General features: G+C 31.5%; 6 protein-coding genes, 1 long non-coding RNA gene and 1 pseudogene across 13 annotated transcripts; 3 read left to right on the top strand and 5 right to left on the bottom strand.

Moving 5' to 3' along the window:
- Positions 1–14,384: 14,384 nt before the first annotated feature.
- On the top strand, positions 14,385–18,651 carry LOC107934014 (zinc finger protein CONSTANS-LIKE 9). The gene is made up of 5 exons (XM_041117622.1): positions 14,385–14,634; positions 15,603–16,302; positions 17,264–17,488; positions 17,614–17,894; positions 17,976–18,651. Exons 2-5 carry the CDS (start codon positions 15,739–15,741, stop codon positions 18,103–18,105), a joined length of 1,200 nt encoding a protein of 399 aa, XP_040973556.1. The 5' UTR covers positions 14,385–14,634; positions 15,603–15,738; the 3' UTR covers positions 18,106–18,651.
- A 2,110-nt stretch (positions 18,652–20,761) lies between these two features.
- On the top strand, positions 20,762–22,514 carry LOC107934013 (probable E3 ubiquitin-protein ligase XERICO). Its single transcript, XM_016866343.2, has 3 exons — positions 20,762–20,937; positions 21,405–21,462; positions 21,612–22,514. Exon 3 carries the CDS (start codon positions 21,649–21,651, stop codon positions 22,099–22,101), a length of 453 nt encoding a protein of 150 aa, XP_016721832.1. The 5' UTR covers positions 20,762–20,937; positions 21,405–21,462; positions 21,612–21,648; the 3' UTR covers positions 22,102–22,514.
- A 1,940-nt stretch (positions 22,515–24,454) lies between these two features.
- Positions 24,455–26,707, bottom strand: LOC107934012 (uncharacterized; annotated as a pseudogene).
- Positions 26,708–27,341: 634 nt separating this feature from the next.
- Positions 27,342–30,728, bottom strand: LOC107934004 (OBERON-like protein). 4 transcript variants are annotated; one of them, XM_041117620.1, is made up of 3 exons: positions 30,073–30,728; positions 28,243–29,407; positions 27,342–28,077 (listed from the first exon to the last, which is right to left on the bottom strand). In XM_041117620.1, the coding sequence occupies exons 2-3, from the start codon at positions 29,390–29,392 to the stop codon at positions 27,467–27,469; spliced, it is 1,761 nt and encodes a 586-aa protein (XP_040973554.1). In that variant the 5' UTR covers positions 29,393–29,407; positions 30,073–30,728; the 3' UTR covers positions 27,342–27,466. The 4 variants fall into 4 exon arrangements, with proteins under 4 accessions (XP_040973554.1, XP_016721822.1, XP_016721821.1 ...); XM_016866333.2 differs by having other exon boundaries at positions 28,243–29,411; positions 30,073–30,720; XM_016866332.2 differs by having other exon boundaries at positions 27,342–28,089; positions 30,073–30,387.
- Positions 30,729–31,681: 953 nt separating this feature from the next.
- LOC121232146 (uncharacterized) lies at positions 31,682–33,725 on the bottom strand. Its single transcript, XR_005930364.1, has 2 exons — positions 33,597–33,725; positions 31,682–31,873 (listed from the first exon to the last, which is right to left on the bottom strand). It is a non-coding gene; the product is annotated as an uncharacterized lncRNA (long non-coding RNA).
- Positions 32,858–40,860, top strand: LOC107934001 (probable glutamate carboxypeptidase AMP1). 4 transcript variants are annotated; one of them, XM_016866328.2, is made up of 12 exons: positions 32,858–33,189; positions 34,512–34,651; positions 34,740–36,054; positions 37,131–37,373; positions 37,872–38,024; positions 38,114–38,182; positions 38,686–38,773; positions 38,899–38,982; positions 39,108–39,196; positions 39,564–39,677; positions 39,790–39,924; positions 40,494–40,860. In XM_016866328.2, exons 3-12 carry the CDS (start codon positions 35,104–35,106, stop codon positions 40,674–40,676), a joined length of 2,109 nt encoding a protein of 702 aa, XP_016721817.1. In that variant the 5' UTR covers positions 32,858–33,189; positions 34,512–34,651; positions 34,740–35,103; the 3' UTR covers positions 40,677–40,860. The 4 variants fall into 4 exon arrangements, with proteins under 4 accessions (XP_016721817.1, XP_016721818.1, XP_016721816.1 ...); XM_016866329.2 differs by lacking the exon at positions 34,512–34,651 and having other exon boundaries at positions 34,777–36,054; XM_016866327.2 differs by lacking the exon at positions 34,512–34,651.
- Positions 40,861–46,611: 5,751 nt separating this feature from the next.
- On the bottom strand, positions 46,612–50,093 carry LOC107933972 (uncharacterized). Its single transcript, XM_016866293.2, has 4 exons — positions 49,941–50,093; positions 49,567–49,648; positions 47,293–47,485; positions 46,612–46,944 (listed from the first exon to the last, which is right to left on the bottom strand). Exons 2-4 carry the CDS (start codon positions 49,618–49,620, stop codon positions 46,814–46,816), a joined length of 378 nt encoding a protein of 125 aa, XP_016721782.2. The 5' UTR covers positions 49,621–49,648; positions 49,941–50,093; the 3' UTR covers positions 46,612–46,813.
- A 4,405-nt stretch (positions 50,094–54,498) lies between these two features.
- Positions 54,499–57,833, bottom strand: LOC107934009 (uncharacterized). The gene is made up of 2 exons (XM_016866340.2): positions 57,455–57,833; positions 54,499–56,939 (listed from the first exon to the last, which is right to left on the bottom strand). The coding sequence occupies exon 2, from the start codon at positions 56,812–56,814 to the stop codon at positions 54,763–54,765; it is 2,052 nt and encodes a 683-aa protein (XP_016721829.1). The 5' UTR covers positions 56,815–56,939; positions 57,455–57,833; the 3' UTR covers positions 54,499–54,762.
- Between the last annotated feature and the right edge of the window lie 13,973 nt (positions 57,834–71,806).

Here is a 71,806-nt window from a genome sequence, read left to right as displayed (position 1 = left end):
TTTATAAAAACAAACAAAAATTATAAAGGTATATTCAAAACTAAAGGAAATTCCTCAACTAAATGAAGACCATAATCCTGATCAAAAGCTAACTTAGCAATATAATCAGCTTGGAGATTAATTTCACGATTAATATATTCTAGCTTCCATTGAAAATGTCCAACAGACTCTGATAGATTCAACGGTGCAAAGGAAGGTGGTTTTGAGAAATATTCCTAAATAACTCAGAATAACTTCTATTTTAATAACTACTCCATCATACTTCGATATTGTTGATTATATTTCAAGTTCCAAAATAATTATTGAAAAACAGACTAATTAAAGTTGACATTAAAACAAAGCGACATAAACAGATAGAAAGGTAAAATATTGTTGCTTTTCTATAAATGGGTTTTTAAGTTTCAAATGGAAAAGAGGAGCATTATTTGCTTTGTTTTTGGTTTATTTTGACGTTTTGGTGCCTTTATGTGCCGGTCGTAGATGCAAGAATCCTCCAGTTTTCAGCTTTTCAAGGTTCAATTCTTTAACATTTTTTTCTTTATTCTTAATTGGACTGAGTTTTTTTTTAAATTACGATCGAGATTTTAAATTACTCTTTCAATTTTATTAAGGGTGTAATTGAGCTAAAACGAATCTGAATATTGGTAAACTTGAGTTCACTTTGACTTAAAATTCGAAGCTCAAGATTCAGTTCAAGTTCAATTGAATATATATATTTTAAGAAGCCAAAGAAAAACTCCAAAGGAAGTGGGAATGACAGACGACTCTTTTTGTATCACAAAAACTAAGACAACACATGAAGTAAAAATGTGTTAGAATGAATAATAGAATAAGAAAAACTAAAAGCAAAAGAAAACCTAATGCTAAAATCAAAGAAAATAAACTACCTAGTAAAAAAAACCTTGAAAAAATGGAAAAAAAAAACTTAAAATTTTTATTTAAGGTGTTCATGATGTGCTAAAATCATGACAATTAAATTGGAGCCTCTTTATATGATAAATAAAAATTTGATTTAGAAATTTTCGACTAGAGGTGTGACTCGGCTCAAAGGTCCGCCCGAAATGTGGGAGGGTTTGGGCAAAAATATAGGCCCGAAAAATGGGCTTGGACAAAAAAGAGGCCCATTTAAAAAACGGGCCGGGCCTCGAGTAAGATATTTTTGGCCTGGGCCTAGTCCAGCCTGGCCCGAATTCACTAAATGACAAAAAAATCTGTTTTTTAATATTATTTTCATATTTTTTTCTCCCTATTTTGCTACTATTTTACTATTATGTTGCTATTATTTTGTTGTTATTGTTTGAATATTGTATAAAACTTATTTTATTGTTAATTTTTTTATTATTTTAAAGACATTTGCTAATTTTTTTAATTATTTTAGAGGCATTTGCTTATTAAGTTGCATCTATTTTAGTGTTATTTAAGTATACATATTTTTTAAAATTTATTTTCAATTTATTGAGAAATAATTATTTTGATGTTTTTAGTATTTTTGATGGTTTATATATATTTTAAAATTATATAAAAAATAATATAAAAATTAATATGGGCGAGCCAGGTCTGGCTCTGGTTAACATTTTTATTCAGTTCGGGCCGGGCCTGGGCCTAGCAAACAGGCCTAAATTTTTAGTTGGCCCGGCCCATGCACACCTCTATTTTTGACACAAAATTTCACCCACAAATTATTTTTTGATTTTTCACTTGCTCAAATTTTATGATAAATGAGGTGTTAGAATTCAATGACCCGAATCCTTATTTAAATAAAATACAGTCGTAAAATAAAATAAAAGTTAAATTCATATAGAACTACACTTCTTTTATTTTATTTTAGAATAATATTTTTTAGACCTTATTAAACTCTATCTATTTTATATTGATTAGAATAATGTGTTTCAATCTTACTAGAATATGGCTTTACAAGCCTATAAATAGACATAGTCTATTCCTCTTGTAATTATTCGAATTCGACATAGTGAATTTTCTTCTCCTCTGGCCGTGGTTTTTTTCCGAAAGGGTTTCCACGTAAAAATCTGTGTGTTCTTTATTTTATTTTTTATTTTTATTTTATTTTCACAAATTGGTATCAGAGCTTCCTGGTAGTTCATCTCGATCACGGTAATGACGTCTTTGAAGTATGAAATTCTGCTGTTGGATCGTAACACCAGATTCACGTTGTGGCAGATTAAGATGCAAGTAGTTCTTGCGCAGATGGATCTGGAGGATGCCCTTAGGGATAGATAAGATGCCTTCGACATTAACAGATGAAGAGAAGAAGCGTAATGATCAAAAGGCGTTAACACAATTACATCTGCATTTGTCCAACGAAATTTTGCGGGATATGATGAAGGAGAAGACCGCTGCTGCATTATGGAAGCTGCTGGAACAAATATGTATGTTGAAAACTCTAACAAGCAAGTTGCATATGAAGTAACGTCTTTATGCTCATCATTTGGAGGAAGGTGCGTCTGTACACAAAAACTTAACAATGTTTAAAGAAATTCTCTCAAACTTAGAGGCCATGGAGGTTCAGTATGATAAGGAAGATCTAAGGTTGATTCTACTTTGTTCATTGCCCCCGTTTTATCCAACCTTTAGAGACACGATTTTATATAGCCGCGAGTCTCTCACAGTTGATGAGGTTTATAATTCTTTGACCTCGTATGATAAAATGAATCATCTTGTGGTTAAATCCGACTCTCAGGGAGAGGGTCTCATTGTTCGCGGGAGATAAGATCGGAATACTGATGATAATCGTGGAAGGACACAGGAACAAAATTCTCGCGGTAAATCTAAGGGTAGATCGAAGTCTTCAAATAGAGGTAAAACTTGTAACTTTTGCAAGAAGAAAGAGCACATTAAATCTGAGTACTATAAGCTACAAAACAAGATTAAAAGGGAGGCTGCGAATCAAAATGGAAAATAACCAGAAAATTCTAATGAAGCTGATGTTGTAGAAGACTACAGCGATGGTGAACTTGTAGTCGCTTTTGTCAACAATTCTAAAGTGAGCGAGGAGTAGATACTTGATTCAAGCTGCACTTTCCACATGAGTCCCAATCTGGATTGGTTTACAACTTACAAAACGGTGTTTGAAGGTGTTGTTTTGATGGGAAATAATGCTTCATGTAGAATCTCAGGTGTTGGAATAATTAAAGTTAAGATGTTTGATGGAGCTGTCAGAACACTTAGTGACGTACGAAATGTTCCAGAATTGAAGAGAAATTTAATTTCGTTGAGTACTCTTGATTCAAAAGGGTACAGATACATATCTGAAAGTGGAGTTTTAAAGATTTCCAAAGGTTTCCTTATTGTGATGAAAGGGCAGAGAAAGATTACCAAGTTATATGTTTTGCAGGGTTCTACTGTTACTGGTGATGCAGCTGTCGCTTCCTCTTCCTTGTCAGATGATGATATTACTAAACTTTGGCATATGCGCCTAGGGCATATGAGTGAGAATGGCATGGCAAAATTGAGCAAAAGATGACTTTTTGATGGGTAAGGAATTTGCAAACTGAAGTTCTGTGAGTATTGTGTTTTTAGGAAGCAAAAGAGAGTGCGATTCACCAGAGGAATCCATAACACGAATGGAACGTTGGCCATCTAGAGTGCCTTCGAGAGGTGGAGCTAATTATATGTTAACTTTTATTGATGATTTTTCCAGAAAAGTTTGGGCGTTCTTCCTGAAGCAGAAAAGTGATGTCTTTTCCGCATTTAAGTCTTGGAAAATTATGATTGAAAAACAGACGGGAAAACAAATAAAACGCCTCCGCACAGACAATGGCTTAGAATTCTGTTCTGATGAGTTTAATAGACTGTGCAAGTTAGAAAAGATCGTGAGACACTTGACAGTTCGTCATACTCCACAGCGAAACGGCGTTGCAGAACGAATGAACAGAACGATCATGGAGAAGGTTCGATGTATATTGTCAAATGCTAACTTACCAAAGTTGTTTTGGGCAGAAGTAGCCTCTACTGCATGTTTTTTGATCAATCGATCTCCATTCGTTACTATTGAGAAAAAGATTCCACAAGAGGTATAGTCTGGTAATCCTGCTAATTATTCTGACTTAAAGATCTTTGGGTGTCCTGCGTATGCTCATGTTGATACTGGAAAATTAGAACCGAGATCTATTAAATGTGTTTTTCTTGATTATAAAGTCGGTGTAAAACGGTATAAGTTATGGTGTCCTGAAAATAGAAAAATTTTGCTTCGTAGAGATGTCGTTTTTGATGAAACTGCTATGCTACCTAAATTATCTCTTAAAGAATCTTCCAATAAAGAAAATCAAAAGCAGATGGAGCATCAGATTACTATAGAGTCAACTCTTCAAACCAGTATAAAAATTAAGAATAGAGCTGCTTCTTCACCAAAATACTCTATTACCAAAAATAGAACTAGAAGAGTAATTAAACCTCCAAAGAAGTATGCCGAGGTTGATCTAGTTGCTTATGCTTTAAATGTGGCTGAAGATATAGATGCAAACCGAGAGCCATCTAATTATTTTGAGGCAATTAGCTGTGAAGACTCAGAAAAGTGGATGTTTGCTATGTAAGAGAAGATGGAATCACTTCATAAAAACAGAATATGGGATCTTGTGAAACTTTTTAAAGGTAAAAGGTTGTTCGTTGTAAATGGGCATTTAAAAAAAAAGAAGATACTCTGGGAGTTGAAGAACCCAGATATAAAGCAAGGCTTGTTGTAAAGGGTTATAGTCAAATTCCAGGAGTGGACTTCACAGATGTATTCTCCCCAGTTGTGAAGCAGAGTTCGATTCGAGCTTTGCTTGGTATTGTGGCCATGCATGATTTGGAGCTTCAACTGTTAGATGTAAAAACTGTATTTTTGCATAGAGAACTTGAGAAGGACATTTACATGCAACAACCATAGGGTTTATAATCTTAGAAAAAGAGGACTATGTTTGCTTGCTGAAAATGTCCCTTTATGGTTTGAAACAGTCACCAAGACAGTGGTATAAGAGGTTTGATTCCTTTATGACTTCTCATGATTTCAAAAGAAGTAGTTTTGACAGTTGTGTTTACTTTAAGAAAAATAGTGATGGTTCTTTCGTGTATCTACTTATTTATGTTGATGACATGTTGATAGCAGCAAAAGATAAATAAGAGATAAGAAAGGTCAAAGCCCAACTAAATGAAGAATTCGAGATGAAAGATTTGGGACCAGCAAAGAAGATACTTGGTATGGAGATTCTCAAAGATAGAAAAGCAAGTAAATTGTACCTAAGTTAGAAGGGGTACATTGAGAAAGTTCTTTGCAGGTTCAATATGCAGAGCGCTAAGCTTGTTAGTACTCCTTTAGCGGCCCATTTCAAACTTTCATCGGCTTTTTCTCCACAATCAGATGATGAGATTGAGTACATGTCACATGTTCCATACTCTAGTGTAGTGGGATCTCTCATGTATGCTATGGTTTTTTCATGTCCAAATTTATCATATGCAATCAGTGCAGTTAGCAGATACATGGAGAATCTTGGTAAAGAACACTAGGAAGTAGTTCAGTGGATTTTAAGATACTTACGAGGTACTACTAATGTCTGCTTACAGTTTGGAAGAACTAGAGATGGAGTCATTGGGTATGTTGATGCTGATTTTGCTGGAGACCTTGATAGAAGAAGATCTCTCACAGGTTATGTCTTTACAATCGGAGGTTGTGCAATCAGTTGGAAAGCCACTTTGCAAACTACAGTCACTTTGTCTACCACTTAAGCTGAGTACATGGCGATTACTGAAGCTTGTAAAGAAGCTATTTGGTTGAAGGGACTCTTTAGTGAACTTAATGAAGACCTTCAAATCAGTACAGTATTTTGTGACAGTTAGAGTGCAATCTTCCTTACAAAAGATCAAATGTTTCATGAAAGAACAAAACACATTGATGTTCGGTATTATTTTGTTCGTGATATTATTGCTCGTGGTGATATTATTGTGAGCAAAATTATTACTCATAAAAATCCTGCAGATATGATGACTAAGTCACTTCCTATAACCAAGTTTGAGCATTGCTTAGACTTGGTTGGTGTTCATTGTTGAAGTTAAACCCTTAAGGATTTTATGGAAGAGGTAGAGAACTTATTCATTGAGAGTTCGCGATGAAGAACCTGTTCATTGAGAATTCGTGTTAAGGTGGAGATTATTAGAATTAAATGACCCGAATCCTTATTTAAATAAAATACAGTGGTAATATAAAATAAAAGTTAAATTCATATAGAACTACACTTCCTTTATTTTATTTTAGAATAAGGTTTTTTAAACCTTATTAAGCTCCATCTATTTTATATTGATTAGAATAAGGTGTTTCAATCTTACTAGAATATGGCTTTACAAGCCTATAAATAGACATAGTCTATTCCTCTTGTAATTATTCGAATTTGACATAGTGAATTTCCTTCTCCTCTGGCTGTGGTTTTTTCTCGAAAGGGTTTCCACGTAAAAATCTGTGTGTTCTTTATTTTATTTTCACAGGAGGGGTGGAAGAAGATGATCGTATTCAAAATAAGAAATTTAAAAATAAATAATAAATATTCAAAATAATAACTAAATAAAGAAAAGATAAAATAAAGAGTAGAGGATGGATTGAATAAACCAATTGATATGATAGATAGATAAGTGTCCAATTAAACCCTTTGAGATATAAACCCCAACAAACTCAATTAATGACTATAATCAATCCTCTAAGAAATAATCTTTAGGAAATAGAAGGATAAAGAATGAATTCCTAGTACTCCTCTAAGAAATTCAAGAATAAAATTGCTTCTAAAAATCACAAGAAAATCATTTTGCACAAAAGAAACTAACTATCATAGTTGAAAATTTCATTAATGAAAAGCAATTGTGTCTCTAAACAATGAAGATGCCTTTATATAGGCTAGCTAAGTACATTCAAATTAAACTATCAAGTATATTTAAACTCTAATTGATCTAAATAAGAAGTAATTTTAAACTAAAAATATCTAAAATTTGGAATAAATAAATGATAAAATAATAAACATAACAAATACGATATTTGATCATATATAGTAAAAATTAAGCCTAAAAATTGAACTCAATATGATTTAAACTCGAATTAAAAGCCCGAGATTCGTGATTTTCATAATAATCCAATCTAGAAATTTTACTCACGTAGTCTTCACTAAAATGGTCATGACTTGAGCTCCTGAACTCGAAATTGAGTGATTTAAAGTGTGTTTTGAAGCTAAAAGATATATATTCAAATGATATGATACATCTCAATATAGAAATGCCCGGATCCTATCCAAAAAGTCGTCGTAAGTTGATTGATTTTTTAAACTTGAAATTGGCAACTTCGGTGAATGAAATTAAATAAATTTCACCGCATCTGTGCATGTATCAACTCGAGTTGCTTGAGCTTAGCTCGGTTCGATAGTTACATAATTGACTTCAACTTTTTTTGAGTCAAACTCAATTAATTTGCTAATACTAGTGTCTCATTTACATTCCTAGTGTAATCGAGCCGAGCCTAAATACCGGTAAGCTCAAGCTTGACACAAATTTTGGAGCTTGATATTCAACTCAAACTCAATTAAACATATAATTTTGAGCTCATATGTATTCAAGCTTAAACTTAACTTGATAATTAAGCTTAGGGTTAATAATAAATATTAAGAGCAATAACATGATTTAATAATATAAAAATATGTAAAATATATATTAAAAATGAAAAGCTTGATAAAGCTTGGGAGCCTTTCGAGTAAAGTATTATTAATCTTGAATTTGATTTGATCAATAGCTTGAGATATTTGAGCTCAGTTCAATAATTACCAAATTGAATTCAAATTTTTTTTCGAGTCAAATTCAAGTAATTTGTGAGGTTCAATTGCTTATTTACACCCCTAATTTGTATTGTATCAATTAGAGTTTTTTTTTAGCATAACATAAAGAATGTTTAAAACATGTGGATAAAATTACAATCAAATTTGTATTAACTGCAAGCATAATTTAAATTGGACATATTAGAAAAAAACAAACCTTGTCAATAAAAATTAGGATAAATTTTTTTAATATAAGAATATTTAAATTATTCGTTTAATAAATACACATATTAATAATTTGATCATGCGATTTAATTATACTTTTCATTAGATTTAGATGAGATCAAAACAGTTAAAATCCGGACCATTGTTTTCAAGTGTATTTATAACAAGAAGTAAACTTGAATCATATAAAAATGCTCCTTTTTAGGCATGTGATATTACAACTTATTTTAGATTATCATAATAAATTAAATTAAAGAAAATAAATGTATTAACTCTATTTTATATTTGTTGAATAAAGAGTTGGAAAAGAAAAGGAAATAAAAACACTAAAAAATCTGGATCAATTGAGCGCAAGGTTAAGGTCTTAACAATTTCTAGTTTCATTTTTTAAAATTATATATGTTTTCTGAATTTAGATTTATTATAGTTTAAATTATTAGTAAATTTTATCTAAATTTATTTTAATTATATTCGTTACTATTTCGATTATTAAATTAATTGTGTTTTATAATGTTTTTTTAATTATATTTATTTAGATATATTAATTGTAATTATAATTTTACTTACTTTGTTTCAAAAATCTGTTTAAGCACAAAAATATATAAATATATTCAAAACTCAAAACAATCACTTTTAAGAAACAATAAGGTTAACACTCACCTTTTTCTCCCTCCCACCAACTTTTTCTTTTCTTTTTTTTCTCTTCATTTTACATGTCTCCACTATTTTTAGATCTATTTTATAGCTATCTTTATTGTTTTCACAAGTTATGATGGACATATTACTGTATCTGTCTTTTGCTAAAATTTCACCGATCACCAATAGTTATTCTTGAAAAGTGGATGGCTCTTCTTCAGCTTCTTAATTTGTTTTTGTTTTGAGAATATTTCAGAATAATAAATAATTTCACTAGTCGATTTGGACCCGTGTTGTCTTAAGTTTTATATTTTTTATTTGTTTTTTCATTGTTTAATAAGTCTTCAATTTTAGAAGTTTTTGCCTGTTCTTGTAGCACATTTTTTAGTTTTGTTTATGCATGTAATCTTAGTTTTACAAGTGATTTCTGGGATGATTTTGTTGTCGTCGTCTTTAGTTTGGTAAATGCTCGATTCTTTTGTCGATTTTTGCTCACTGCTTTGGACCATTCGGGGTTGATTTTCTTATTGTATTAAGTACTTGCAATCACTCTAGATATGTCATGCTTGAGTTGTGATAAAGCCAATTGTCAATGTGTCATAATATTCTATTGATGTTGAGGTTAAAGTTTTTGTTATATTAATGGAGTTTGTCCTTCATCATCTACGATGGATATTTACTATTTTTTTCATGAATTGTATGATTCCATTCTTTTAATGAATTAATGAAATTATCTTTAGAACAACAAGTTACAATAAATTTTAAATTTTAAATTTTAATATCTGCAACTTTTATTTTACCCTCAAATTATGATTTGCATTATCAAAAGAAATTGGCAACTAACAATGTGGTCAAGGGTTTGATCTCAATTAATGGGAATAGAGTGTATTTTCGTGATTAACCATTTATTTTTTCAAAAAATTATTACGACGAAAATATTAATCACTATTACTAATGGAATAACAAAGATTCTCTGAGTTGCCTAATATTTTTACTAAAACACCTTGTTATAATGGATTGAAGTGAAATTCACACCGTACATTAATTTAAAAACTTTATCATTTAAGTCACGCCCCACATTGAAAAAATTGAAAATTAAGTTTAATCGAAATGTTTGATTTGATTTATACATTATTTATTTAATTTATTTTGATTTTCGATTTTATAAACTAAAAATTGACAATTATGTTGACTGTCATAAAATAATTTATATTTGGTTGTTGAAGTGTCTAAATCATTATTGTATGTATAAGTTTTTAAACACCAAGGACCACCTCATTCATATTTATTGAGCCCTTGGAATGTGTATTTTCCGGGAAACTGAAAATGTTTTGGATTAGAGTATCATTCATGGGGCTATTATTTCTATATTTTTATGTTTGTTTATGAAGATTAATTATTTTAATATTTCTGATTGATTATTTTTTAATTATCGTTTTCAAGGCTCAAAATTGAATTATTATTTTAAAATATAACAGTTTTCAATGCTTGTTACATGAATTCTTTTAAGAGTAGAGATTATTTATATAATGAAATTTAAACTTAAAATTTATTAATAATTATAAATCAAAGTATATAATTTTAATTGTGTGTTTTGAATAATTATGATAAAGAGTGAAATAATTTTGTAAAAGTCAAAACTTTTATTTGACAACTAAGGGGAGGAGAAAAATCTTGGTTTTATCGTTGTTGTGCTACCAAGAAACATGTTATTATGACTTTTGATCATTAATACAATTTCGTGTAAATATGAGATTGGATTCGATGTCATCAATGTTTCTTTTAAACAGTAAATCCGAAACACCTATCATAATTATTTCTATCATTTTGTTGTATTAAAATAATTGATTTCACCAAAAAAAAAATACAAACTCGATTAAATCCATCCATCCAATCGGTTTAGTTAATTTTGGTTTGGACTGTTTTTTAAGTTATGATTTTAGTTTTGTTGGTAATTTTAATCAATGATCAATTTTTGAATTTTCAAGTTCACTCGATCAAAATTAAAAAAAAAAAATTTAATGTTCTCATTATTTGAAATATATTTATACTTTTTAAAAGATAAATTTTTATTTTTTAAGCTCAATTAACTAAAGTTAATTAATCAACCGACTTAAAGTTAGTTTGGTTATGTTGATTTTTGAGTTTTAATTCAATCAGGTCAATTCTTATATATTATGATTAATTAAGTCGACTTTATTAAAGAAAAAATATATACTTGAAAAGCCGAATGCTCTCCCTACTATCACAAACTATATTACCATTTCTAAAAATAAAAATTACAACCGATGGTGTCCACCATGATCGCCGATGATCCCCAAGGATGACCCAAGTTTCAACTCAGAGTCAATACATATCTACTTGTCGGATTCCAAAATAATCAGTTCTCATTGATTATCGTATAATAACTTCAAAGCAAGCCGTAAAGCATAGGCTTGAGTCGGCAATACCAAAGAGGAAGCGCATTGGTTCCAACAATTACACTTCCAGAATATTTTGGCTTTCGAGAAAGAAGAGTCGCAATTAATCTTTAGTATGCCTTCGGAAGGAAAGACCCAAACCGAGTCTCGAGAGGATCCAACCGGAGTCAAAGGTTAGATTTACCTAGAAAAATGATGAACAATTTGACTAAAAGGGAAGAAATAAAGGTTTCTTTTGAACTTTTATTTTTATGTTTCAGCTTTTTGGTTGTTGGCTGTTGGTTAGGTGTAAAACCTCCAGCAGTCATGGAGCAATTTAATCAACATTTGACTATTTAGTACTTACCCATAAAAAGTGCAAGTCTTATTATTAATTAATTATTTGGAATATTAATAGGTTAAATTGTGGTTTGGTCCTTTCACTATGTTCAAAATTTAAATTTAGTCTTAACCTTTTAATTTTAAGTAATTCGATCATCTAATTTTATAATTTCATTAGCTAATTGAAATAGTTAAGACTGCCGAATTATTCCCATTAAAATACTAAGATGGATTTTTTTCTTAAAAATACTGCTTCCAACTCATCCTATCGGGTTCTTTTTTGGGAAGAAAAAATCGTATTGATATTTTAATTATAATAATTAATGGTGTTAATTATTTGCATTAATTGATAATTGATAATATTATAATAGTAGAGGATCAAGTTACAAGTGCATGGAATAAATCCAACTTTTAAACGTATTAGAAGGATTGAAAAGTGAATTGACCAATATTAATATACAAATTCGCGTGGGAGGTATTTGATTTTTACTAGGGGCGGCAGCGGTAGACAGGTTTGGACCCAGAAATGGATAATTCTTACTTTAGCTTCTTTAAAAATTACAAAATTTTAAATTAATCTAATGGTAAAATAACATTTTAGCCTATCCTAAAATTTAAAATTTAATTCTTGTCCCTTCAAAAATAGAAGTGTATAGTTCAATCCCGCCAGAAATTGTGAAACTTTACATTAATACAATGAGCAAATTACCGCTTTTTATAAAAATGACTCGAAACTTTTGATTATTTACAAAAATGTCTCATTTTGAAAATTATGTACATAAATGACCTCTTTAAAAAATATTTTTTTTGTGCCGCTATTACCATTGACGGTATCAGACTGAAGTATAATTATATAAAACGTTCAGAGACTTGATAAAGCAATTATCTTTTTTAAATTGGATGAAAAAAGCGATGACACCAATCCAGTAAACTTTTGATCTATTTGCATGTTAGAATTGTTCCATTATGAAATTAAATTTAAATAGCCCTTAAAAATATAAGAATAACAAAAATAAACCCTTTTCAAATTTTATTATTATTTTTAAAAACAATAAACTTAAAAAAACTATATTAAATTCTTATTTAAATTACCTAAATATATCCAAAAATTTTCCTCAAGTTTTATATAAGAATTTTTTACTTGAGAAAAATTCTTGAGGGATATATTTGGGTAATTTAAATAAGGATTTTATATAGTTTTTTAAAGTTTATTGTTTTTAAAAAATAATAATAATTGAAAAGAGTTTTTTTTAATATTTTTAACGGTTAATTAAATTTAATTTTAAAAGGGGTATAAAAATATTTAATTGGTGTGGCCACGTCACCCATTTTCATCCTATCTAAAAGGGTAATTACTTCATCAGGTCCTTGAATGTTTTATATAATTATACTTCATTCTGATGCTACTAATAGCAATAAGACACCCAAACAATTATTCTTTTAAAAAAATTGGAGGTGGTGACGCCATTTACTATTCAAAATAGGTTATTTACGTACATAATTATTAAAATGAATCATTTTTATAAATAATTAAAAATTTTAGGTATTTTTATAATAAAAAAAGCCGAAAATTGCAATTGAACTCCTCTAGAATTTTATAATTCAAATCCAGGCAGGAAAAAAAATTATGGTTTGTTGCTGTATCATATATATTTACTTAAATTTTAGTTACAGTGAAGGTGGTTGAAAGTTAAAAGAAATTGTTGAATTAAAAGTTTGATTTAAGTAATAAAATTCAAAAACAATATTTAAATGTTAGGTAAAATATGTACAATCTCATCCACTCCCTGCTATGTTTTAAAGCCAAAAACCTTTCTCCACCTCAACTCAAAGTGGCATAAGAATAATATATTAATAATAATAAAAACTATATATTATTTGAAACATATCTTTGCCTTTACCTTTTAGTTTCCTTTATCTAAATTAGATATGGGGTAGTTGCATGAAGATTTTTTTTTTTTTTGTTTCAGGTTTAGATTTTTATACAAATTAAGCAAATAAAATTAAATCAATTTACAAACATCATTTTCACACTCGCAACACATACAACGAGGGACCAACAAAAAGGTTGGACCTATTTTATTTGTTTCCCATTTTGCCCTTCTTATTTTTATTTATTTATTTATTTATTTATTGTGTATTTTAATTTTTTTTAAATTTATAAGGAATTATCTTTCAATACGATTATATATTGTAATTTCTTTTAATATTTTTAAATTATTTTAATATTTATGCTTAGAGATTATGATTGTTCCTTTTAATAATGTTATTTTTAAAGTTAAATCTTATTTTTTTTTTAAAATGTAATGTGTCTTACTATTACTACACCTAACCGTTATTAAATCACATTTTTTATTAAATCTATTGTTTATAATTAATTGAGCTTTAATAAAAATTGTTAGGCATTAGACTAAAATTAATTAATAATATATTAATATTCATTGAATAGTAATTGGGAATTTCGTACTATATTGTTTTTACCAAGGGTAAAAAGTTGGATAATTTTTTAGTATTAGATTCTAAGACATTTGGACCAAAAAAAAAAAAAGAATAGCTTTCCCCTTTTAGAAAACTAATTTAGGAATGACAAATTTAGATATTTGTAAATATTTGATTTATTTTTTTATGGTTTGAAATACTATTTGAACTTATATTTTAATTTTAATATTTGCGGTTTCAAATAAACGTTAAATTTCATTATCTAAATCCCTATAATTTATTTAAAAAAGCGAATATTTAAATCTATTAATTACAAAAAGCATATAATTTAGATATATTAAAAAAATTAGTGGATTTGAATTTAAATTTTTTTAGGAATTTTGATATCTAAAAAGCAATAAAAATTTTAAAATTAAGCCTGGATATTAGATAAATAATAATATATAATTTAAATTTGATTAATAAATACTTAAATAAATGGGGAATTCAGATATTTAGGTAAATATAGAATATTGGAAGGTAATAGTTAAATATTTAAATATTAGACAAACCTATCCAACACGCCCAAGTAATACTAATATCATTGCACTTTTTTAATATTTTATTATTTAATTTTCTCTCTCTTTGCACTTTTTTATCAGCTTATGTCATCGCATTTCCTTTGTCCACCCACCGATTTCTATCTCTTCACTTGCATAAACTCTGAGGAAAAAGAAGAAAAATAGAGCAAGAGGAAGATTTTTTTTTCAAGAAATTTTCTATTTCAATATTAAAGCTTTCCATCGATCTTGTCGTCTTTTTATTTTATTAAGGTAAATTTCTTACTCTTCTGTTATTTTAATTCTTAATTTGATTTCCCTTTCTGGGTTTTTTTTCCTTCTTCTTTGACTTAATTTTATTTTGGGTTTTGGTTTTACTTTCGTTTTAGTATTTCTGGGTTTAGGGTTTGTTTACTGATCCTCTGTTTTTTTTATTTGGCTTTCTGATTTTGTTTGATTAAAAAGTTTAATTCTTTGGATTAATGTTTGATTTCTGGTAAAATTTTGTACTATTTTTTATTTATATTTGATTGTTTTATTTTATATGTTCTTAAATGGAATTGATTTTGCTTATAATTCTATTCATGGAATGCTTAAATCCATGCCTTTTGCCTTCTATTAAAAGAAAAAAAAATGTTCTTTTTCTTCTTCCAATTTTTTCCTTTATTTTATTTTTGACTGTTTTAGTCTTTACCCTAAAGTTATATGAGCTATTTTTTTGAGAGTACGTGTGCTTTTGCATATTTACTTTACATTAATTTCATGTTTTTTGTGTTGCTAAAAACTGTTTACTTTGTGGCTGTTTATATTAAGAAATTGAAACTTTACCTTAAAAGTGTTAATCATATGAACTCTTTCATCATTGTTGAATTTGACTTTGTGCTGTATCATTGTTGTATGATCAAGTTTGAAGTAAATTAAATTACCCCATATTGTCCATTTAGTCATATTTTCTTAATGATTAGCTTGGTAAAAGTACCATACAGGCCGGATTGTATTTTGCCTCTCTACTAAAAAAAAAAAAGGTAAATTAGTCCTTGTAGGTTAGATCAAGGAGCAAATAGATGGAGTTTTTAACAGAAAGAACCGGTTTGCTCTTTGATTCAACCTACAATGACTAATTTGTTAATTTTTTGAGTAGAGGGGGCACAATGCAATCTAACTCCTAGTGTAAAGGCTTCATGGTACTTTTACCACATCAAAGATGAACTTAATACCTTTTTGTCCCCTCTATGTAACAGCTGTCGAAGTAGCAGAGTGGGGGGATCATCGAAGAAGCTACTTGTTTCTGTTTATATATAGTTTGCTTATAAGATTGTAACCTTGGAGAAAAGCTTTAGCCTTTAGGATTTGGTTAGTAGTAGTGTGATTGAAAACATGGGTTATAATTGTGATTTCTGCGGAGATCAAAGGCCTGTAGTATATTGCCGGTCTGATGCTGCCTGTTTATGTTTATCATGCGATAGAAATGTCCATTCTGCTAATGCACTATCGAAACGCCATTCGAGAACATTGTTATGTGAAAGATGCAATTCGCAACCTGCTTTTGTTAGATGTGTTGAGGAAAGGGTTTCCCTCTGTCAGAACTGTGATTGGATGGGACATGGTACTTCTACCTCGAACTCAAGACATAAGAGGCAAGCGATCAATTGTTACTCCGGTTGTCCATCATCCGCGGAACTTTCTTCCATATGGCCATTTTTTCAACAACCTCCTTCAGCTGGTGAATCTAGCTGTGAGCGGGAATTAGGTCTAATGAGCATCAATGAGAACATTGCGAGTACTTCATGGGGCCCTACGGAGAACAACATTAGCCAAGATAATACTGGTATAGCTATAACTAATGATACTTGCAATTCGGATAAGGAAAGTGGCATGGGCGAGTCTTCTGGACGACTTTTGGATCAGCCATCTGGATCAAAAGACACATCATTGCCCAAGGTAAATGAAGAATTTGGAATATTTATCTCTAAATAATTTGGATAAACTGTTCTTGAGGGGTGAATGTACATAAGAGGTCCCTCTATTATAGGGATCTGATCAAATAAGTCCCTTTACTATTAAAAAGAATCAAATAAGGCCAAACTGGAATAGAATTAACATTTACGGTTTAAAAACTATCATTTACGGTTTAACAAAGTTAATATCTTGAAAGTTTTTAGGGTTTTGTAAATGAAATCTTTTGTTTGGAATTGAACTGCTATTCAGAAAAATAATTTTCAAAACATTTTTTATATAGTAAATGTTAATTCTAGTACAATTTGGAATTATTTGATTCTTTTTAATAGTATAGGGGCTAAATTGATCCATTTAATAATAGGACTAATTTGATCTGGTGCCTATAATATAGAGACCTCCCAAGTACTTTAGCCATTCTTGAGGTACTTTCAGGCCTGTGTTAACCCGAGACAGTGTATATGTATTTGCAAATATACTCTTCAATATTCCCTTAATGCTTGATGCTTCAAAGCATATCAACAGCGAGTGTTCAGTGATAACTGCTCTTTCTGGCTGGAAAACCAACTTATAGTTATAGTAACAACATTCTTTTTGGTTTAGTTCCTTATGCAGAAGAACAACTATATACCAACTTATGCCCCTTATTTTTCTTTATTACATTTTACGATAGTTTTCTGTTCTGAAACATCTTTTTACTTGAACTTGATTCGGTTTTTGCATAAAAGTAGAAGTTGGTTGAGATTATTGATGAAAGATAGTGATATTTGACTTTAATTATAAGAATAATGATTAAAATAACCTTCTGTTATCAATAGCTTTAGCTTTGGGTGGTTTTAACTAAGTTCACCTATTGAAATTTCTTCATGTTTCCTTAAATTATTAGCGGAGGTAATATGTTCCTTTTTTGCAAACCTTCGCTAATTTTTACTTTATTAATGTGCAGTTATGTTGCCCTCAAACAAAGTATCCTGGACTTTCTGAGGATGATCTCTACGATGACTTCAACATGGATGAAGTTGATTTGAATCTCGAAAAGTACGAAGAACTCTTTGGGATGACACTCAATCATTCGGAAGAACTTCTTGAGAATGGTGGAATTGCTAGCTTATTTGGGACAAAAGACATGCCTGCTGCTGATTCAGACTGTCAAGTAGCAGCAGCTGCTGAGGTTCGGTTTTTCGTTTTTGTTGCACTTCAATAGTGTTCATAACCTTAATTTGCATGTGCTGGGTCTTCATTTTGTATGTTGACTTGCAAATTTTTTTATGGTTGAGTCTAAATATTGTCGTACAGGGCTCATCTGTTGGACTGGTCAATGCAATCCAGCCAGCATGCAGCAATGCGGCATCTGCCGATTCCATGATGAGCAATAAAACCGATTCAATCCTATATTTTACTGCCAGGCGGCCCCATCCCGGAGAGAGTAGTGCAGGAGATTACCAAGATTGCGGGGCGTCGTCAATGCTTCTCATGGGAGAACCTCCTTGGTGTCCTCCATGTACTGAGACCTCCTTCACGTCAGCAACTAGAACTGATGCTGTCATGCGATACAAGGAAAAGAAGAAGACACGAATGTAAGTATATCCATTAATTCGCAATCTTAGTGTTTCTTGCGATACAAGGAAAATATATGTATTCATACAAGGAATTTGTAGGTTTGAGAAGCGAGTGAGATATGCTTCTCGCAAAGCAAGGGCTGATGTGAGGAAGCGCGTGAAAGGACGGTTTGTCAAAGCCGGTGATGCCTATGATTATGATCCATTGAGTCCAACCAGAAGCTTTTGAGAGTACAAATCTTTTTAAACCTTGGTTATTATTACCTAAAAACCGAGGCCTGCTTTACGATAAAACATTGATGGAGCCCCAACATTAGTTGGCAAGATCCGGCTGAACCACGTTGGCTGCCATGTTAGCTTTTGAGCAAGTTCCACCTGCTCAAATTCTTATTGTACTATGAAAAGGAGAATGCTTATGGATCCTCCAAAAAGCCATATTTATGCTCAATGTTCGTTATGTCTACACTTATATGCACTTCTATAGAAGCTGCTATTGTCATAACATGCTACAAAGCTCGACTTATGATGTCGATAAGTCGAGCCGCATGCAAAAGCATGCAGCTCTAATTTTGTTCTTCCTTTTCTGTCCATTGACATACATACATATATATATAGCATAGTTGTCTGTATGTGCAGTTTTAGAGGATTTTAATGGCTACTCTTTAAGTAAACAGTTGGCTAGTTCAGACAAAAAACATGCAGTTGTAATATTCTTATCTTATTGTGTACGTGTACAGCACAGGGTTATATTCATATATATGCATTTGGGATGAAATTTATGTGTAATTTAATGCAACTTACACACACACACAAATACACATTATCTGCTATTCTTTTATCCCATGCTTATCTCTTTGAGGTGTAGCAGTTGAAAAGATAAGTTTCACGTGTTGAAATTTGTGGTTTGGGACGATATTACAAAATAAGGACATTGCAGATAAATATACATGTATTTTAGGGTCCTCTCCTTTCACTTTTTGTATTAATTTTCAGTAAAGTATTTTGGAGGTGTTGTATTAGAATTATATTTTATTATCCTTACTCAAAAAATAGATAAATTATTTCCTGTACATTAGTTTAAAAAATATATTAATCTTTTGTTAAAAATTTTATCTATTTGTATTGTTAAAAACAGGTTCTTATATGTTAATTATGATGTGCATGTGACATTGTAACATGTTTTTAAACATAAAAATAAATGAATTTTTAATAAAAATATTAATTTATTTTTTGTTTTAACGTATAATAACTATTTATCTATCTTTTTAATAGGAAAAAGAAAACGCAATTTAAAGTGGAAATTATCTTAGTGAAAATTCATGAAATTAGTAGAAACTGAGACATATTTGGCTGTGTTTTAGAAAAAGACAATGGAAACACAAAGACAAGTCACTGTTTTGTCTTGAAACGGAGAGGGTTTTAATCAGAGAATGAGGGCCACTTGTCAATGGTGTGTGCAGGTAAGATATGATGAAGGGCCAAAATTGGAGCTCCATTAAATTAAAAGCTTTCAAATGTCCATGGGTTAAAATTGGTCTCATTAATGGTGTTTTTCTCAAAACAAGACAATTTTGGACATTGATTGCTGTCTAAATAAATGGGCTAACCATGGAAGAAAAAACGGTACAAATATGACATAAAAATATGAAGCGATGTAATACCAAAAAATAGGTTAAGGGTATAATAAAAAATGAAAAAGAAATAATTGAGTCTTTAAAAAATGTACTTACTAAATTTTTGGTGTCATATCCTTTCGAAAATTGTTAATTGATTAATTTGACTGTTTACGTATGTAAATATGCTGATATGGTTGTCCATATTAGTAAAATTAAAAGAAAATCTTTCTTTACAATTAATAATCAAGACGGTTCATTAAACGCATATTAATCAAATGCCTAATTAATTGTTTTGTTTTAGTCATTAAAAGTCGTTTTTTTTTAATTTTTATTAAAATTCTTTTTTACCCTTAACATATATAAGTTAATATTTGATACATTAACAATGTTTTTTTTATTTTACAAGTAATTTTGAAATATTTATCATGTGTTTTTTTATTTTTAATTTTAAATATTTTACTAAACCCTTATAAAACACTTATCACCTTCTTAATCTTGCTTATAGAGTCTAAAATTTGTGTATTAAATATTTTCCATATAAATACATGAGTAAAGCACGATTATATATAATAAAATATAACAATATAATATCGAAATATTGATGTGAAATTATTGATTTTGCCTTTTTCTTTTTAAGTTTAAGCAATGTTTTAGCCGTTGAATTATATTTATTTTTTCATATTGGTATTTAAAATTTTTTTATTTAACTTTCATACTTGAATTATTATTTTAGTTCCAGTTTACCCCAAAATTTAAAAAAAACCCAATAAAAACATAATTGATGACACATATTTATTGAATGTCGATAAGTTTTAAATAAAACAAGATAAAATTGGTAGTTTATGTATTAAAATGAAACCCGAAAAAGTTAAGTATGAAAATGAAAAAAATTATAATTGAAGGACCAGTGACTTAAGATTCTTTTCTTTTTTGTTTTCAATAAACTCTACTGTCATCTACCGTCACTGGGTTGTACAAAGCAATTGGGATTCTGACAATTAATGTGAAATTTAAATCCTTTCACTCCACTTGCCTCATCCTAAACAAAAGGTACTAAAAAATATGTATTTGTATCATAAAAAAAAAATCAAAATTGGAAACTTTTATAGGTTTACAACAGATGAAAGAAAGTGAATCCAATATACAAATGTAAAAAAAAAATTAAAGCTTTTTTTTTTTACTTAAAGACATAAAAAGGACTAAACTGAAGTAAAAGACAAATTTGCTTATATAAAGTAACCCATGAAAAAGAGCCGCAAAACCTGGAATACTTAACCACAGTTTGATTTTTAGAGTTAGGGTTGCTATATAAATAGCGAAAGGATCTTGTGGCAACCATTGCCAGACCTTGAAAAAGCTTACAATTTTTTTTTTATATATAATTTCTGCTGGAAAAAAACCCAGTTCCCTTTTCAGTTCTTGGTACCTTGGCTGACCATTTTTGTGTAAGTTTATTAGTTTCTTTCCATAAACAAAGCTCAAATCTTTCTGCTGTTTTGGAGGGTCCTTAAAGGGCAAAAAATGGTCTTTTTTTTTCCTTTTTTTTCCATAATGAAAGTTATTAACTTTATGGGGTTTATTTTTTCATGTTATGGATGATGAATATGTTTAGATCTCATTCACCATGTTCTAGATCTTGGTTGTTTAGCACTTTGATTAGACAGTTTTGAATGTTGTTCAATTTCATCCCTATTGGGGTTCTTTTTTGCTTGCTTTTGTAAATGTTTCATCTTTCTAGTCCTTTTGAGCTTTTTTTACTTCATGGAATATAAGTGGTGTATAACTCTTTTTTCTTTTTTTAAGAAGCCTATCTTATTTCCTGGCCATAAACCATTAGCAAGTTGCCATTTAAAAAAAAAAACCGATCTTTATCAATGTTCCACTGATATCACATCCACCAATTGAATTGCAGGTTACCAGGGTTTAGCCATTACTTTTCATTTGAAGCTGTCCTCCCCATTGTTTTTAAGGTAATATTATATTATTTGTGTCTTGTTCAATGATTTGTTCTCTGAGGTTATTTTTAAGTATGTTGTGTAATTAAAGATTTGATTATAACTTTTGCATTGATTTATTTATGTTTGTATGGTGTTCTAATGTATGTTTTATGTTTTTTCAGGTCATATATTATATATTATCAGCACAAAAAGAAAAAAATGGGTCTCTCAAGTCTTCCAGCTCCATCAGAAGGAGTGTTATGTATACTCTTGGTAAACACAGCTTTATCTATATCTATAGTTAAAGGCATAATCCGATCGATCCTTCACGTTGTCGGTATCCATCTCCCACAACCACCATCGGATTACACTGAAAATCCCTCGGAAGCGAATGATTTCCACCTTAATACTCCTGAAAGTTACATCGAGGAATTCCGGAGTAGGACCCCAACAATTCATTTCGGTGCTGTTTTATGTAGCTGCAAACGGCCTCAGCACGACTGTCGGGTTTGTCTGACTCAGTTTGAGCCAAAATCCGAGATTAACCACTTGTCGTGTGGTCATCTCTTTCACAAGGTGTGTTTGGAAAAATGGTTGGATTATTGGAATATTACATGCCCTCTTTGCAGGACTCCTTTGTTGACTGAAGAAGAAGCTTCTTGCTTTTGGTAAGAAGATTATTACCAAGTATATTATTATGCAGAGTTGAGGAATTCCCGTGTACAGCGCGGTATATAAAAATATACTGTTATCTTTATCATTCTGGGTTTTGTGATAGGCAAGCGAGTGTTGTCGTTACCCGCAAGTTTGTACCTTGCTGTGGTGATTTGTGTTATTTGAATCAATGCACATATTGTTGTCTGGGTTAATGATATGTTATTATATGCAGTCTCACACTTGTTTCTTGATCATCCACATATATATAGTTCATGGAGATTTTGTTTAATTTTTTGCCTTTTTATGCAATGGGAAAGATTGAAAATTGAGTTAGGAAGTTGCTGGGACTAAAATCTGTTTGACAGGATCTGCCTTGTAATGAACTTAGCTGTTCTATATATTAATGTTCGGTTTTTTGATGTTTTTAAGGTATATTTGTCTGGCCTTTCATCTTAGAGCATGTTTTAAGTTTGTATTATGTACTCATGACTGTACAGATATATATTCTTTTTGTACAAAGAAGTATAGGGGTAAAGGTTTCAGATGATGAGACTTGAATCTCGATTTCATTGTTAAAAGTGATCATATGAACGAACTGGATTCAACCCGGGTCCGATACTAAAATTAAGAGTTCATATAACTTTTAGTCCTTGAATTTGATAATCAAGTCCATTTTGATATTTGTACTCTATCCATTTTGATGCTTATCTTGACAATTAGATTCATTTTGGTCTTTATACTTGGATTTTATCAAGATTTGATAATGTGGCACAATTTTGGAGTGTCACGTCATTAAACTTCTATTTTTTTTTCAAGTTCAGGATTAAAATGAATTTAATTGTCAAGTTTGAATACCAAAGTAAAAATAAAAATATAAGTGTCAATGCCAAGTTCATGGGCAAATTTGGGTACTAAAGCGAAAAAAAGTACTGATATTAAAATGAAGCTAATTGTCGAGTGCAAGGATTAAAATAGATTTAGTTGTAAAGTTCAGGTACCAAAATAAAAAAGAATATAGGTACAAAAATGAAGATTAAAATAGACTTAATTGTCAAGTTCGAGTACCAAAATAAAAAAAAAAGTTCAGGTACGAAAATAGACCTACCAGCTACTAAAAGCCCTAAAAGTAACAAGATTGAAAATGTTACCCAAGATAATATATACAACAGTAACAGCCATACAAATACAATACACCACCTCTCTGCTTGTATTACAGAACATGAACCTCTGATTTTGTCCCTATATTCATTCAACAAATGGCTTTATGTAACGTCTGTTTCTAACTCAAATGGGCACCGCCTGCAGTTTTGGCATTAACTCATGTTTTAATTTTAATTGAAAAAAACATTTAAGACTGGTTCAAATCATGTTAACGTCAAAGTGGTGTCTAGACATTGGACTCATGACAGAAAAGCAAATCTCCATTGGATCTAGCTCTGACCATTGCACCTGAGTTTTTATTGCATGCATCCATAATAAACTAAACCAAGAGGTTGAAGAAGAAGAATACAATATTGATTGGTTAACTTGAAAGACACCACTAAAATGAAAGCTTTTCTTTATGTGGTCCCTGTTCTTTGATCATCATTCATGCATTTTCCTTGCTGAGTGTTCAATTTCTTCAGAGTAATGGTATTAAAAATAGTCAATGGAATCTCAACAAGATTTTTATTATTTTTGTTGAGATAATTGCGGGATTGACTAAGATTCTGATTCATCATCAAGTTTAATTAATGGACAAGTTACATTTATGCATAAATACATTGTATCTTAATTAGAATTATGAGAAGGTTTAAATCATTTTTGGGGCCTGTATTTGACAGCTTTTTTCACATTGGGGCTTGAATTTTTTTTTGTCTAAGTTAATTGTTGAAAACCATAAAATTCAGGCCTCAATATCAGAATAATTGTCAAGTTCAAGAGCTAACTTGGACTAAAAAGAAGTTCAAGCCCCAATTCAAACCTTAATGTAAGAATAATTGTCAAGTTCAGGGTCTAACTTAGATAAAAAAAGTTTAGGCCCTAATATGAAAAAAATTGCCAAGTTTGGACCCCAAATAGTGATTTAACCTTTATGAGAAAGACAACTTGTCTCACAAACATTAACCCTTGTGTTGCGTATGTTGGGAACTTGTATGCTGATTACATAGGACCATGAAATTGGTAAGGCACGTCATAGGGGAAACTCGGGCTTAAACCTTATAGATAACATTGTTGAGAGGCGCAATCACAAACCCCAAAATAATTAATTTTTATGAACCGCAAAACGGGTATGAAAAATACCTTGGTTTCACCAAAAACAAATATATCAAAACTTCGGTCTTTGGTTAATTGCATCACAAGCAAGACAATAATACAAGACAACATATCAAAACAGTTGATAAGTTAGTGTTAAGAGCCTCAAAATGATGTTAATCAAACATTAGTCATTATTCTAATACCAGTCCAGAGTTGAAAAAATGCCATTCAATGACACAAACCACCAGGCAAGACTATGGCTAAAAGATAAGCGTAGATGGACATACCTAAATGTCGGACATCGTATGTTGGGGGATTAACTGGTTGCAGTATTGCAGGTGTTAACACCGTCTTTACAATCATCAGTTAGATCATTGAAAGTTTCAATCTGTTTCTTCCCTCTAAAGAAAACTTCTGTATCAACAGAGGCCCTCATGTAACCATCGAAATCAACTGGAATTCCGTAATTAAGTTCTTTTGTCAGTGAATGCCACTCACTATTTTCGTCCCAAAGATCCTTATAGTCTTCGAGGAAATGAGTGGAATATTTGTCTTTCAAAGGATCAAAGAAAGACATGTTAGGTTCATTTGTTGCAACGTACACGTTTCTCCCGTCTTCGATCTTGCCCTGCAAGGTTGAGATAAGGGTATTTGGTGAGGTATCTTGTGCAAGATTAGGCAATAAGTCCGAGTTCCTTGCCTTATCCCCTCTCACGATGTGAACAGTCATAATCCCAGTTCAACCTTGATGCAATCGCTGACACTATATCCATTAACCTTCTTGATTTCCATACCAGATGCCATGGCCTTCGAATGACAGATTCTGTTTCTCCTTCGCAAACACGGTACCAGTAATTATCTGGCTCCACGGAACCAAACTTTCTCATAATCAAAGAGTCCTTCACCTCGGAAAGTTGCATTGGTGTCACCCTAGAGTCCTCAACAAGATAAAGAGTCAAGCTGTCTTGTCTTTGCCATTTGTTCCAATCTTCCCAAAACTATTGTTGATCCAACACTGATGCTGTCTCCTTTAGATGCTCAAAATCGAAGTAAAACCTAAAGTCCTTGCCTTCCTCGTCCTCGTTTGACAAAGTGTAAATCAAAGACAAACAAAGCGTCAAATCCATAACCAAAGTGCGATTCAAATACTGCGCTTCACCCAATGCACACAAGAAACTCCACAAATAATGGTTCATGTTCTTGCATCTATCTCCACCACCCGCATAAATCAAGTACTTCCCACGGCTAAATGCAATTTCAGACTCTACCACCGGAAGTGAATCATTTATTGGTTCCCCAACAACAGGCAACGGCACACCACCTTGCTCAAACCCGGGCTTTTGATTCTTACGCTTCTTCTTCCTTGCATTCACGCCTGAATGATAATCCCCGATGCTCACCACACTAAGTTTACAATTCTTTGATCTTTTAATAACAAAGCGTCTATAGTCCTTATAAAAAGCAACTGTCTTCCCTTCCTTAGGCCTAATCCGCCACGCCATATCACAAGTATTCTCCTTAGGGCCAGGATTCGGTTTCCCAAACTGATAAAAGTGTATATCCTCGAAACGCTCAATTACCACTTTCATCATCAAATAGAACACTTCCGGATCCTTACAATCAATCGGTTCTTTCCAATCACCCTCACATCGTGACAAGCTAATTTCATCTGTACTCCTCTCCTTGGTTGCTACTACATCTTTCGCATTGATAAAAGTGGCAAATGCAGTCTGGTTGGAAACCATAAAATCCTCTCCGGTTCTAACAACAGTGTTATCCAATAGAAACGTGGCATTCGACGAGGAAGTGAGGAAAGTTTCGATCTTTGTTGAAGGGTGAAAAATAGGGTTCTTTGGCTCATAAGTAGCAGCGATAATAGTGAAAACTAGTACACCTATTACGAATAGAGTGAAACAAAGATGGCCAATCATATGTAAAGCATTTTGCCCTAAATTCTCTGGCCTAAAGCTTCCAGTCCTAGATAACCCAGAACGACCCAACATCCTTCTATGAACTAAAAGCCCTTGCAATGAATCAAATCAACTAAGATCGATCAAAACAGAAATACCCAGATCGTTAAAGTGCAAGAATTCAGTTAAAAGCTAACGCTTTACAAATCTGGGTTCATAGTTTTCATCAAACTTAAAATGCAGCAATTTGTGGACTTTACTTACCTTAGAGAAAAAACAGTGAAGAAATTGAAAACCCAAAAAGAGTATGAGCTGTGGGGTTTATTGAGATTCTATATCATCAATTTCAGTGATCGTAACGGTGTGTCATAGTATGAAAGTGGTGGGAAATGTTCATGTTGATTTTGATGAGTACACGTGGATTTATAGGGTTACGTGACGAGTAAGATTTGTGGGCAGGTTATGTGGTTTGTTAGTTTGTATTGTTTCTTTGCAATTTTATTTTATAAATTATTATTTCAAAATTAAACGTTGGAATACAAAAATGTTTTTAACTAATTATACAAATTGCTTGAGTTTTAAAGAAGAAAAACTAATTAACTATTGGGTTTCTGTTGATTCATTTAAAACACATTGCCATGCGTACTATGTAATATTTATAAATTTAAGATTTAATCAGTTTATTAATTAAATTTCAAAATTCAAATATGATAGTTTAAATTTCTTTAGTTAAATTGATTAGTTTGATATTTTAAAATAAAAAATACTCGATAGCAATGTAACTAAAAAAATTAATATTGTATATTTAACAGAATAATTTTCATAGTCTTACTAGATAAACCAAAATTTTAAAATCTAAAAAGTAGCTGAATAAAATTCCTAAAAATAAAAATATAAAGATTAAATTCTAAATTTACAAAGAATGCAAGGACTTATTGCATATTTTTACCTTAAGTTTAACATGAAATTGGAGCATTCTCATTGCATATAACAAAGCCACGTAAAAAAGTTCATCCATAAGAAATGAATGTTAATCATATACTCAGTTAAATAGTTAAAATAGTTGGGGCGGGGGGGGGTGTTAATAATCAGATTTACAACTATTAATTACTTTTTCAACATAATAAGTTAACTGACATTAATTAAAGGTGGCTATAATGAAGTAGCAAATCATACACTAAACCAACAATGCAACTGGTTTTCAATAAATAACTTACCATCCAGAACTCTTTTTAAGGATTTGTTCTAAAATTGTGGCGCTCATTTGGGTGAGAATCTGTCTTAGAGGGGATATTGTATCCATGGAGAAGATCCCGGATTTTGGCATATGTCAGAATCTGCGAAGGGTCGCCACCGTTGCTGCTCTGTGAAGTGTGTGAACTCTCTTGCAGCTTTATCTTTTCAAACAAATACTTCTTCTCAGCCTCGGCTTCACTCAAACGGAGTTTGAGATAACTGCTAGTATACTCTTCCTCTGATTTGTCGGATTTGGCATGAGCAATTCTTTGAAGCCTCTCGGCTTCTTGTTTTGCTTCGTTGGCTTTGAGTTGGAACATATCAGCTTCAGCATGTTTAAGCCTAACGATTTTCTCTAGTTCTTCTATCTGTAGCTTCTTTTTCTGTCTCACCAGCTTCAGTTCTGCTACTTCTTTGGCCTTGTCTTCGAGCTCTCGTTCACAAGCATCGAGAGCTAAGCGAGCTTTTTTGAACATCCTCATTTTCTCATCGGCCACCATTTCCATCTTCTTTATGGCCTCCTGCACTACATCTGCTATTCTATTGCATGCTTCTTGTGGTGCTATCAACCCACCACCTTCCCCATTTTCCAGGCTTGTTGAAGAATCTGTATCAAGTTCTATAGAGAGGAGTAACGATGATTTAAAATGTGCAAAAAAATGATATCATACAACATAAAGTTACTGGTTAAGAAAACAAAAAAGGTTTAAGATCAAATGTCGTAAAGCTTTCATAGATAATTTGCAAGATAAATAATTAGCACATTCTGTACCTTGGAAAAACATTAATATCGATCTGCCGGCCATGGACTCGGCTAGTCCACCCCTCAATTTTTCTAAAAGATCCTCACACTTCAAAAAGAGTTTCTTCCCTCTGGGATCATCACTTCCACGGAAAATCATACTAACAAAATCAAGTTCTCTCATGAGAGCCTCTCTATCCCAGGCTGGAACACAATGTTGAAAGACATCTTTAACCCAACCCAACAGCTCAGATGTTCGATTGCAAGCTCGGCAGTGGAAAAGCATTTCAGTAGGACCTGTTCCACTTTTAGCAGAAGGACCCATACAAATTTGACCATCACGTATAGCACAATCTGTATGAGTCCAATGGGAACAGAAATCACAACCAATCCAGCGGCAGGTATTTACTTCAAAATCGAACTTGTTGCAGATAACACACATACAAAGATTGCAAAATCCATTCCTATTGGCACATATTTCACAGCCGCAATCATCTGCAGGTAGTTGGCTTTGGCATGCAATATTTCTGCATCTTTTGTACACAAAAACCTCGATGAGAGAAGTTTGAGATAGACTGATGTTTGGATGCAGGAAGGCCTGGATTCCCATATTTATTGCAACGAGTATTTCAAGTTGTGCTCGGTGAGCTCTAATCAAAGTCTTTGCTGTTAAATCATATCTGCTTTGAACAAGCTTCTGAAGAATTAAAAACTCCTCTCGGTTTTGCGAACCACCATTGCCTTCCAGAATAATCTTGAGTTGATTCTTTAGCTCATCTAGAAACTCATCAGGTAGGTGATGCATCTTTTCAGATATAACATCAACTCTTTCTCTAGCAATGTCTCGAAGAGTTATCTTTTCAGCATTAGAGACACGACGAATGACAGACTGCTCAGTGCAATCATTTTCAGTTTTCCCATTTACCATTTTCTTTGTTGTGATAGCATCAGCAGTAGGCCAAGTCTCTCGTGAGCTAGCACTCTCAGTTGGAGACTCATGAATGTTATCCGAGTTAAATCTGGGCTCTTGGGCATTAGACGATGTGTGAGGATCTAAGGAGATTAAGGACAACGAAGTTTGCAAGCTCCCTGGTTGTTGTTGTTGTTGTTGTTGTTGGCGTGGGGGTAGCATCTTCGACATATGCTGGTGGTTAATATTAGAACCAGATGAAGTCCCCATCAATAAAATCTCGATCTGTCTGCAAATAAAAGCAACTCTGGTGTATCATCACTCATCATCTAGCACAACTTAGAATACATTATGATATAAACTCGGGAGTCTTTCTATTCAAGTTCCTCGTTGATTTTTGTTCGATATAAAGACTTCATTAACAATTATTGTTCCACATATAACTATGGTCATAAATTTCAACACGAAAAAAGCTATCCTAAAACATTCCGTGCTACAGATAATCGATTCTCTAGTCTCAATCCTAGTGCAACCCCATCCCCACCCCCCAAAAAAAAGAACAAAATTAACGAATGTTTTATCCATATTGACTTCACGATCAGAATTTAATTGACCAAAAATTTGATAAAAAATTCCAAATCCATATCAACATTTCAAAACCAACCCAAAATTCGTTCCTTCCAAAACAAAAATTCTTCAGATCTCGTACAGTCAAATTACACGATATAAATGGTCAAAGCCCTAATCTGACTGAGTCAAACCTCATCTAGAAATCAACAATTCGAAATTCAATCATCAAAGAAAGCCTTAAATAATCAAAAACCCTAAAATTAAAACCATGACCCATCTCACTTTGCTAATCAAATGATGCCAAAAACTCAAAATTAAATTAAACTCGTGAAACAAAACCCTGAAAAATTAAAAGATTGCAAATGAAGGAAAGATAATACCTTTAACACAGACCGGTCGAAAGGTCCGATCGGCAAAGAACGGAGACGAGGTAGACCAGGGTCAAAGTGTCGTTCGAGGAAATGGATTTTTTTTTTTTTTTTGAATCAAAGGGTCATACGATTGTTTTCATTATTATGTAACGCTGCTCTCGCGTTTTTCGTGGAAGCCTTACTTTTAATAACAAAATAAAAGAAAGTCAATTTGAAAATAAAATAAAAATGTAGTACAAGACGTGTACATGGCCGGTCGCTCAATTTTAATTTAAATAAAACATTATTTTAAATTTATTTAAAAATATAAAAAAAATTTTAATCTTTTATCAATTTTTGCACAAGGAAACGATTTTTTGGGCAAACTGGGTACGCCAGAAATAGCCCCAAGCTTGAATTTCTTTTGAAATCGAGACGTGACTCAGTTTCACTCGTGGACAGTTATCAGTACGAGGATTGTGGTTTTTGAAAATCGACTAATGCTCAAATAATAGACGATCGGTGGTTAGGAAATTGAGCGTATTTAAGTAAAAATATAAGTTTAAAAAATATATTTAGATAAAAAATTAAGATTCATTTAAAAAATAAGTTAAGTTTTGAGTAAGCTTTTTCGGTCAGGTCAGACTGGCCTAAATATGAAAAAACAGCAGTTTTTTTGTATTTTTTTGTTGCTATTTTTTTGTTATTTATTCGTTATTTTATTTATTTTATTGTTAATTTTGTTATTATTTTAGAGATATTTATTTGTTAAGTTATACTTATTTTAATGTTATTTAAATATACATATATATTTTTTAATTTATTTTCAATTTGTTCAGAAATATTTATTTTAATATTTTTAATATTTTTTATTTATTATATTTTTTAAAAAAATTATATAATAAATAATATAAAAATCCTAATATGGCAAGTCAGGCTCGAGTTTTATAAATTTTATCTGGACTGGACTTTGGCAAAATATTAGGTCTATTTTTTAAGTCGAATTCGAGCCTAGCAAACGGGTCTAAAATTTTAATTGGGCCCGAACAAGCCTATAGACACCTCTACAAATAAGTTAGGTCACCAATATTTAATTGTTGATCCAATTTCAATTAACTTTTTTTAATTTCATAAAAATTAAAAATATTAAAAAATATAAAACTTGGTCCAATTGATTTTTTTATCCTAGTTCATACCGATTTATAGGTTAATTGATTCTCTATCTTATTTTAAACTTGTGTACCAACTAATTACTGATTTGATTTCAATAACTATTTCGGAAAATGTAGTGTAAATTATATTATTAAGCAAAAATACAATTAATTCAATATTGAATTGATAAAAAAGTTTATATTTTAGTACATTATTATTATTAAACATATTGTCAATGAAAACAAATAAAAAAATTACAAGCTGCAAGTTGATGATATACGTTCCTTAAATTATAAGATAAATTATATTTGATAGTGACCTAAATATTAGTAATATTTTTTATTATTCAACCATAAAAAGTTACAAAATAATCATTTAAATTATTTAATTATTTTTTCAATCACATGCTATTAAATAGTTTAAAAAAATAGTATAATAACTTTTAAATATTAGTATAATAATAAATTTAACTTTTAACCTTTATACCTTATTTCAATTGAGTATTAATTAAAAAAATAATCCTCAATTTACACATTACTTAATTTCTCCTATTTTGTCCTCTAATTCACCGTGCTCGATGCCCTCCAATTTTGCGCAATTGCCGTCGCGAACTTCCCACTACCCCTGGCACGCAAACCTCCTTTTTATTTGAAACTAGTACGATCCAGTCACACTTCGACTGGGATTGATTATTAAAAAATTGAAAATTAAAATATACTCTTAAGTAAGATTTTTAAAGCTGGGTCAGTAGTCGAACTGGATAAGTAACTAGTTATCATGATTCGGTTAAACAAATCATTAGAAAAACATAAAAAATAAAAAAAATTGATTCAATTGGTAAGTACTAATTCACAAGTCAACCGGTTTGATGTCTCTCTCTGGGTCGATACATTGATCGATCTAGTTTAAACAACCATGAATATAAGTCTCTATGCTTCGTACATTTGAAACTTAATCCTACTTTTATTTTTAAGAATTTAATCCTTTTAATTTTTTTATTTAAAAAAATCTCTTTCACTTTATATATAATCACGTAACAATTTAGTTGTAAAGTTAACTATATTAACTATTTAAACTAATTAATAACATTATAAAAATATAAAGATCAAATTATGTTATTAGAAGGGCCAAAATTAAGAAATAATCATTTTTATGAAATTAAGAAAAAAAGAAAAAAAATATTACAAGTGTGTGCCACATGTCAACATGATGACATTCATTTTATACATAAGTATATAGATTCAAAAAATATATAACCATGATGTATAGTGTGATGGTTGTTTATTTTATCTTTTAATTATAGGATCAAATATTTAATTCTTGAATAAAAAATTATTATTTTAGTCATTTTCAATTTCACAAAGCATGAAAAAAAAACGATAATTTTTATTTTATAAATTACACATATTTTTATTTTTTAAAAATTATTTTAATCTTTTTAGAATTAGATTTAAATTGATAAATTTTATAAATATTAACAGTTAAATTGATTAAATTTTTAAAATTAAAAATAAAATGTATAAATATTAAAAAAATTAAATTTATTATTACACTAAAAATGAACAGCCTAGACTTTCGTTAATAATTTGCAACTTAGTCACCCAAAAAAAAATGCAACTTAGTCACCAAAAATTTCAAATATCAAAATGTTAATCGCCAAATAAAAATTTAATATTAAAATGTTAGTGATAAATAAAAAACTTTTATATAGTTGAATGCTAACCCCAACTAATGAATGCGATTTTTTTTCACTATATTCGATCTAATGGATATTTGAGAAAAAAAAATATTTTATCTTTACCTAGAATTTATAAAACCCTATACAACTCCTTTCCCCTTTTTGCTTTTCAAAACCACGGGAATGCCTTTGGAGTTAAATTTTACAAATTTTTCAATCTGATTTTCTGCAATTTTAATCTTCAAGTGGTTGTGGTTTGTGGCTTTTGAAGTGAAATTTTGCAATATCAGTCTTCTTCTTTGTGTGTTATTCGACTGGTATGTTCTCTTTTTCTTTTTACTTGTTCTGCATCTCTTTTGTTATTTTCCATAGATTCTTTGTTTCACAAATGGGTTTAGATTGATTTTGTTTCAATCTCTTTGCTGTTTTTTTCCCATAGACTCTTAGTTTCACAATTATTTTATTGTGAATACAGCAAAAAACAGTGTGTTAGAATTCATTTCAGCTAAGATTTTTGCTTTCAGTTTTGCATATTCTTACTCCTTGTTTATATAACTGAATATATTAAAACAAAAACTTAATCTGAGATTCGAATACTTGAAATTTAGTTTCTATCGGCCTTTTTTTATCAAACATATAAATGATGCTTTGGAGTTATTTTATACGTAATTTTTGTGTTAAAATACATCCATGATGGCAATTATAAGTAAAGGCTAAAAATTACCTATCTCAGAGAAAGAGGAAAGAACTAATTCGTTACTCGGACTCGGCAGTTTCGACGGATTCCGAGACGGGATACGGATCAGATCCGGCAAAAAACGGTGGACGGTGGTGGGTGATAACTGAAGAGAAAAAGAAAAAGAAAACGAAAACGAACTTCGATTCGCAGAGATGAAAGAGAAGGGATAGATATGGTAGAAGAAAGAGAGAGAGAGAAAGAAAGCGTTTGAAACAAATGAATAAAAAAATAGGATTCAATAAATGCCATACACTCTTCTCTTTTGAAGGGAGAATAATATATAAAAATAATGTCAGGCACAATTTTCGGGAAAGGTCAGCCGTGTGGGAGAAAAAAAAAAGTAAAAAAAAATGTCTCTAAGATTTTCATATATAAATTGATTCTAGATAATTATAAATACAATTAGATTATTTTTATAAATAAATTAAAAATATTTTAAATATCATAAAAAATTCTAATAAAATATTAAACCAAACTGCCGGGTAACGAAGTCTATGATTACTTCTTTCTTCTTTCTCTTTAAGATAGCTTGGAACTACAAGATTGGTAGTTTTTAGCCTTTACTTATAGATTATAATGCCATCATGGTTGCTAATTTGAAAAGATGGTGGATGTATTTTAACACAAAAATTACTTCTAGAATAACCTGCACTTTACTAGGATAAAAATGGCTAAAGAGCATTTCTGGTCTCAAGAGAATGTCCAAAAGAGTCTGATTTTTATCCTATTCCTTTCATTCTTCTGTTGGTCCTCATTTAATTTCATCACTTTTTTACTTACGACTAGATAAAAGCTGGCTCCTAAGAAATGAGAAAGTTCCTTTCATTGAATAAAATTAATCATACATGAGAAGCTAAAGCTCATTATATGTAACTCAAGTTCACCCTTTGATGACCCTAGTCCTACCAGTAATCAAAGGAACATATATAGTTGGGGTCTAGAGAAGAAGAGAAAGAAATATACCTCTCTAGTAATGGATTAAAGTTGGATGATGCACTTGCACTGGAACAAAGTTATTTTCTGGGATCATTCAGACATTGGTACTTATATTTGCTTTTATTGTCTACTTAGATTTATATATTGCTTACTTGTGTCTTTGAATTTATATGGTTATTGAATTTTTTGCAGACTAAGAAAGCTAACAGAGTTAAGCCATCATGTGCAGAGGTTTAGGTTCCAAATCGAACATGTAAAGATGGGAGTGTTGTGAATGAGAAGACAGCTGAAGTTGTGTTACTCGATTTTTTTTCTATCTTTTTCATTTATAAATTTAATCCGTTAAAATGGAACTAGTTTAACAGCTGAAGCAGGCAAAAAACTGCCCTGCCCTGCTTTGTTGTTATCTCTTCTATTTATTATAGTAAATAATTTAATTTAGAACCCATAGTATTTTGGTAAACTTTTATTATATTTATATTATCTAACTAAAAAAAAACCACAAAACCCTTGAAAAAGGCTGCCTTCCATTTCATATAACCAAAAGAAAGAAAAAATGCCTCCAAACCTTACTAAACCCAACAGTGGCTTCACTTCAAAGCCATCGCCTCTCTGTACTTTTGTATCCCTCATTTTCCTCCTTATTATAGGTTTCTACACTCTCCATTACCCACCTGGAAATCCCAAAAAAGTCCTTCTTTTCCAGCAAATATTCCTCTCTTCTGCCTCCAACTCCACCATCGCCTCCTACCTGCGTTCCCTCACTTCCCACCCTCATCTCGCTGGCACAAAGCCTTCCCTTGAAACCATCCACTATGTCAAAACCCACTTTCAAAACCTTGGCTTGGAAACGCATACGGTGCCGTTTCAGACCCTTTTGTCTTACCCCGTTCATGCTTCGGTTTTAATGCATTTCGGCAACGGCACCGTGTTAAACTTGCCTTTAAACGAAATGGGTATTCCTAGTTATCCATCTTCAGGCTTGATACAACCCTACCATGCATTTTCTCCGTCGGGAACGGTGCATGGTAAGGTTGTTTTTGCGAACCACGGGAGGGAAGATGACTATCGCACGCTTGGGCTGATGGGGGTTAATGTTAATGGCTGCATAGTGGTAATTAGAAAAGGTGGTGGTTTGAGTAGAGGGGCCGTAGTGAAAATAGCTGAAAAAAAAGGCGCTTTGGGGGTGCTAATGTATGCTGAAGGGGATGTTTCAAAGGGTAGCTTTGGGTCTGGAGTTGAAAGAGGGACAGTTATGGAGGGAGTTGGTGACCCCTTAACTCCTGGATGGGGTGCGGATGAAGATGGGGAGAGGTTGAAGTTGGAGGACAAGAAGGTTTTGCAGAGGTTTCCTGGCATTCCATCTCTGCCCTTACCTTTTGAGTCTGCTCAACTTATTTTAGATTCTCTTGGGGGACCTTTGGCACCTCAGGAATGGAGGGATTCCGGACGATCTAATTTATCCCATGTTGGATCGGGTCTGGTTATGGTGAATTTTACTTACCAGGTTGGTTTGGCTGGCTGGTAGATTGTTGATGCTAATTTTTTTTGCTTTATTTGTTGTTACTGCATACTTTTGTTTGTTTTATTCCTGTACATACCATCTACAATGGGACAGTGATTTGACTTTTGTGCTTGATTTTAGTGTTAAAAGTTGGTCAAATTGGATTTTCAAAGATTGACAATTGAATTTGGTTTGATTTCAATGTTAAATCTGTCTGTAAAAAGAGTTTCTTTTGGTGGATACTATTAGCTGGACCTGCATTTTTTAGTCAAAAAGCTAGTTTGGTAAATTAGAGTGGTTATTGGCGCTTTTTTTAAAGAAATCGGAATGATCTAACTTTGACAAGTGAATAGCCCTTTATGATCTAATTTTGAGGGTTCCTGCATCTTTTTCTTTCACTTCCCATGTAGGGTAGTAATGATTGACTGGAAAATAAAGTTTTTATGTGTTATATGCAATGAATTTAGATCAATCAGCTCAAATTTGAACCCTTAATCTACTTCATAATGCTCTTCAGCATTTAGGATTTTCATTCATTTCTAGAAGGGAAAATGCTTGGGGTGATATCAACTTTACTTTATCAATGCCTGACCTTGGACTTCACACTATTGGAACTGGTTTGATCTACTTTGGCCTAAGAGAACTCCCCTCTCAACTGCAATTGATACATTTTTTATATGTTTGCATGGAGCCCATGGAGGTGACGTAATTAAAAAAAACTTTTCTGTTTTTACCTAGTAGTTTCCTAGTAAATTTGTATGGTATTTGCTATCCTTGTTATATGCTTTTCCTTAGCTATACATCTGAAGATGCTGGGGTTAAGCTTACTTTTCTTTCTGCTCTGTTTTTTTTAGACAGCCTTGTTAATGCATGACTGGACGGAAATTATATTGCATGATAGGATATCCATGCTGATGAAAGCTAGTTTTTACTTATTTCATTTCTTTCTAGAACCGAAGTCTATTTATTATTATTCTTTGTGGAAAGTGGAAAAACAGTTACCTTTTATATCCTATTCTCTAAAAAGCTCTTTTACATCTATATCTATCCTGGTTCTACCTTTTGGTTTATTTTTCTAGGGGGAGAAAAAGTTGGCTACAATTTACAATGTAGTCGCTGTCATAAGAGGATTGGAGGAGCCAGATCGTTATGTTTTGATGGGGAATCATAGAGATGCTTGGACATATGGTGCTGTTGACCCCAATAGTGGGACTGCAACACTCCTTGATATTGCTCGAAGATATGCCCTTTTGATGCGAAAGGGTTGGAACCCTCGGAGGACAATCATTTTTTGCAGTTGGGATGCTGAAGAATTTGGAATGGTAGGTAATGTTCCATCCTTTGTTTAAAAATGCTATGCATGTGGAGCAAATTGGGGCAACAAACACCAAAATCTAGATCAAATGAAATTCATTCTCACCAGCATTGAAGTTTTAAACTCCAAAAGCTGGGTTAGAAGGCTGACAATGACATAAGTCCCATTAGGGTATATTTATGGAATTTCATGAATAAATATTTGTTAAACGAATATATAGCAACCGTTTAACCTCACTTGTGGAGTTTAAAATTTTCACTGTGCTTGTATAGAATGATAATCCATCTAACAAATTATATGTTTTATGCTGACATAGAGTTAAGGGAAATTCATTTGGTTAAATGTAGATGTAATGAATATAGTGTTCTGATTTCAAGAGTAGGCATTTTGCAACAGCGATGAACAAGTTTCGAAAATCATCAAGTTGATAAAGCTTATGTTTTATAATAATTTTGCCCCTTTGATTCACCAAAGTTATTTTTACCTGTTGCTATTTTGTTTTTAGATCGGTTCCACGGAGTGGGTTGAGCAGAACCTTGTAAATCTTGGTGCTAAAGCTGTGGCATATCTTAACGTAGATTGTGCGGTGCAAGGGCCTGGGTTTTTTGCTGGCGCAACTCCTCAGCTAGATAATCTTATTCTTGAGGTCACAAAGAAGGTAGACAGAAGAAATATGCAAAAAGAGCTAATTACTTGTAAGGACTTTGTTTTATGATATCTTTCAACTGATTTTTATAGTAATTTCAGGTCCAGGATCAGGATTCAGAGGTTGTAGCTACAATATATGAAAAATGGAAAACCATGAATGGAAACAATGTAGGGCCACACAATCTTTATTTCTCTATGAGTTCATTTATTTAGCTTGTAAGTGCAACATGATATACATCGAATCCGTACATGTAGATTGTCCTTTACCATTCACACGAGTTTAATTGTTTGATTATGTATTTTCTTGGGATTTCATGTATATTCTGATAAGGTTGCTTGGGCCTTATCACGTGGCAAGCTTCTGTTATTTCGTGTTTTTGTTTAGTTCATTTGAGGGCATCGGATACAAATATTAGGCTTGGTGGACATTTATTTCCAGACAAAGCCTGCTAGCCTGTAGTTACGTCTGGCCTATTTAATGGTCCTTAAAATTGCCCCTATATAAATTTAAAATGACATAAAAGAGACCTACTATAAAGGAAAATGCTGCTATTTGTTCCCTTGAAGACCCATCGGTTTTCAATATGATTGTACTTCGTTTTTTGTTCTCTGATATAAAATTAAAGGTGTTTCGATAGAGCTTGATTGAGACTGACTTGGTTGTTTTGCAGATTCAAAGACTCAGTGGCGTGGATTCTGATTTTGCACCATTCTTGCAACATGCCGGGGTTCCTTCTGTCGACATATATTATGGAAGAGGTATGTCGTTATCCCTATATTAATAGTCTTTTGGTTGAAAGTTTGAACATGATGCATCTGTAGCAGTTCATAAATCTTTAGTGCTACAATTTATGTTATATGAATCTTCTTTTCCTTTTATCCAGATTTCCCTGTATATCATACTGCTTTTGATTCTTTCAACTGGATGATAAACAACGCAGATCCATTCTTTTGGCGTCATGTGGCTGGTTAGCTTTCTTTTCCTCAAATATAACCTTGATGAATTTCGAACTCTCACCCAATAATGAAACTCTATTTTAAACATTTTAATCAACTTGTCAAGATAACACTGCTTTGTTGTTTGACATGTTAGTGGCTGGAGTTTGGGGTCTTCTAGGCCTTCACCTTGCTGATGATCCAGTTCTACCTTTTGATTACCTCTCCTATGCTAAACAGTTGCAGGTATGGGGTTATTCTCTCCTTATGTTTGTGGATATTGTCAAGTGTTCCCAACCATTTCCACCTATTACTGTTCTTTTACAAGGTTTTGGTGGGCTGTTGATTGTTAGAGTTAACCGTTGGTTACAGTAATGTTGTCAAGGCTATCTGGGGTTCTATTGAGTTGAATGTTAGCTTTTGGTCTAGAATAACTCAAAATTGTTAATCCTCCTGCTTTCACTCGAAAATATTCTCTCTCTTTTTTTAAGATTAGGTGACTTAATTTCTTTTCCTAGCCGGCCCTTGAACTTTGTCAATATTAATGTTTCTAAGCAGCTAACTATCAAGGTCAAGTTTGATCATGCAACTATTTTCTGGCCATCTCATGTAGGAGTATAAAGATGCCTACAGCAGAGTTTTGGATGGTAACATATCCCTCACCCCCCTAGCCGCATCGATTCAAGAATTTACATCTGCAGCAAAACAAGCTAACGAAGAAACAAAGGTAAAATGGGAAGAAAGTTAATTGGAATTCTATGAATTTTAAGGGGGAAAGATATTTCAAGTAGTCATTCCTTATAGACTACTGCCGTGACATCTTCCATTGTGGATTGCAGAAACTAATGGAGCAAGAATTTACCAATGACCTTTTAGCTTTGAAGATCAGAGCATTGAATGATGGGTTGATGCTTGCCGAAAGAGGCTTCCTAGATACAGATGGAATTAAAGGAAGGGAGTGGTTCAAGCATCTTGTAAGTGTTTTCTTTTCGAAAATTGCTGTTAGGACAGAGGTTTTACATACCGGTATGGCAATGTGATTTGCTTCTTTGACATATGGCATGCTTATTTAACTTGTGTTGCAAGTTGGTACTGTGCGGATTCATGTCACTCAGTTTCTAACTCAAATTTCACCTCAAAACATCATCATCATATGGGAGTCATATATTTCAGTTTGCTATTAGGACAGAGGCTTTAACATACCGGTATGGTGATGGGATTTGCTTCTTTGACATATGGTGTACTTATGTAACTCGGGTTGCATGTTGGTATAGTGCTGATTAGTACGGAGGCTTTTAACATATTGGTATGATAATATGATTTGCTTCCTTGGTATATGGCGTACTTACATAACTTGTTTTGCAAGTTGATAAAGTGCTGATTCATATCGCACGAAGTTTCTAACTCATATTTATGACCTTGGAACATCGTCGTCATCATTATCATCATGCATCAGAGTTTACTGGAAGATAGTCATGTATTTCAGTTTTGCTTGTGAATAAATCTCATATTTCATCTTCTTCTTTTTTTGTATTCGTTTCAGATTTATGGACCTCGCAGCAACTACGAGAGTGGATTGGAGTTCTTCCCTGGAATATCTGATGCCATGGCTGAATCAAAGAACATGAGCCAAAAGGACGGGCATGCAGCAATTAAACACGAAATCTGGAGAGTTGCTAGAGCCATCCAAAGAGCCGCAGCTGCACTCAAAGGAGAACTTGTCTGAAAAAAAACTGATAGCTGCAAGAGTGGAAGTTGAAAATTAGACAGAGAGAGAGAGAGGCATAAACTTGTACACATATATATATATGTTTTCTGTTACATTTAAATCTATGTCGGTAGCCATTACCGAGCGTTTGCAAATTGTACTCCGTGGCATTGATTATGAATGTAGAAACTCTTCATTTTAATTGATGGTTGTTGAAATCATAAAGGAATGGTTGGTTGGACCGGTTGGATCAAAATTGATGGTTAGACCAGTTTTGAGCCAGGGGAAGAAATGATTGATGTGTTCAATAGGCAAAATGATGATCACCTATAAATACATAACACTAGGGGAGAGCATTAGTCGGTTAAAACCGATTTGACTATTTACCTGACCAATTTTGGTTAAGTCGCGTAAAGGATATTGGATTTGGACTTAATATTTCATATTATTAATTATTTTAAATATATATTTTATATTTTCATTATTTTTAAATATATTTATTTTAAAATTTATATTATAATTTAAGTTTTTAATTGAGTTGGTGTTATGAGTCAATTAAATAATAATTCAGTTTAGAAAATCATAAAAATATTATTTTGATATTTAACATAACTTAAATTATATGAGAGTATTTTAGTCCTTTAAATTGGTTATAGTAGAATTTAAACTCACACATTGTGTTATACCTTAAATTTATCATTCAATTAAAGTACTATTTTAATCTTTTTATATATTTTAATTTTATTAATTTCCTTGAATTGTATATATTAATAATGTTGTATGTTAAAAAAATAAGAGAATAAATTATATTAGGATGATCTTAAAATATATAGTTTTTAGGCACTAATAATATAATGCCATCATCCATTTTTAAAAATGTAAAAGTCTTATTATACACATCAGTATTTAATATCTTCTCTAACTTAATGTAACTTTAATTAAATTACTTAACAAATTAATAAATAAACAAACATATTTTCTTCTTTTATAATTCTTAAATCGTTTTATTTTTTGTAAATTTAATCATCTTTTATTTCTTTACTTTCAAATTATTTTTTTATTCTTATGAGGTCCATCTTTTTATTATTTTTAATTTCCAAACTGAATTTTTCTTTTTATTTTTAATTTTCTATTTCTGAAGTTTTAATCAAATTTTAGAAATTGATAAAACCACCAATGGTGGTTATAGTTTTTCAGATTTCCATTTTTTACTAATTTTTGTCTAGATTTTTAATGGTTGATTTTAGGTTTTTTTTATTTTATTTATAAATTTGTGCTTATAATTTTTTATCAATTTTTTAATTTTTAATTATTGATTTAAGCATTTTCAAATTTTATTTATTTATTATTATAACACAGCTTCAAGTTTCTTCTCCCAAAATTTTAATTAAAATTAAATTAAATTAGAGATTATATTGTATGTAATTAAGTGTAAAATAATATTTATATATGATAAAGTGATATTATTTTATTAGTTCCTGAATTTGAGCCCGTCTACTTACCCATAGTGTTTGAATTATTTTAATCTGATAAAAAAAAGAAGAAGAAAATTACAGTTTTTATTTTAATTGAGGGAATTCTATATTCGAATTCTCAAGATGCTGATAATTGTGATCAAAAATTAAGAAGATGCATTCACCGCCACGTTTACATCCCACTCATTATCTGGACGTATTGATAATGAGAAAAGAGGAATCATTTTCAGATGAATTCCTTATGTATTTCAACTGAGAAATATCCACAGATTTTTCCATTTCTATTTGGTAGAGTAAACTTTCTCTCAACAAGAATCGAGTTGTGATTTGGCCCTCACTTAAGCATCGGTACAAACTTGGAGCAAAGCAAAACCCTAGTTAATTCACGAATCAGATTAAAAACCAGGTTTTATAAATTTTTAATGTATTTTTTTATATTCAAATTTATATGAATTTAAAATCAAAATGATTAATTCCACCAGCAAAAACATTGGTTTCAGCTACCAACAAATCATGTTTTATTTTCTATACCACAAAAGTACCCATCAAACAGTCACATTATTAGTTTTGATGTAAAACAAAAACAGTAAACAACATAAAAAATCCCCAGCTGTGTATATATTTATGTGGGTTTTCATTCATATTTTTATATCGAATTTGTTAAATTATCAGTTTTATTAAAAAATTTATTAAAAATTTTAAAAAAAATTAATTCAATCAATTTATATTGATTTCTAATCTGATCGATACTCTCGATTATTGATCGATCAACTAATTCGATCTGATTGATATATTTTGTAACAAGTGAAAACCCACAAAAACAATGTCACTAAACTACAATAGCAGTCTTGCTTGTCTTAAAAGGAACCCACTATGGGTTCTTGTAGAATGAATTATTGGCTTTCATTTTTATCACCAAAAACTATAATGTTGAAGTGAATTAGTGATTTTGATATAATTCTATTAATTTTACATTCTCAATTACAAACCCCCAAAAAAAGAGAAAATGGAACTTAATTAGTTGATGTAGGAAATAACATCGAATTTGGGTTCGAAAAACGAAACCCAATATTTACAACCTCTTTTCTTTACCCTACTAGAGATGAAGTGAAGTATCAACATGATCATAAATCTCAAACGTTTTTGATGTGCTTGAGGTGTCATTAGCCCTAGTTGTTGTTGTTGATGATGATGTTGGGATTGCCATGGTTCGCCTACCGTACAAGCTCAATCCAAGAGAAAGCAATGAGGAATCCTGACGGGTTTGTTGTTGCCTATACAACAACCCGTTAGGCTGGTATCGCGTGCTTGCAGATTCGGATTCGGATAACAGTTTCATAAGCTCTTTCTCCTCTCTTTTTTCTCTATCTTTTTGTAGCTGCTTAAACCTTTGTTGCAAAAGAGCAATTGAGGAACTAACCATAATACAATCACCACCACCTTGCCTACCCATTCTCAAAGAACCCTTTTTTTTTTTAATGGCAATTTGATTGTTATGTTGTATGTATTTATAGGTGATCATCATTTTGCCTATTGAACACATCAATCATGTATATATATTGAAATGATTTTGGGGGTTGATTTGGAAATTATATTAAAAAGAGAATAAGCTGTTGAGCAGCTAAATACAAGAAGAATGAGCTAATAAAGGGTATAGTTTAAATAATAGCTTCTTCAATGGAAGATAAGTGTGAGGGGTAAAGTCCAAAATCTCCATTGGGAAGTAGTATTTGGAAGGAAGCTTTGGGGGGAATAAATGGTTAGGTCATGCATTGTTTGATATTTTTTTTAAAAAATTGGGTAAATTACAACTAAGGAGTTTATGTTTTGATTATTCTGTTTTAAAAAATTATAAAATAGTCTTGAACTATTTGAAAGTTTTCATTTAAGTCATTCGGTTGTTAAAATCGCAGCTATATGACATTCTCCGTTCATGCAAGCTCTCCTTCCCTTCTCTTCTATCGTTTAGTTTTTGTTTATGAAACAACTTTGAAGGTAATGAATCTACGCACCAAAATATAAACAGTTTTCTTATTTGATCTCTGACATTGATTGCCAGATCAACTTTCTTTTACTTGTCAATAGATACTAATCCACCGTACCTATCGTCGAATCATTGCTTGGAGCCCACTAGTCAGGCTTTTAAAAAAAAAACTTAGAAGCCCAGTGACTTAAATAAAAAAATATTCGAATAGTTTAGTAGGTTAAATGAAAACTTTTGAATAATTTAGTGACCATTTAGTAACTTTTTTTAAGTTTGGTGATCAAAATGTAAACTTACTAATAGTTTACCTAAGAAAGTTTAATTATAATTTTTGGTTAATTATGCTATTAGTTCCTATCTATATGTAAGTTTTGGATTTAGTCCTATACTTTAATTTAGTCAAATTTAGTGACCTTACTTTTTTAATTTTAAAATTTTAGTAACAACTCAAACAATAGAAGTTAAATCCATTTGTGGTTAAATTTTGCTATTAGTTTTGTAGATGTAGTCTATGTTTTCCAATTTAATTCTATTAAGTGATTTTGTTTTAAAGAATATGTGAAAATTGCAAGTTGACATGGTATTACACATACGATAATATGTTTCATGTATAAGACTTCGAAAATAATAGAACTTAATGAATTTAATAACTACAGTTTGGTTAATATTGAGATTTCAAAAATTGAAAAGTATGGTGACTAAAAATAACCAAATTAAAATTTAAGGACCAAATCCATAACTTAAGCATGATATAGGACTAATAACAAAATTTAACCATAATTATATATCTTCCTAGAAGATGCAACACCGCCACGTTCGCTAGCATATTCATATATGTGTGTATATATATATAAACATATGGGCAAGTATACTTGATGGGTCCCTCTATTTTAAGGGCTAGATCAAATTAATCCCTCTACTATTAATTAGATCAATTTAATTCCTATACTATTAAAAAAATTAAATAAGGCCAAATTTCAACAGTGAATATTAACTATATTCTAAATTGACCTCATTTGATTCTTTTCAATAGTACATGGATTAAATTAATCTGGTTAATAATAAATGACTAATTTGATCCCGTCCGTATACTAGAGGAACTTCCTAAGCACATTCACCTATATGTATGTATGTATACTATTTCTTGACCCTGTTTACATGTGAATAGCTTTGATTATTTTAAGGCCTTGGCTTTGGGAGTATTGAAAAGGACAAGAGTATCATAAGGAATAATTTCAGAGTTAAATGATGTTTGTGAAGAAAAAAAACCCCTTACATATACCCTACCATGCAATGAATTTTTAATAGCTGTGGGCTATAGATGTGATAGCAAATGAACCTTGGGTTTTTATAGTTCAGGTGATAAGGATGTATTTGCTACACATTATAAAGTTGAAGCCACAAATGTAGTCAACAAATGATTCAAACGGGCTCAACCATGGCCATCCAAAATTTACCCTCTCATATTTTCATATACTCTTTACAAATTTAGAATTTAGTATTTGTATTTTTATTTTCAAAAAATTAGTCCTCATACTTTTTAACTTTTAAATTTTTGATTCAATTTTTAACATTACTAAATTTGTTGATTTGAGATTCTGAAAAAAAAAAGGAAAAGAAACTCTAATAGTAATATAACTAAAGAAATGACGTTGTAATAAACTTAAATTTAACAAAATAATTTTAATAGAATTAATAATTAGACATGAATTTTAAAATTTAAATAGTAAAAGAATTAAATTTCTTGAAATAAAAGTACAAAGGAGTAGAGAAACTTATGAGATATTTTATCTGGTAGTTTTTGTTATGGGAGTCTTTAATTAATGGATAAACTACACTCAAAGTCATTAAACTATTAAAAAGTTTACATTTTGGTCATTGAATTTAAAAAAGATTTAAAATAGTCATTAAATTATTTGAAAATTTTTATTTGCGTCACTGAACTATTAGAAAGTTTTTATGTAAATCACTAGATTGTTAATTTTTTTCTTTAAATCTAGCTAATGAACTCCAAATGATAATTCAACAATCAATACGATAAATCAACGAATAGAACATACCTTAAATTCAGGTTGATCTGAATCTTTTTAGAATTACCTTATCATTGCTTAAAAGTTAAAATATACCATAAATCCCTATCCAAAAATTTAATCCTTTTACTTTTCAAATTTCAAAATTTAAGTCAAATGGTTAATATTATGAAATTTGTTGTAGTGACATTTAAAAAAAAATACTCTTAGTAACAATGTAACTAAAAAAAAATCCATAATGAACCTAAATTTAACAAAATAATTTTAACAATGTTAAAAATTAAACTTAAATTTTAAAATATAAAAAATAAAATAACTAAATTTTAAATTTACAAAAAATACAAAAACTTATATCATATTTTAACCTTAAAAGGTATGGCTCATCTTTAATTAATTTCACTTCAGTGAAACTATTGCTTTCAAACACACGCATACATGTATATATACACATATACATACTCTGCTTCACAAAACAAGAGTGGTGATACAATTATAAAATTAAACATATAACAAATATATATTTAGGGAAAGCTTTGTATGCTTAAAAGAGTTCTTGAAGGAAGAACTATCAACAACTTAAAAAAACAGTTCAGTATTTTTTTCCCCTGAATTTTTGCTCCCTGAACAATAGGAAAAAAAATGAAGCTACATTATACATACATAGCATCACGGTTCGAGCTTCAAGGAAACAACGCGCGATTGTCTGTTCCGTTTTGCCACCTTGAGAAAGACTAACGAAAGGCATGAAGGTGCCCACCACGGCCTGCGAACTTTTTGCTCTCCCTTTAGACAAGCCACTGAAGAATACAATTCATAAATATGTATATCAATAAAGGACAATAGCTACGAGGTGTCGAAGAATAAATTCAAGAAAAAATGTTTTCTTGATCGGAAAGCAATTGAATATCATTAAACCAACTGAAATATGCGACATGATATACAAAATATCTAAAACAATCACTCAGTGTATTCCTATTTTATCAATTCATATGCAAAAGGCAAAGCTGCTATGACATAAGTTGGGTACGGGAAGTGATTTACGAGAGTGGGTAAAATATTCATGCTTTATAGGTACATATGATGCACAATGAAATGACCTGAAGCTAGACAACTACTGCGTGCGGCAAGAAAAGCTATATATATACCTTTTATTCGTCTAAGTTCCTTGCATAGAGTGATGAAGTCTCCCCATTTCATATGGCATCGTCTTATAAACCGAAGAATCTGTTCAGTTGTAAACATAGACATGCCTTCTAGGTATTCCCCATTGACACCGTTTTCTTTGAAAATCTGACGATAGCTACCAAGATTTATCTTTTCCAACCACATCCCGACATCCTGCCGGAAGAGAAAGATCACAACACAAGAGCATGTTATTGAATCAAATGTACTTTCCGAATGTTTTTCTGTCAAACATCAAAAGAACATGTTACAAAATGTTCCCCAACAGCTTCAAGAACTTTTGGCTTAGACAACATCGTAATTTGGTTACACACTTGCAGCATAATTACATATATTGGCTGAATTATACAACGACAAAGTGCATTTGTTGCTTAGTTGATTCATCGAAAACATATAGTTGTAGAATTCCTAATCATTTAACAAGCACATACAAGTCTTCTACGGAGAATGAATATATATGTATATACATAGCTAATCCACCTCGAAAACAGTTAATTATGGGTAAAAGTACCATAAAGGCCTCTCTGTACTAGGCCCCTATTAAAAATTGGCCCTTGTACCATAAAGGCCCTCGATTAAAAAAATGGGCAAACTGGTCTTCGTACATTTAATCAAAGAGAAAATTCGTTTTTTATGTTAAAATTTTCATCTATTTACTGTTAAAAACTTGCGTCTCTGACAGAATAACTAGACAATGGCATGTGACGTGCCATGTGTACGTCACGCTAACATATAAATGCCAGTTTTTAACAGAAGAAATGGTTGGAAATTTTAATGTAGGGACCAGTTTGCTCTTTGATCTGACGTATAAGAACTAATTTGCCCATTTTCCTCATCATTTGATGGGCACATACAAGTCTTCCAAGGAGAATGAATATATATTGACATAGCTAGTCCATCTCTAAAACAGTTAATTATGGCATCTCACGCAAGTCAATAGTATGTCTCATAACTTGAAAATAAACAGCTCATCATCAATGATGAATACCCATCTTCTGCACCTGCTGGTATTTACTATCATCTTCCCAAAAAAGTCTACCTGAATTGGAATTTAGTAAAGAGGCAAATCCAAGATCCCAACCTTACTCAGATATCTGCAGGTGGGAAAAGAACTTTCCTTTTTCTTTCTTTCTCTCTTTCATTTCTTCTCTACACTCATTTAATTGACAACTTGTATGAAACCAGGGGGTACTTTATCAGAAATGTTGAAACAACAGATGCCGAGTTAAGGAGAAATTAAGAAATTTGTCATACGATTTCTGCAGATTGCAGGTATCTAAACCATATAGACAGTATGGACTTGTAGTTATGGTTGGACAGCCACAGATCTACGAAATTTCAACTTATCCACTCAATCGGCCTCATCATTACCTACATGAACAACTTTTTAATAATGATGTTCATTGTTGCAAATGCAAGCTTTGTGACACAGACTAAAAACAATTGTAGAGAAGATTCATTACAAGTTACAATAATGTTACAAAACCACAATCTAGTAATCAAGTAACATACATGCGGAGCAGGTGGAATAACCGTGAAAGAGGCGAAAATGACAACCTTGAACAAGCATTGTTAGAAGGAATACTCCTTAGCAACGAACAACAAAAGCACCTCAGAGACTCTTTCAGGCAAGGCATATTTCATTAGGTTGACACCTAGTGTGCCTAGGAACATGTTTTTTTTTTTTTGTTGTTATAACTACAGGTGGTCTAAGACTACTCATGTTCGGGCAGGGTGGCATTCAAATAAAACCCTCTAAATAATAATGACTTGAGGACTCGAACTTGGTCCAAATGTTTACCAGCACTTGGTTCTGCTTTTCTTGTGCCTTATAGCTGAAGCAATATAAGGATTCTAGCACCTAATGCATGCCTTATGCCCCAAACTAAACAAGAGTGAAGAATCAAAAGCAACTAAATCAAGGCAGCAAAACTCAATCAAGGCCCATTTTTTATTTGATCATGAGGAAAGAGTCAATTCAGTTCACTTTAACAGTTCCCTACAATCAAAACATGAAAAAGAACAGTACAATTTGAGCTATGTTCAGTGAAGAAATGTCAAGAGTCAAAATTCCCAACTGAAAATTTTACTAAGCATAATTAGCAAAAATTCCCCCATTTTACAAAAATATCACATGAAGAAAAAAAACTCGAGATCTGAACTTTACAACTAAAAATAAAAATAAAAATCCAAATATAATAAAAAGTAAATATAAATACAAAAAGATAAAATATTACCTCAACAGTCCAAATGAAGAAATCGAGTGGCTCAGGCGCTTGTTCTTTGCTCATCTTTTTCTATTTGCTCGACCCAGTTTACCTATTATATTTATCACCAATTTCCCATCAAATTTTACCGCCAAATTAAATTGAAAATCAAATTAAATCCCAGAAAAACAAAAACAAAAAAATGTCTATTTGATCCCTGGAAATCGGATAAGAAAAAAAAAGAAAAAAAAAGAAGAAAACTGGAGAACAACAGGTTTTAGGGTCAGACTGACAGTTGTTGAGATCTCAGTTCTCCTTCTCCTTTCTCTTTCCTTTTATTTTCTTTATTATTTTATTTTCTCGGGAAGCAAACACCATAGAGAAAGAAAGAAAAAAAAACGTACCTTTGCGAGAAAATGAAAGAGTAAGAGAGAGAGAAAAAGAGAATTTTTAGGGTTTGGATTTCTTTTTGCTACATTTGAGAAATATTGAGATTGAAATTATTTGAGAGAGAAAGATGAGAAGAAATGCTGTCCTAATAATAATAAATGAAAACTAAAATATATATATTTATAATACGATATTAAATAATTGTTATTTGATATAGAGTCCTTTAATTTTATATGTCAATCAACATTTGTCTTTAATTATTTTAAATTAAATAAATAATAAAAATAATTTTTTAATCTCATCTATAAAAAATTAGAATTATATAAAAATCTTAAAATTAATCCTTATTTATTATTTCTTGTCTCATGCATTCAATTTTTAATCTAGAAATTAAATTACTTAAAAATGAATAAATTAGTTCATATATACTAGATCAAAGAACAAACAAATCATTCTATTAAAAATTCATCTATTTTTACTACTAAAAATCAATTCTTGTATATCAGTATGCCTCACGTGGTACTCCACGTGTAATTGTCTAGATATTTTATCAACCATGTCAATTTTTATCAATGAAAATAGATAAAATTTTTAATATAAAGAATTAATTTGCTCATTAATCTAATATTTAATGATTAATTTATTATTTTTTAAATAAAAAGAACAAAATTTAATCTGACTCTTAATATAAACGTCTTCATGATAATTTTATTTGCTTTTTAAATATTTAACTTATATCTATAATTTATATTTATTTATAATGTATAATATATTTGTACTAAATAAATGTATAAATCTATTTATAATATATATAATAGTTTATAAATGTGTATATATTTTTAAAAAATAGTAACAAAAGTGAAACAAAAATGAATGGGACCATCCTATCCATGTCTAGATTATGGAAGTACAAGAAGGAGATTACCATGTAATAAGTGGGGCCTAGTAGAGACCCATGATCTAAATTAAAAAAGTGGATGGTGATGATGCGATGGATTCCAAAGGGCCTCCCCCCCCCCCCCCAAAAAAAAAAGAAGTAATTGGAGTCAACGGTAGTATGGCTATTATTTTGAATTTTTATTAAATTATATATTATTAACAATTTTAAATTATTTAATATCCAATTAAAATTAAAATAATACTTAGGACTGCCAATTGATTTGGCTCCTCAATTGGCTCCTCCTTCACGAGTAAAATTCCATTCTATAAATTTATATTTAATATTAAAAGTATTCACTAATCGGATTATATATATATATATGATATTATTATATTTTATATTTATTTAAGCTTAATTTAATCCGGAATATAAAATTAATATTTTACTAAAATTTACTCATATTTATAATTAATTAATCTAAATTATATTTGTTAAATTTATTTTTTAATTTAATATTTAATATTTTTTATCTAATTTTGAATTTAGACAACATGATATATCTTTTTGATGTTATTATTATATATTTAATTTCATTGAATATAAATCACACACTATATAAAAATTAAAGCTCAACCCATATTTCAAACAAATATAATATTTTGCCCAAAAACTAGTACATTTGTCCTATTTGAGATAGAGGAGTAATTGGAGGTTGTTTATTGATAATTGGTACCGGCCTGCCTCCAAGCACAACACTCCACTAACAACAAACAAACCAAACACCATTTAATTGTTTTTGCATTGTAGGTCCCTAATATTTTATGCACATTTGCCCAACACCAAGAGTTTCATTTGTTCAAGTATTTTTGGCAGATCCTTTACTGTTTTAACAGTGGTTTTTTCATGGATTGATATTGGTGCGATTCCTATAATTTAAGTGATATTATTTGCATAAATTTTAGTAATAAAATTAATAAACAATTAGCTCTATTTAGTCTATAGATTGCCCATCAACCATCAAAGGTAATTTTGGTTTATGGAGTAAATAAGGGTCAAAATAAAATTTTAAAGTTTGGGCCTCGGGGGAAAAGGTAAAATATTTATTTAAAAATGGTTAAATTGAATACTTTGCAATTAGGGGACTAGAATTTTTGGGATAAGGCCCAACTTGTCCCAAACTATGCTCATTTTTGTCATATTATTCTAAAATGGATGACAAAATTAAAATTTACTAACTTTACTGACATGACATATATGTGGATTGTCACGTAGGTGTCATGTAAGCAATTAATTAATTTAAAAAATTAAAAAATTATTTTTTAAAAAAAATTAAAAAAATTAATTAATTGTTGATGCAATAATACACACGTAGATTGCAAAAATTAACAAATGCTAATTTTTCTATCTATGTTTTGATGATTTGAAAAAAATGTAAATTCAAGAGTTAAAAAAAGTAAAAAAAAAGTAAATAAAAAGATAAAATAATTCTTTTATAAATTTAGGGGGTTAAAAAGTCATTATAGAATTATTGCATTCAAGACCTTTGGTGTTAATATCTTTAATAGTCAATTTTATTTATATTTCATCAATATGACCGCATTTGCATCCAGATGTATATTTAATTATTTTGATTTTAATTTTACTACTAAAGTAACCGATCATATTAATGTCATTATTTTTAATCTTACCAAAATTAATCTTTACTATTATTTAATTTCTTGGTTGAGTTGATATGGCCCTCAACTGAATCACCAACTCGGTTAGAAAAATTATGAATATGTCATTTCGTAATTAAAATAAGTTATATTATTTAAGGATTTTTTTTAATTCAAAAAACCAATAAAAACATACATATGGTGGGGTTTAAAGCTAAACTGATTGTATTAGTAAAACTTTTAATTTACCACTCAACTAATGTATATTTTGTTAGTTTTATATATTTTAATTTTATTATGCACACTTCATTACTTTCATCATTTGTATATATGTTAATAGTATATTTGATTGAGTTGGTATCACAAACTAACTCGACAACAATTTAAGATTGATTACAATACAATGATAAACAATTTAATCTGTTTTTTCAATTTAATATCGTTTATATTTTATGTGTTATTATTAATTAATTTTAAATCATACGTTTTATTATTTTTAAACACAAAATTTATTTTTATAATTTTCATAGATAAAATTTTTAAAATAATGTATGGAGTCAAAATTTTATGAAATGGGCACATGGGATAAAATAGGGAAGCAATTTTCATGATAGTCAATTTGTTATTAAAACGAAAACCAATAATAAAGTTGGTTTTGATAAAAATAAGTGGACCCTGATGTTGATTTTATTCAAGATTTCAGCACCCCACTTTCTCCATCCCATCAACCACTGTTCATATTTTTTTAATTAAAACACCTTCATAAATAACTACTTTATTATGCTAAATTTTTTAATTTCACCACTAACTGTTAAATGTAAATTAATTTATTTGATATAATAAACAAAAGAAGAGTTCAATTTTGGAATAAAGTAACATTAGTCATTGAAAATGTTTTATTATTATTATTATTATTATTTACGTTAGTTTGAGAATTTAGTAGTTTTTCGGATTTGTTGTTTGAACTTAAATTTCATTAAAGTATGATAACATGATAATTTAAAATATACCGCATCATCACTTAAAATTCTTTTATAATTTTTTAATAACTTTTGGGTTTTTTTTAAATTTTTTATATAATTTTTTAAAAATTTCAAGTGATGATTTGACATAATATCATAGTGTCATATTATGATATTTTAATGGAATTCAAATTTAATGATCAAATTAAAAAAATTACCAAATTTTAAGACTAATATAAATAAAAACAATCAATGACCAAATCAAATTTAAGAATTAAATGTTACTATATTCTTTAATTAAAATTTAAGCTTTAAAATCATGAAGAGAGAATGTTTGAAATTATCAGACTCAGAATGCACCAATAAATCAATGCAAACTCAAAAAATTAAGCATCAATACCTTCAAATATGAGGCGCATGTGACATACTATGTGTTATTACCTGACTATTTTGTCAATTACTATATTCTTTAATTAAAATTTAAGCTTTAAAATCATGAAGAGAGAATGTTTGAAATTATCAGACTCAGGCACCATGCACCAACTCAAACTCCAAAATGACTAAAAGCTAAAAACAATTTAAGCTCCAATAACCTAAAGAGTAATTTTATCCAAACTTCAATGTAAAATTTAGGTAAAAGTATAATGTAAGTCATTGTATTAAAAGAAAGATTATGTTTTACCCTCTTTATGTAAAAAATAAGTACATCCTTATATAATAAATCAAATAGCAAACTCATCTTTTCATTAAAAATTTAAGCGATTTTTACTGTTAAAAATCAACCCATGTCAAAATGAGGCGCATGTGACATACTATGTGTTATTACCTGACTATTTTGTCAACAACCTCGCTTTTTAACAATAAAAATAAATAAAATTTTTAATAAAAAATTTGATTTGTCTTTTAATTTAATGTACATGAAATAATTTATTAATTTTTTGAATAAAAAGATTAAAATGTAGGAGGCTTTCATAATACTTTTACTGTTAAATTTAACATAATTGAGCCCAAAAACAGAGTAACAAACTCGAAATCACTTGAAATTTTAAAATTCAAATTGACCTGGATCAATAAATGTTAAAAGCTGGAAATAACAGGGGTCATTTTTATTTTTCGAAATTTAGGGTTGTAAAAGGCGTAAAATATTGTTCCTCACCAATATTACATCCTCAAAAAAAAAAAAAACATAAGGAGTTAAATGTTTTTTGCATGCGGGACTACCATGACATGTGTGAAAATGTTTGTACAGTCAAATCTAAAATGTTGTGTAAGAATTGTAAATCAAATTCCAAACTAACCATGCTTCTTTTTTTCTTTTTTTGCTTCAATGACTTTATGTTTAAGCTTTTGCTTCTGTTGCAGCATGAAGAAGTTCGTCTGGAGTTGCAGCCGGGTCTAAATCCCAACAACGATCGGGCAAATCACCATTGGATTGTCCTTCGAGTAACCAAGCCGGAACCTGATGTGAAAACCGAAACATCTCCTTCCTTGGGATCCATCTGATGGCATCTTTGTTTGTGTCCTTTTGATACACTGTTTTGAAGCCGGTTAATTTGATTAGGGGAGTAACCCAAACTCCAAGTTCTTCGTTGTAATCCTCGAGCACCTCCACCATCTCGTATTGGTGTCTCACATCGGCAGGAGTTGATCGGTTCCAGTCAGGTGACCAATTCCGATAAACAGCCCAAACATCTCCACCTTTAGGGAAAATTCGAACGCAGCCTCCTCTTCCAGCTTTTTGTCCTCTCAGAAGATGAGAGAAAATGTTTACTTGATCGATAATGTCGGAACTAAATGCCCTGAAGTGTCCACAAGATTTGGTAAACCCAGAATCGATCCAATTCACTGACCCGAATTCGTTATCAGTTTTAGAGCTCAAGTAAGTGATGTGAATCTTAAACGGTTTTACAGAGATAACCTGGCGAATCAAACAGTACAAACGAGGCATACCATCGTCTTCATCATAAAGGGCCCATATTTGCTTTGGTTTGAAGCATTCCTCCGATCTATCTTTGTCAAAATCATGAAAGTCCGAGTCAGGGACTGTGATTGAGACTGGTACACCTTTATCTGATGCCGATTGATTAATGAAAACACCCAAATTTGTCCTCTTGAGAGCCTTTCCAGCTGGTGCTAGTGATTGACCATTTTCAGTGCCTGATTTAACTACCGTAGCTGCAGCAGCTGCCTTTGAAGCCAACTTAATCTCTTCCAATTTCTTCCGAATTTCTGTCCTCGCCTTGTCAATTAACATTTTTCTAGTATCAAATGCCGGTGTCAACATGCATCGCCTACTTGCAGGTTCACTAGGGTTGGAAAGCTTTGGATCAGGCTCGTTTCCATTTCCATTTGCTAATCCAGCTTCTGAAGATTTTAATCCCTTGTCTTCAAATCCATTTCTATATTCAGAATCGACAATAACCTTCCTTTTCTTTTCGAGGTTACCGGTCTTAGTTTCATTGTAGCCATTGAACAAATTTGTAGTTGATTGAGGGGCAAAGTCTTTTGAGGGTTTCACCTTCGACCCTGCTACTCTAACATCACCATTGCCCTGATAACCGGCATCAGTGGAAATAGTTGATACTCCATTATGACTCACAACCCCAGTAGAAGTTCCAGAGAATGAGCTCCATTGAAACGACATGTTAGAAACATACTCGTACCCTTGCCCAGGATGATAACCTGAGACCCCATTTCCAGGGAAAAATGTAGCATTTGTCGGGACATACGTGATCCCATTTCCATGACTTCCATATCCATTACTTGGCACGTATGACCAAGGACAATAAGGGAAAGAACCATTCACAGGGGCTGATCCAGTTTCAACAGCAATGAACGTACCACGGCAGTTCTTACATGAAAGTCTCTTGTTTACATATTTCCGAAGATATTCGTACTGAACTTTACAAGAAGTGCAAACAGTCCAAAAAGTATCAAGTCGTCCTTGCGAGGTTGCATTCGAACGGACCCCAGCAACAGCATATGTTGAAGTTTGAACCATTCCCGAATGCATCTGTTTGTTTCTCTTGAATCTATCAGACAACAAAGTCCACGCCTCAGATACAAGTTTGAATGCCCCATCGGCTCCCACACATTTATTCTTATCAGGATGGAGGGACACAGCCAACTTTTTGTATTGTTTCTTCACTGCCTCTTTATCAGCCGAAGGCTTTAACCCGAGAATCGAATAATAATCAGTCTCACCATTACATTTAGCCTCGGAGGCAACATAAACTTCGAACGTGGACACCATTTGCGATATACCTTCCAATTCAGGATACAACGATTTAGCCTTCAATGCATAGCTCTTAGCACCTGTAAAGTCTCTTTCACAAAACCGTTTCTCAGCGATCTCTTTCGCCTTAAGAGCTTCCTCTTTGTTCGTTTCCATTTCCGAAAAGAAATTTAAGACGAAATTCAAAACCGAACTCAAAAAACATAAGTTGTCATATGCTTCCCAACATGCTTAACCATTAAAAAAGCCGAATTGTCATATTCAACCATCTAGTCATTTTTCTGCATATGGTCAACAAAGACAACAGTTACATCTTTCCCAAAATCAAGCTTCGTTTTTTCTAAGTAAAAACACTAATTCATCAAATCATGCAAAATTCAAAAACTCTTAGTAAACCCTAATTACTTAGATTTGGATTTAACTCTTTTAAGCTAAATCAATCAAAATTAACCACATCCAAGCATTATGGAACACTGGGTTGTACCTTATCTAAAACCCAAAAAGAAATGTAAAACTTGGGAGGTTTAATTTGCCATAATTTCCTTAATTAAAATAAACCCTTTTTTACAAAAAAACGCCGCTAAATTTACAAATCTCGAAAACCCAGATCACAGTAATTTCGAAGCTAAATGACAAAAAATCAAACGGATCCAAGTTCGACGGGTCCAAAAATAGTTCAATCAAGTAATTTGACCCAAATTTTCAACTAAGGAATCAAGAATTATTACAAAATTAAAGCGTTAATAAACAAATATTTCCACATAAATTTACTTAAAAATAAGGAAAATGAACTCACGGAGATTTGAGTAAAAATGGAAGCGAAGCAAGCCCGGATCGCCACGTGCTCTTTATAGCTTGAAAGAAGAACAAGATTTTGAGCTAATTTCTGGATCTCAGTAGCGATAAAAAGGGAAACAAAATATCATTTTTCCCCTTTTTTTTGTGTGTGTTGTAGAGAGTACACTAAACTAAGTGAAAAGGAAACAAATTAGGGATTCAAATAAGGAAATTTTTAGGGATTGAAAAAAATCGGCGGCGAGGAATAGGGTTTCCGCCGATCGCCGATCAGCAAAAATGAAGATAGGGTTGAATTAATATTATTATTAATAAAAATGATAATTTTCATGAAAAGTAAACGATGTTAATACTATTTAATGGTGAGTGCTATTTTGCACAGTCTGTATTTATTATTTATTTTATGTATATTTAAAAAAAAAAGAAAAAGACATAATTAAGTATTGTAATAATTATAATATTAGTAATAATGCAAAATTTGCATTACTATATATTTTATTTATATTAACATATTAAAATAATCATAATTCTTTTGAAAGGAAAAAGGACATAATTAAGTATTGTAATAATTATGCTGTTAGTAATAATAGAAAATTACTATTTATTTGAGTTATATTTTCGTTTTAAAACAATTATAATTTTTATTAAAAGAGGAAAAATATAAAAAATATTTTTATTATGGAAAATTGTCTTTTTTGAATAAATTATGGAAAATGTTTGGTAGCTGGAAAATGTACTATTATCTGTTTGTATATTTAAAGTATTAAATAATAATCCCATTGAAAGAAAATAAAAAAAAGAGTAAGAAATATTTTTATTTTCTTTTTTTGTAATATTTGGTACGTAGAAGAAAAGTAAAATAATATTCCTTTCTCTCATACCTATTTCATTGCTTAATATTCAATTTTCTTTTTACAAACACTCCATAGTAATTATATTAAATTTCGAATAAATTATGAATCAAAATATATAAAATTTAAATTTAAAATTTTACTTAAAAAATATCAAATTTTATATCACATTCGCTCAATAAAAATTCGAATATCCTTTTAATCTTTAAAGTTGATAGAAATAAAGTTGATAATTAGGGCTATAGCCTTGCTATTTTGCAATTCCCATTTAATTTATTTTGTTGGATATTCATTCATGTTAAAACTGTTTATGGATCGGTTCTATTTGAAATCTAATTTTAAAAAAAAAAAAATTGGTTTGAGTTCCATCCATTCAAATGACATATTTTATTGTTTATTTTTTTTAAAATTTAAGATTAAATTTGACAGTTAGATTTTTTAATTTATAACTAGTAAAATGAGATGGGCCAAACTCACTTGATATAGAAAAATATATATCCATATCCAAAATAAAGTAAATTGGGTTGAGAGGGCTACTCAATTAATGAACACCTTTATCCGATGTATTATGGACTTCCATTAAATGTGAAATCATTCCTAGTTGAATCTTTAAATGAAACAAAGTTTTTATATAGCCCTTTTTTCTCCATTTATAAAATTAAAACTCAAAACCCACTTAAAAGGGCATTAAACTCCTTATCACCCAACTGTATTGGTGAAGTGAGTTTTTTTTTTTTAGAATAATATAATTTTTCGTCTCTAAATTTTATAACTAAGTCCACTTTGGTACTTATATTTTTTTATGTTTATTTTGGTCATTAAACTTGACAATTAGATCCATTTGGGCCCATGAACTTTGATTCTATCAAGATTTGATGATGTGACTATTGTTACTGGAATAAAACTAGATCAAATGAATCGAGAACTAATCAATATAACGGTTCGAATAAAGGGATTGAACTGATTGATCCGAAAACTGCTTAAAATTAATAAAAATAAAAATATCAATAATTGAATTGATTTAGTAATTTTGTTTAGATTTTTATAAAATTTCATTATGTATTTAATTATTATTAGTTTGACGATCGAACCGGTCAAACTAATTGGATTGAGAATCGATAGTTTGACATGTTCAACCACTAGTCCAATTATTAAAACATTGAATATGATATTATGAGATAGTATCGCATCATCACCTAAAAATAATTTTTTTTTAAATTTTCAAGTGATGGTACGCACAATCTCATAATATCACGTCATCAAACTTTAATATTTTTTAAGGTCAAGGACCAAAACAGACTTAATTGTCAAATTCAAGTGTCAAACTGGACAAAAAAAATCGTGTATCGAAATGAACTTAATTGCCAAATAGATAAAAAATTATATTATCCTAGTTTTAAAAAAAATGAGAAAGAATATTAATTTTCTCCCTAAAATGACATTTCAACTGAAATTTTTATGCAAATTATTGAGTGTGCCCATGAAATATATGACATTAATAAGTCTTAACTTATCTTAAACTAGTTTTAACAACAAATAACATTATCTTCACAAATAATTATAACTATTATTTTCATTTTTTTAAATTGAAAAATAAGTAGGAAAAAAGGTAATGATATTCAAACGTTGATAGGCTTACAAAGGAACATCAGCGACGCCGCTGACGGCGGTAAGGATTTCACGACGTTATCACCACCATTGGTTCCGTCAGCCAGAAGGCGGCGAGGAAACGTGGCAGAAATAGATGTGTTCCCAGAGGGAGTCATTTCGAGCGATGCTGCACCAGAGACGGCAAACGCAGGCAGCAACACCGAGGGAACAGGAGTCGAGGCGTTTGAGGATTTCGATGACGATGTCTTCGTGGTCGTTGATGAAGAATTTGGTTCTCTTCTTCTCATTGATCTCTAAGGCTCCTTCTTGGTACCGTTCTTCCACCATTGCTGAGCAAAAAAGAGAGAGCTTTAAGGGAAAAAGCAAAAAAAAAAAAAAAGGGTGGCATATATACATATATGTGTAGGAGGCGAAGCAACGTACACTTTTAAGGATTTGTCTTTGAAATATATATATACACAAACACATACGAAGATTTTTTGGATTAATTTCAAATTAGTCCTAAAATAATAATTGAGTTTTATCTTGATATCTAAACTTCAAAACATTATAATTAAATCCTTGAAGCATTAGTATGATATCAACCAATTTTTTTTGTCAGCTAAGCCATTAACTTGGATGTTAAATGTTAAATAATATAGAATGTATTTAAAATAAGTTGATCAAATTATAAGTATGTGTATACTTACAACATGAAGGTTGTGGGTTCAAAGATGATTAAATGAGTAATATCTTCAAATTTTATTTTAAGTGCATATTATAAAATTGTAAATTTGAATATGAATGTGACATTTTATTAGAGCACAACCTATTTATAATTAGATTAAATTGGTCACTTCATTGTTAAATGGTAATACAAGACTAACAGTGCATTTGTATCAAATGTTTTTCAAGTGATTAAAATAGGAATGATCCCTATTTAGAGTGTTTACTCTAATTTTAGAGTGACTAACATGATAATGCACAATTAGTCTTTCTTTACCATTTAATGGTGGAGTAACCAATTCGATCAATTTCAATTTTGAGGTGACCAAATTAACAAAAAAAATTTTGACTAATCAAAATAGGAATGACCCATATTTAGGGTGACTAACTGAGTAATTTATCCATCAAATAAAAATATAGAGATTAAATCTACAACTTAATTTCACAAAGTACAAATACTAATAGCAAAATTTAACTAAAAATAAAAGAAAATTTTATTACAGGGTAGGTATGAATTGGCAGCTAAATTGTGCATATATGTTGATTTTATTTTTTAATTAGCCTTTTAGGTTGTTTTTTTTTTAATTTAAGGAAATAGGTTGTTTTTTAACTTTATTTTCCCAACAGCTTTTTAAATGTTAACAATGGTAAAAAAATTTAAAGGCCAATGATAATTTTTCCCCTATAAATATCGTATCATTTTCTATTCTTTTCACTCAAATCCAACTCTCTCAATTCTCTTAAGTTTTGTTTGAAATTTTCCTATAAACTTGTTTAAAAATACTATAGTTTTATTTAATTATTTTGTATATTCATTTCAATTAAATTTTCACGAATGACAAGCTCTCTAATTCATTTCGACAGCAATCATATTTCCCCCACTCAAGCGATAATAGTAAGGAGAAATTTTAAATTTCGTTATTTTTAATTAAGTTAAATTTAAAATTTTTTAATTTTTAACATATTTTATTTTTTCGATATAAATAGGCGGATGATCGTATTTTGGAAGGGTTCATACATAATTTGTCAAAGAGTCCAGACACTAAAATTCATGGTTTTCTGCAAGATGCAAGATTCTTACATGTGTCTCATATGCTCGAGGGTTGCAAATTGGATCCTACACTTATCAGTGCGTTTTGTAGAAAGATGGTGACCCAAGACACACACATTTCATCTTTCATATGGTGAGTGTACAATCACACTCAAAGATGTAGCTTTACAACTTGGTTTATCGGTGGATAGGCTGTCATTATTGGGTCAGCGGTCATTCCCGATAAAGAAGACCTTTGCAAGGCATTTTTGAGGAAGGTGTCAACAAGTTTCAAGGTGGTTGGATAAATATGAAGTAATTGAAAAATAATTTTAAAGAACTTTCTCCGAATGTGATAGACGTTGTCAAAGAATAATACGCCCGAGCATTCATCCTGAAGTTAATCGGGGGCATTCTAATGCTAGATAAATCTTGAATTTTGGTACACATAAGGTGGCTACTACACCTAGTCGACATCAAAGAATGCGGGCGATTGAGTTGGCGATCAGCCGTGTTGACCACATTGTACCAGGAGTTGTGTCAGGCGACAGAATCAGATATGATGTCAATTGTTGGTTGTCTGCTTCTGCTGCAGTCATGGGCGTAGTGCCGGTTACATTTCTACGTTCTTGAGTGAATGACCCTTATACGTTCCCATTGGTGACAAGGTAAAATTCATTTAATAATAATACGTAGTTAATATAGTAAATGTTGCTTATTTATTATATGTTTGAATTAACATATTGCATGAACAGGTGAACCATGGGTCGAGTTATGTAGGACTACCGGAGCTGTTATTAGATCAACACTCGATAGTTTACGTGATAGTAGAGATACATAATCGGATCGAGTGATGCAACAGTTTGGGTGGAAGCAAAAAATTTTGCCACCACTACGAGACATGGAAGCACTGTACAAGCTTGATATGCAAAAGAAGATCGATGAAAATTGGTGAGATTACCACAAGGAGTACATCGACACTTGGGATCATAGGATGAAATTCTTACCCATTCGCGAACCATTTTTCTTATTGAACATAGTAGTCTGTTTGGAGTACATGCCTTAGTTTAGAGTCACCGACAAACAATATCTACTATCGATGGAGGCGAGTAGGCAACGTCGTCCGAAGAGGCCACGACGCTCGTTCAACATTGTAGGTCCGGAGGAGGTGCAACAACGAGTTCGTCCCTGACTCTAACCCAACAATGCAACCGATTTCTGCACCACATCCCAGTTAGTTCATTTCATATATTCTTGTTTATTTCACTAACCTTATATTTTATTCACAAGCACCACACCACCGTAGCACCCTACATCTACACCTCCTACAGGTACGTATTTTTTGGCATCTCGACCTAGCATACTATGCCCCTATGTCGATGTCAATGCCGACACAAATGCTGCCATATGTATCAATACCAATGGCGACGTCAATGTTGTTATCAATGTCAATATTAGTGTTGACGTATCCAGTTTTACGATATCATACGATTATTCGTTGATAGTGTCACAAACACCCACCGCATCGTTGTTTTATCGAGATGGGTCATTGCTGCAACCACTTTATCATGGAATAGAGGACACACAATAAAAGGCTAAGACAACACCGCACTTAAGCACAAAGGAAGATCATAGAGACGACGATGAAGACAAAGACGAGGGTAGAGATGAAAATGAATACAAATGCAAGATGAAGATGAGTAGGAGGGTCGAGGTAAAGACGAATAAGATGAGGATGATGATCACGATCAAAAGAAGAAGCCGATACCACAACTTGTATGCAAAAATCCTTCCCACAACCGTCAGCCACCGCTCTATGGCACACATTCGACCCGACGAAGCCAATAATGTATTTTTCAATTACTTTTTGTGATACAAATATGAACTATATCAATAAAAAATGATTACTTTTTTTATATTTATGTTGCAACTCAGATTTGTCTTTCTTAAAATCTAATGTAAATTGTACATAATTTTCCATATACGAGTATTTGATATGAAATATGTAACTTTGGATAGGTACTTTTTTCGAACTAATGATAGTTAAGGTACAAAAACTAAATAATAAAAATGGTAAAAGTTAAATCGCCAGAGAATTTGTAATTGGTACTTGATGTAGTGCTTAAATTAGCAATTTTCCCACTATATTAATATTAGTAGGTGGTGGGAATTACAAATAAGTATAAGAAAAATGAATGAACATATTTTGTAAAAAAAAAAAAAAAAAAAGCATTGTAATCAATTTCTATACAAAAAAAAAGAATGTTAGCGACGTTGAGGTTTCAATGTATCTCGATATAGAACATGTTACCTTCGTATGCCTTGGGTTTCTATAGTACTTATATGACCTTTGTTGATTTTCTTTTTCCTGAACATCCAGATTGGTACGTATTCGAGTAGAAACCGGATGACCTTTTGGGATGCGATGCAAGTTCATATTCGGGGCCAACTCGAATGAGGCACTGGATACTGGCGACTACATACTCTCATTTGGGACGGGTAGAAGTTCAGATATTCATACATTGTGCATGCGTTCCAATCTGTACACATCATTAATATAAGTTGTGTATTCAATTCATACATTCGCACATGCGATAATTACATATGCGCATGGGAATCAAAATGCCTGAAATCTCCCACAATCACAATTCTCTTTTGGTAGGTCAACACAATATGATCCCCCTAACATGACTTGGTTGGGCCTAGCATACTCCGTGACTCAAAATCTCAAGTTTGGACGCGAGTGACACACTACATACATAATGTTTGTTCTTTCTGTATTTCGTCTAATTTCTTTCATGACATCCTCATACCAAACATGACCACTCGATATCTGTCCAGCATATGCCACAGCTCGCTTTGAAAATAAAGTAGCCAAGCAAAATTATTTTTCTTTGACAGTCAATGTTATTGACAAATAATGCATCCCCTTCAGTACGAAATTGATGCATTCCGCTAGGTTCATCGTCATGTGCCTATACAATAGACCCCCATCATACGATTGTGTCTATTGTTTAAAGGGTATGTTGGCGAGGTAGTCCGCACTATCGTTATTGATGGCACACAAGTTATCCAACATTTCATGGAAATAATGTTGGATGAGCTCGTACTGTGTCGAGAAAGTATACCCATGAATGCAAACAATGAACGAAATATAGTTTTGCATGATGTTGGGCATGGTGGGAGGTTACGTATCCATGTCGATGCATTGATCTCGCTCACTTTTCAAAGGCCATTTTGTATAGTAGTTGGATTCGACATGTTATATACAATACGTATGGTGTGTATGATCCTAAAGGCTACCAGGTTGTTCAATAGAGACCAAGATTCTGGGTCTCTTGTAGATACGATACATATGTCGGGCTACAGGGAAACGCGATGGTGTAAATGACTAAGGAAGAAATCTCAATCATCTACCTTTTTAGAGGGAGTTATTGCAAATGCTATTGAAAGAATCCTCCAATTACCATCTTAGGCAATAACCATCAACAACCGACGCTCATACCTCTCATACAGTCAGGTGTCATCAATCTGTACTAAATGCTTACAGTTCCAAAAAGCTTCTATAACGACCCAAAAGTCAGTAGAGTCAAAAATGGTGGTTTCAGAATGTTGTTTTCTGATGATAGAATTTTGTGAATATTATTTATTAATATTTACGAGCATATTACAATATTATATTAAGGTTTGGTCTAATCGTTTTAATTATTTGGAAAGTTAGACAAGGTACAAGTGTATCGATTCTAAATTCTATGGTTTTAGAAATTGAGGTATCGGGACCTCATTTTCGTAAAAGAGACTCGTAAATATTTTTATTAAATATTTACAGAGTAATATTAGAGACGAATTAAATTTTGGTTAGGTATTTCATTGAATTAGAACTTAAATTAAGGTACAAGGACTTAAGAATAAAGCTGTAACGATTATTAAACTATAAACTAATTTATAATTAAAGGACTTGAAAAGCTATTATATCCATGTTGTTTAAGTAAGTGGACGGTCGTATCATATTTATATGTTTGTAATATATATTATGTTAACTGTAATATATATGTTATATTTAAACTATTATAAACAAAATAAAATAAAGATGAGAAATAGATAGTGGAGAAGTTAATAAAAGAAAGAAGAATAAAACAAAACATTTTTCTCCTTATGGTCTTGCATACCAAAATGGTGAGGGAAGAAAGAGACATTCGGCCATTGTTGTTTAAGTTTTGAAGCTCAAATTGTTTGATATGTTTTGGTCCTTTTTAATTAAATTTTATATTTTGAAACCTTAAAATCATGTAGTAGCTTACCCATGTTGAAATTTTGTGAATTAATTATATTGGTGAAAATTGCCATTGTTGAGAAATTTAATTTTTGGTGTTATTTTTGTTGCGTTTTAAATTTGGGAGTTTAATAGACATATTTATTGAATGATTCTTGATTATTTTAAAGTTTAGGACTTATTTATGAAAATGGTAACTTAAAAGAGTATTTTGTGAATTGTGTTAGACTTTTGGGAAAAATGGTTAGTATTTTGTTGATAATGGTTGAATTTCATTATTTTTAATTGAGGATTAATTTATATTAAAAGTTTATGTTGAGAGAAAATAAGAAAAATGTAATTAAAAGTTTGATGGCTTGTGTATAAAGATTTTGGATGGTTGAATTAAGTAAATTAATTAAGCTATTGATTTTAGATTGAGAAGCAAGAGGATTAGTTGATAACCGTGGAAAGGAAAAGGTAGTCGAGTAACCATCTTCGATCTTAGTAGCTATCATAATCAAGTAAGTTCGTGGTTCTTACTCGAACTTTTATTTAATTTAATTAATTTAGTCGTATTTGATATCAAATTATATCCATTAATATAATTGGTTAATTATTTCGGATGGAATACTATGGAATAAGATTCGAATGTATATGAATTAGATCAAAAATATTTTCATTATTATTGTTGTGGTTGCTTAAATTATAGAATATAGTTTTGAGGATTTAATTCTTGGTGGGCACAACTATCGTCGATTATCCGACTAACACTAAGAGCAATAATTTGTTGACTTGTTCAACTAGTGCTGGGCACACAAATGATCTTGTCAAGTCAAACAACGAGCGCTGGATGCAAAACCTTATGTACAATCTATCGTTAGGCTTCAGATGCCATTTAGTGCATTATATATTTCGGTAAGGTATAATAATTCATGAGAGGATATTTGTATAATAATTCATGATGTTATAGATATGTTTCAATAGGAATTATGGTAAGTTTATAGAGATGACTTATATGTTATGAAATGTAAACTTTTGTTTAATAGTTGTAAAGGGGATCCTTTGAGAACATAGGTTACTTACTGTTTAAATTTTTACTTGACTGCAGGTTAGGTATTTATCGTTGTTCTATGACTAAGCATCCATGACAAATCTCATACTCAATATTGGTGATGCATTTTCTTTTTGAGTCTTGGCATGTACCTAGAATGTCAATTTTGAAATAATGATATTTTGTTTTTAGTGAATTCTGATAAATGTAGTCCGATGAATGATATGTTTGAGTTAGTATTTGAAGAAAGTATATATATTTTGTCATTTGGTTGATGTTGAATGTGCTAATTGATTTGAGTGATGGATCTACTTATCGTACTTATTTGAATAATTGAACTTTGTTTGAGGTACCAATGAATGACATTAATTAGATGATGGATGAATGAATTGTTGGTTTGTGTTGGATGTCTAAAATATGGTGTCAACGAGGGCACATTGGTTAGGCATTTAATATGGTTGTTTTGACATATTTTGAGCATGTTTAAATGTGTTTCGAATAGATTAAATGGTTGATGAATTGGTTGCTTAATGTTTAAGAAATCACAAATTAGTAAACTTGAGTTTTAAGGTACATTTAGGATCACACGGGCTGCCACACGGCCATGTGTCTCAAGTCAATGAGTAACACGGACGGAGACACGGGCTGGGACACGGCCGTATGTCCCAAATTCGAAAGTCATACGGTCTGGGGCATTCCACACGACAGTGTGTCCCTTATTTTTAGACATTTTGAGATTTCACCCTAAACTTCTAGAATTAATTTAAATTAGTTCCTGTCTGTTTTTAAACTATCTTTAGGGTCCCGTAAACTTGTATTAAGGATTATGAGTAAATTTTATATAATAGTAAATTTTACTCTGAATTGGTATGATATGGCATGATTCGTTATTAAATTGTATAAGACATGATTATGAATATATCAAATTAGCATACATTGCTCATGTATCATGTGATGTTAATATTTAGCTTACACCATTGCTTGTTATAAAATTAAATGTTCTGATTGGTTAGTAATGCCCGCGACCCTAATATGACGACGGAGAGGGGTTAGGGGTGTTACAACTTCCTTGCATTGATCGAAGGTCTAAAAGAATCAGTGGAATACTCTTTTCCCAAGGATTAGACAATCACTGAGGTACACTGGGTACATTTCCAGATCGATTACAGAACTTGATATATACCAATCTAATACCTAACACCATTGCCACAAATCGTTGTACGACTTTTCTTGACTGTGGTGCAACTTATCCATAATCTTTTGTCTTGCGACCCATGCATTATAATACGATGACATGTAATCGAACTGGCTACGGATGTTGGCAATCAACATCGGGACGAGAATCCTAGGACTTTCTTTCACCATGGGTAGTATGTCCGTTATCATGTCAGAATCTAGCATTGGATGATTCTGACTTACACCTGCAAAGTATGATATAAAGTTATGTTATTGGCAAAAACGAAGACCCCAATCAAGTCACTTTATGTAAGAAAATTGAGTGATTGAATCGCGCACCTACTACAACTCAAGTATGTGAACCAGAATACTTCTCTATCATTTAGAAACCCGTCTTCTTCCGAAAAGATGCCATGATTTTCCATTTGCACCTTTCATCACGCATTGCATACTTTCCCTCGAATTTCTTCGAACGAGATTTTATGACGTGATAGTTCATACCATTCTTGTAGCTGTACCACTTTAGTGCAGCAAGAAAAGCATATTTGTTGGGATATTCCATGCCAACTTCCAATACCCAGACATTTGACGATAAGCTTACATGGTCAGGTGTTCTGTACAGGAGCTACCAAAACTCTAAACCACCCTCGGTGGAAAGGTCGATGCTGGTCATGTGGGGCGGAGGTTTATCGTCAAAATTGTCACCGTTAAAACCATAAAATTCTGGCTCAGTTAGAACCTGCTCTAATTTAAAAAAAATGTTATTTTTGAACAATCTTTCAAAATTCGATCAAGATCTGACTCTGATCCATCAACAACATCTGTTGCCCTTTATTCCTTGGCTGTATCTTCTTTCTCAGTGGCATCTTCATTTTCATCTTCAACCAAAGGGTTCGATGTACCATCGCTGGACCCGATTGTAAGGAGAAGTCATCAGTTTTTTATTCCCTATATACCTGAAAAATTTGTATCGGATTGCCAACCAGTATAGGTTGATGGCCCCCTGGTATAAGTGTTTCTACCCTTAGACATCGCCTCATCAAAGTTGAAATCAGATGCACTAACTGAATGTCGTGCCTGAGTGTCGAGATTCAGGTAACACTCATACCTTGACTGACAGTTGGCACTGAAATTGAAATCGATGCTTGAAATGGAAGAATGTTTACCCATTGATGCTTGAGGGACATTATAATAGGAGCTTTGTAACAAACCAGTGAACCCACCGCACAATCGTGTAGTAGGACTTTCTGTTTATGCTTCGATTCCCGCATTAGCCACACCAATGGTAAAAAATGGACCAGTTCTATCAGCCTCAGAAAACTCGACATAGAATTATAGCATTTCCGCTTAAGCAATAGAATGATATAATCGTCTCTAACTCATATTTAAAGGGGTTAATCGATGTTAGATATTTACATTGCAAGCTTGAAATTCTTCCCTGGCTTGAACCCGCAACTTTCCTCTAGATTTTAGTCTGTAACTTACGCTATTGAATGGTACAGTTGAATGCCAATTTCACAGACTAGGCTCTTGCGAATACAACATCAACTTCCGTATTGCAGATTTGACTATCGTAGTAAATGACGGATTTCACTTGCCAACTAATTTTAATTTAAAACGAATTAGATATTTAGAACAATAAAAACTTTAGATGGTTATCTAAAGAAATGTAGATGACACTCACAGTAAACTTCTTCAATATTTGACATGAATTTGCCAAGTGTCTAAGTTCTAAATACTTCGATACTTTCATAGCAAAATAGAATAATGAGAGAGAGAGAAAACATGCTTCAAAATGTGGTTCAGAAGACGTATTTTCATCAAATAATAAAAATGCTCTTCTGTGCTTGAAAACACATTTCAGAAATCAACAAATTTCATCAGACAAGTGTTTCAAAGGATATTCAATGCTTCAAACCTTACCCAGATCCCGGGTAAGATTTGAAGCATGTTTTTCAGATATTCGATGAAAATGCCTCTCATACGACGCATTTTCAACCACAGGGTTCTTTCCTTTACAATCTCATCCTTCCCCAGCACCTATAAATGGAGGGCTCCCCTTCCATACTCCATCATCCCTAGACCCATCATCTCTCCCGACCTCCATCCCTCCACTTTACAATATTTCTCTCTCGATTTTCTTCCTCGTTCCAACATTAAAAATTTTCATAGCTAATCAAATCTCTGGTTTAAGGTATTCTTGTGTTGTCGATGATGTAATATCGTTCTGAGACACATACATATTATATATCCTGTCGATATGAGACCATTCTTCGAAAACCTATCCTGTGGAAGTCGTGTTCTAGGGTGATTTTGCTTTATACAGTCATGGGGTGTAAGCCTACATAGAGGTCTCGATCGACAATCGTTATCAGATAATGGATCGGAGTATAATTGGGGAGTCAGTTAACGATTTTTATGTGGGCACAAGCTCAAAATTTTCGGATAGCCGAAGGTGTTTCCTTATAAATACCATACAGAAGTTTAAAGGAATAACCCACCGCACAATCGTGTAGTAGGACTTTCTATTTATGCTTCGATTCCCGCATTAGCCACACCAATGGTAAAAAATGGACCAGTTCTATCAGCCTCAGAAAACTCGACATAGAATTATAGCATTTCCGCTTAAGCAATACAATGATATAATCGTCTCTAACTCATATTTAAAGGGGTTAATCGATGTTAGATATTTACATTGCAAGCTTGAAATTCTTCCCTGGCTTGAACCCGCAACTTTCCTCTAGATTTTAGTCTGTAACTTACGCTATTGAATGGTACAGTTGAATGCCAATTTCACAGACTAGGCTCTTGCGAATACAACATCAACTTCCGTATTGCAGATTTGACTATCGTAGTAAATGACGGATTTCACTTGCCAACTAATTTTAATTTAAAACGAATTAGATATTTAGAACAATAAAAACTTTAGATGGTTATCTAAAGAAATGTAGATGACACTCACAGTAAACTTCTTCAATATTTGACATGAATTTGCCAAGTGTCTAAGTTCTAAATACTTCGATACTTTCATAGCAAAATAGAATAATGAGAGAGAGAGAAAACATGCTTCAAAATGTGGTTCAGAAGACGTATTTTCATCAAATAATAAAAATGCTCTTCTGTGCTTGAAAACACATTTCAGAAATCAACAAATTTCATCAGACAAGTGTTTCAAAGGATATTCAATGCTTCAAACCTTACCCAGATCCCGGGTAAGATTTGAAGCATGTTTTTCAGATATTCGATGAAAATGCCTCTCATACGACGCATTTTCAACCACAGGGTTCTTTCCTTTACAATCTCATCCTTCCCCAGCACCTATAAATGGAGGGCTCCCCTTCCATACTCCATCATCCCTAGACCCATCATCTCTCCCGACCTCCATCCCTCCACTTTACAATATTTCTCTCTCGATTTTCTTCCTCGTTCCAACATTAAAAATTTTCATAGCTAATCAAATCTCTGGTTTAAGGTATTCTTGTGTTGTCGATGATGTAATATCGTTCTGAGACACATACATATTATATATCCTGTCGATATGAGACCATTCTTCGAAAACCTATCCTGTGTAAGTCGTGTTCTAGGGTGATTTTGCTTTATACAGTCATAGGGTGTAAGCCTACATAGAGGTCTCGATCGACAATCGTTATCAGATAATGGATCGGAGTATAATT

Source organism: Gossypium hirsutum, chromosome A07 (genome assembly GCF_007990345.1).
Source record: "Gossypium hirsutum isolate 1008001.06 chromosome A07, Gossypium_hirsutum_v2.1, whole genome shotgun sequence".
NCBI lineage: Eukaryota > Viridiplantae > Streptophyta > Magnoliopsida > Malvales > Malvaceae > Gossypium > Gossypium hirsutum.
The sequence above is the reverse complement of the archived record's forward strand: the minus strand, read 5'-3'. Positions and strand labels throughout refer to the sequence as shown.

What these genes read in the sequence shown, in the direction of transcription:
- LOC107934009 (XM_016866340.2), bottom strand. Translation starts at nt 56,814, where the DNA reads ATGGAAACGAACAAAGAGGAAGCTCTTAAGGCGAAAGAGATCGCTGAG.
- LOC107933972 (XM_016866293.2), bottom strand. Translation starts at nt 49,620, where the DNA reads ATGAGCAAAGAACAAGCGCCTGAGCCACTCGATTTCTTCATTTGGACT. An exon ending in TCTTCATTTGGACTGTTGAG is followed by an intron (nt 47,486 to 49,566) that starts GTAATATTTTAT and finishes CTCTTCCGGCAG; the next exon opens with GATGTCGGGATGTGGTTGGA. An exon ending in GGAACTTAGACGAATAAAAG is followed by an intron (nt 46,945 to 47,292) that starts GTATATATATAG and finishes TGTATTCTTCAG; the next exon opens with TGGCTTGTCTAAAGGGAGAG.
- LOC107934001 (XM_016866329.2), top strand. Translation starts at nt 35,104, where the DNA reads ATGCCTCCAAACCTTACTAAACCCAACAGTGGCTTCACTTCAAAGCCA. An exon ending in TGGTGAATTTTACTTACCAG is followed by an intron (nt 36,055 to 37,130) that starts GTTGGTTTGGCT and finishes TTATTTTTCTAG; the next exon opens with GGGGAGAAAAAGTTGGCTAC. An exon ending in GGGAGTGGTTCAAGCATCTT is followed by an intron (nt 39,925 to 40,493) that starts GTAAGTGTTTTC and finishes TATTCGTTTCAG; the next exon opens with ATTTATGGACCTCGCAGCAA.
- LOC107934013 (XM_016866343.2), top strand. Translation starts at nt 21,649, where the DNA reads ATGGGTCTCTCAAGTCTTCCAGCTCCATCAGAAGGAGTGTTATGTATA.
- LOC107934014 (XM_041117622.1), top strand. Translation starts at nt 15,739, where the DNA reads ATGGGTTATAATTGTGATTTCTGCGGAGATCAAAGGCCTGTAGTATAT. An exon ending in AAGTAGCAGCAGCTGCTGAG is followed by an intron (nt 17,489 to 17,613) that starts GTTCGGTTTTTC and finishes ATTGTCGTACAG; the next exon opens with GGCTCATCTGTTGGACTGGT. An exon ending in GAAAAGAAGAAGACACGAAT is followed by an intron (nt 17,895 to 17,975) that starts GTAAGTATATCC and finishes AGGAATTTGTAG; the next exon opens with GTTTGAGAAGCGAGTGAGAT.
- LOC107934004 (XM_016866332.2), bottom strand. Translation starts at nt 29,392, where the DNA reads ATGGGGACTTCATCTGGTTCTAATATTAACCACCAGCATATGTCGAAG. An exon ending in GATATTAATGTTTTTCCAAG is followed by an intron (nt 28,090 to 28,242) that starts GTACAGAATGTG and finishes TCCTCTCTATAG; the next exon opens with AACTTGATACAGATTCTTCA.